This window comes from Ischnura elegans, chromosome 4, assembly GCF_921293095.1.
Source record: "Ischnura elegans chromosome 4, ioIscEleg1.1, whole genome shotgun sequence".
Lineage (NCBI taxonomy): Eukaryota > Metazoa > Arthropoda > Insecta > Odonata > Coenagrionidae > Ischnura > Ischnura elegans.
The window spans coordinates 70,094,812-70,166,900 of NC_060249.1; positions in this window are offsets into that span (position 1 = coordinate 70,094,812).

Below are 72,089 nucleotides of genomic sequence, written 5' to 3' on the forward strand. Positions count from 1 at the left end.
TCCTTTATCACTTTTGTGTTCAAAGCATTCTTGGCCATTGGAAAAGGCACAAAACATGCGATGGTGTGAATCATTCTTTCCGTATTCTTATCCCCATATTATCTCCCTACTTTATTCTATCTATATCCTTATCCCATCTTTCGACCATTCTTCTATTTTCTTAAATATGAAGGAGCACGTGGTGGGTGGGGCGAAGCCAAAGAATGTCGCCTTATCGTTCAGGCGAAGCCAAACGATAAGGCGACCGACATTCTTTGGCTGATCTTTTTATCTTATAGATTCCATCCTACCTAACCTTATTCTCTCCCTATCCTCATTCTACTTTCATACTGCCTTTCTTCTGCCCTCTTTCCAATCTAACTGTCACCAATTACATAGTAAAGTCAGCAGCCCTCGATTTATTTTCTTGTCAAGAATTGCACGGAAATCTTCTTCCTTATCATGTTTCTATGTAGTCTGCGTTTAATTTTTATTCTACTCTTTCACTGTATTATGTCTTTCTCATCATTTTTATATTTCAAATTATATTCTCTAATAGAAACGTAATCTGCATTACTTATCAATGTTAAGTAGTTCATCTACTCGAAAAGGTATTCGTAATGAAATCTACACAATATAGGTCATGAATTTGATTTGATACTGCTCTTAAGCAATCTAAATGGAGTACTTAAAATCAGTGAAGTAAATAAGCTGCTTAAATATAAGCATCAACTTATAAATCAGTAACCTTTGAATGAATAAAGGTAATGGTAGGTTATATGTAAATCGCAGGCTGAGTACTTGACCTCAATTTATACAAAATATTTATATAAGTTTTGAATACACACCACGGACAATGATTAGATGCCTTCTTCTGCTCGGCTGGACGGGAATGAATTGAGTACAGGGACTGGTACGCAGGAATGAATTCCTCATAGGTTCAGGGAAGTTCAGAGTAAACAAAACGTCTTCTGTCCTCTGGTGAGTCTGAGAAAAAAGGTTACCGAAAGGACTAATTATTGTTAATAATAGAGAGACGGTAGAAAACTTCTTTCGCCTTTTTATCCAAGAAAGTGACTGTACCCTTAACTCAGAGGAACTGACAAGCATTTACTCGCATGCTGACCAAACAGCAAAATCAACATAATAATGAAAATTGAATCCGCTGGGTCATAGGAAATAGGAGTTCAATCGCTCGCAGTGATACAAACAGAAATAATTTGACATTTACATCGAGGGGAATGACCTGGAAATATCGCTAATGAAATTTTCACGCAGTAGCAAGTGTTTTATGGTCGAATTGTTTTTCACCCTCACAAAAAAAATCACCGAGGCGATCTGCTTGATACCCGTGCTTTGAAGTCGACAAGACGTCGATAACTAACAGGAAGTTGCAGCGACGTCTAGGCACGATGCAGGAGGAGGTAGCTTTCATTAGAAAACCCTTTTTCATCCTTCCACGACCTCTTGACGAAATGGAAAGGAAATCCTGCTTTGTCTTCGGAAAATAAAACGATAAAAAATAGGAAGTGCCGAACTGAAGGCGAGGAAAAGGGAAGAAAAAAACTCCCGGAGAGATACTAGAAGATGGAAAAAATGAACTGCAGAGACGGAGAAGGAAGGACTCAATCACGGAACTCGAGAGGGAAGCAGAGAAGTAGTGTAGAGGAAGAGCGTGTTCTCGAAATAAATTTTTACGGTGCGGGAGGAGGATGGAAAAAAGTGGATTCTCCCCAACCTTTCGCAACATTCCCTAGTCCAATACTGTTAAAATGCGCCCAAAGTGGAAACGTAGGGTGGGGGGGAATATACACGTAGGGGGAAGGTTGGAGAAATCGGAGTGAAAGAAGATCAGAGCGATTATGTTGGATCCAGCGAGGCGTTTTTATTGCCGGGAAGGAGGTGAGAGAAGATGCCGAAACGTGAGGGTGCGGCACCTTGAACGGAGTGGAGACGGCGGGGGAAGGGTGTGTCTCGGGGTGTGGTGGGAGGCTTAAATGTGGAGGAGGATGGAAGGAGTATATCCATACGGCAGGGTCGAAGAGGAAGGCAAAATACATAAATGTTGAAAAGGAAAACATAAGAAGTGCACGCATCCGCAAATTCCCCGGTTGTTCCCCACTTCAAATTTGAATGAATGCACATTACATGCGCCACCTAAATAAACTTTCCCCACGCAAATCAGGGATTAAGTGGGATTTATTTTACATAAATGAGACTTTTACTTTCTATATATTGTTGACAATGATTAAATTTTATGCGTGTTCATAATATGTTTCTTGTAAATTATAAGGGCAATAATCAAATTGAGTAATTTTGAAGGAAGTCCATTAATGTTCTACGTACAGAAAACATTTGGAGACATGTGTGCAATTGCTTAAACTTTCAGTAACAAGGAAATAAGTTACAAAACGGGAACAAAGAAAACTTACACAATAAAATGCAAATTAGAAATCACATTTCCAAGGTATATATCATTCATAACCAGCTCTCCCTTCATAATACCATGATAGCCTGGTATAAACAGAAACATTTTTTGACATACATTACCAAGGATGCATCTTCAAACCCAGACTCATATCCATTTAGTATGATTAAAATTCACAATGAAATTGCGTATGATTTTGTGGAAAAGTAAATTTTTGGTGTTAAAAATGGATTTTAATTACTTCCATGAAGTGAGGCAAGAAATCAAAAATCACAATCACAGACCGTAAATTGGTTTTGTCATTTGATGCTTTAATTATGACAATAAAATGGTTTGTAATTGTAATTTTCTGTATATTTGCAGGTAGTAAGGGTTTTAATATGAAAATATAAAGCCTTAATTTAATGAAATGCAGATTTAGAAATCTTTCCAACGTATTTGAATATGTGACACAAATACGACCAGCGCTCGAGGGAATTAGCCATGAAGATATTATGGGATTACAACCAAGAAGAAATAAGTAAAGCAAATAAAAACTTCACTCTTAAAAAAGTACAGTTTTAACCTTGCAATTTGCCGTAGCTATGCAGCGTAAGAGTTAAATTTTCAGTCAGTTGAAAGTAAAAGTTCTACAGCATGACATTTCAGGTCAGGGATTATATCAAGCTTTCACGGGCACTCATGTTAAACTTTTCGTACTTACCCTTGTTCTCAGCTTCTCGGTGTAACTAATACAGTCCTATTGTCAGGCATCACAATGCAGATCCGCTACCTTGAAAGACAAGAACAAGCGCCTATAGTGCGTAGATGGAGTGATTCTGTGGGTATAATTAATATGACAAAAGGAATTAAATTGAAGATTAAATGCGACAGTAAATACTAAGGCAGGGATTAGTCATATTGCTATTTTAAATCCACATTTAGTAAGAATAGCTCCAATAAAAAAGTATAATTTTGGTGGAAATTCATGGAATTAAAAAAATATCTACATCGATTTCTTGAACTAAATTTGGGCCATTACATATCTTCGGAAACCAGGGCTGTCCGTACTTGGAATAATTCCATACCAGACAAAGGGTCAAACTTGGGCAATTCGCAGAATCAGAGTTCGTGATCAAAAAGGGGGGTAAAAGAGTGGCCACTGCACAGAACCCGGATTAACCCTGGTCCATCTCACAATCACTGATCTTCAGACCAACTTCCTGCCTTTCCAAGAATCTCCGACGTAAGTTTCACCGAACCACTAGCTCATAAATCGTTTTTTATGGAGTGTGAAAATCGATTTTCCTTTAAACTATAAATAAAATTGGAAAGCGAAAGCCCACTGGTGTCTTCGAGTTGTTTATGACTGGAATATGTATTCAAGTGTAAAGAAAATTCTCTCCCAAATTTTATCTAGTCAAAGGTTCACGCATGATTAATGAGGCGCAGAGAAACCACAAGGGTCCCCATTTTCATTTTTTCGCAAATAAAACTTTGCGTTCAAGATGGCCAAACACATGGGTGAGGACACAAAGGGAGGTCGCTTGAAATAGACGATAGGGGTAGCTCTATCCAAGAAAGTGTGATATTACTCAGCCGATTGAATTGTAGGAAGGTCCATATTTTTATAGACACTAAAGGAATAAGAATGATTACGAAGAATGTATATGTAAATGTATACTAAAGTAACTTTACCCTACGCAAAATTATCAAAGCTGTAAAAATTATGCGTATTGCAATTCATTAATTATAAGATTTAAAAAGATAATGGACTTAGTCATAAAATTGAATCGATATAGCTGAGTTAGTTCCTTTTCCTAGTTATAAAGCACAGTCACGTTTTATGCTACGAGATTAACCCCCTACCAATTTTTGATTGCAAAATAATTTACCATGAAAAACTTATAATTTTTTCCTTTGAAAATCACGATTAAATCCATCTTTTTCTCCATGCATTAAAGGTTATTAAGAAACCGACTCTGCAACCATTCAAAAAACTATGATATCAGTAGTCACACAATGAAGGTAAGGAAAGTACTTGGTCTATTATAAAATGTAGATCATTTATATGAAGAAAATATGGGCTAGATTCCAGGGAGAAACCTGAATGAGGGTGCCTAAAAATATATCTGGCCCATTATGAGTGGGAGAGGAAATTTACTTTGGTGACAATACCAAGGGAACGGACTGCTTATGATAGATTCATAGAGAGCTTCGGTGAATTATTTTGGCAGGCAAAATAAACCACAGGCATACACTCGACTAGTAGTATAAATATCATAAGAAGAGCCAAATAGGGTGTGGAAGTGCTGGGAATCGCAGACAGTCAACATTTCTCACTGAAAGACGACAGCAAGACCTAAGCTTCACGCCTACATCAACGGACGAATGGGCTCTGTGGACTCTGTGTCCAAGATATCTCCTGCAAGAACGCAGTAATGGAACGGAATTCGTCACAAAACTGCGGCACCACTCCTTAAAGAATTTCTCCCATACGCCCCGTGATGTAGCCACCAAACTGCATCTCCTACTAGCGCAGTATTCTGATGTATGCAAAAACAATTACGGGTCAGCAAAAATTCTCTTTGATTAAACAATCTCAAATAATCAAGATCCTCTCTCTGTTTCCCTCCCGCACCCTTCCCATCAGAAAAAGAAAACAAGATTGCTCGAGTTTCCAATTTGGATTCAGTCAACATAAAGAATTAAGTTTTTTTTCTTCCTCTCTCTCTTTCATAATTTTTTTTTTATGCTCCGTGGATGAGATTGAGGAGGAAAGAAGGGGCAAGGGAAACCAGGAAAGCTCAACAAGGACCGGCGCCTTGAGACACATTCTATGTGCCGTTTCATGCATTACTAAATCCACCGATGTGCGGACGTTGGATGCCCCTTATGGAGGGGAACACAGCCGTGTTAGGGAGGAGGGGATGTATGAAAATAAGGAGGAGGTGGGGATTGAGTCTATGCCGTCTTCCCTTTCGGGATGGGGAAAAATGGGAAGATGAGAGGAGGCAAGGTAGGGGAAGAATCGAGTGGAAGTAAGGAGATGAAGGGAAGGAAGGGTGGGCTTGGGCGTGAGTAATGAAGCGAAAACGGTGAACCCCTTGGAGGGGGTGTGCCTGGTGAGGTTACAGGAGGGGATTAAAACGAAGACAGGGAGGGAGGCACGGAGAAGGAAATAGGATGTGAAGGAAATTTCGAACAGGGAGAAGGGAGACTACGCGAAAAGGTGGAAGAGACGCTTCGGAAGGAAGTGGATATCGTAAACAAGGACGACAGGTTATCACGGTCGGCGTCCATGGAAAATATTTTAGAATGGCCATTAAAATGTGGCCTTAATCGTCTCCATTTTCAATGAGTCCAATTTTGATTCCATATTTTAGATTTTACTTTTCTCATGTCCTCTTTTAATTAATGATAAAAAAATTCCTGGAGTGTAGGTCATATAATGCAAAACATTGTTTATACAAGAATATACAAGAATTTCCATGAGAAAAAATTCCCCTGGACCGGGAATCGAACCACGGACCTTTGGCTTTCCGTGGTTCCGTGGTTCGATTCCCGGTCCAGGGGAATTTTTTCTCATGGCAATTCTTGTATATTTCACCGCCGTTCACGCGGCAGGGTTAGAAATATTACAAAAAATTGTTTGCCAACGTTTCGGTTTATTTTAAAACCTTCATCAGGGCTATGAATGAAAAAAATGAGAGTACAGCAAAATAAAATAATGTATAATATTGATACATACATAAAGGTTACAAAACAGTTTTTCATACAATAATATAATAAAAAATGAGAAGGGAATACACAAGAATTTTGACCATTTTAGCCATTAAAATTGTTACTTTTCAAGCCTAGCATGAACAGCAAGTATACTCCAGTATTTTCAGAGTGTCATGTCGTACGGTACAACTTGCTGATAATGTGCCATATTCATGGAATTAAAGTAGATATCCGCACACTATCGGCAAAAATCTTGCAAAAATCGCTTCGGAAGGAAGTGAAGATCTTAAAAAAGGGAAGAGGTGACAAGTTATCACGACCTGTGTAGATGGAAAATATTAGAGTATGGCCATGAAAATGTGGCTTGATAAAAATTGATTCCAATTCCAATGAGCGTCATTTATATTCCAAATCTTCGTTATTAAAACGATTAAAGCTCAAAATTAGCATGAAAAAGGTACACTTCGCAAAATAAATTATCAGAAAATTCTGAAGAAGCCATGACGAATTGAATTTATCTGGAAAATATGCAGGTATAATTCTGATTTAATTCCATTAATAGTGCACGTTTGTAAATTACCTAAACATTAACTTAGTATACTCCAGTATTTGCAGAGTGGAATATCGTTAGTTAATTTTCATGTCTGAAAAAACATTCCACAAAGTTAGACTGTAAAAAAAGTTTTAGTATTTAAAAAGTACAAATGTACAACTAATCTGCCATATTAATGGAATTTATGAAGTTATTTGCATTATTTTTCATTAAAATCCAACAAATTATGTCGCTACCTTTCATATTTGGTCAAACAGACGATAAGGGAATGAAAAAAATGCAAGGAAAAAGGCTTTTTTTATTCCTGAAAACGACCCATGTACGATTATATGCTTACAATTATAAACTCCTGACACTTCAAGTATAAATATTGAGTATATGACCATAAATAAATACATTGATTATCATTATAATGCATCTGAAATTCTTTCATTCCGATTCGAGGAAGCAAAGCTTGAGTGGAGAATAAGATGACGGTTTGATAATAATGAAACAAGATCTGCAACAAATGAAAACGCGGTATTCAGCTCACTCCGGCGTATGATGGCCGAAATTATATCCTAACTGAACTGTATTTTCCGGAAAGTTCGCATAATGATCAAGACCAAAGAACGCAACGAAGGAAAACATGGAGGGTTTTCTGAGAAATAAAATTGAAACCAACGATCACAGTACAATCTACTAGTCCATCCATGTCATCATTACTTTTAATGGTAAGATTTGTGACGTCTTTATTTCAGGTCTAAACTTTGCCATAAGAGACTACCACATGAGCATGCTAACTAGATGCATATACGAGAAGGATGAAGAAAATAAAAATGATAAGTATAAAGTACAGTTTTCGGCGTAATGAGCTGTATGTTGAAAAATTAATTTTATTCGATGGTTAGGAATACGAAGTAAAGGGATGAGAAATACTGGAGGTAATGATGCTGACGTCGACCGAACGAATACCTGTATTAAGTTACAGATTCCTTGAAACGGGAATGTTAGTGGTTATTTTTTTCTGGTTGAACCATTAAAGTCAAATGTCAAATGCATCACAAGGATTGAGCCAAGTCATGGCAAAGTGAATTGGCATAAACATTCTTGAGAAAATATTATCTTGAATCATTGTCGTTTCAAACTTAGTTTTTTCCTTCCTAATTATTCATATCTCTCCACATTCTCAAAAAAGACACAATATTCCTCGTGTCTGCCAAGGTTTATAAACACGTATGACACATGCAACATTAACGATAAAAAAATAGAAAATATTATTCAATGATCATTTTTAATATGAGAAAAAAATAGATATTTAATAAATTGATTCATCATTTTGCTCCTCAGTCTACCGGAATAATTGGTACTTAAATGTATGGAATCAATTTAATGCTTCGCTTTTACGACGTGGGTAAAATAATTAGCCCGATATATTTATGAATGACAATTAATCTCCTCAGGAGGTTGCAAGCATTCATACGGAATAAATAGCATAAATTAGTACAAATTAGCCCGAATTAGACTCCCTCCGAAAATTATGATTATCATATGAACACAGTTGACACAAGCGCGGGTTTCCCTTCAGGGGTACGGGAGAAAAAGGATATGGAATGGCTTAAGGGTAGGTTCCAGAGATTGAAGAGAGTAGAGATGACGGCAGGGAGTGAGATATGACGGGTAGACTGTACTCATGTGGAAGACTTCTTATTTCATCCAGTCTCGACGTCGCCTAAGCGTCTTCCTCTCTTCCAAACCTGATCCTTTCCCCCGTTTAACCCCTTATAGTATCCTCAAGATGCTGGATCGAGATAAGGAAGCAGAGGCAAAGGGAAGAGGGAACGCTGAGAAGACTTGGGTCTTTTGAGAACGGCACGGCAGATTCACTTCCCTCAAGGCAGCAAAGCGACGCCAGGTGTTGCAGCATCCCCCGCGTTCATCGCCGGCAGATATTTATTCCCCGGTGAGGAGTTTACATCGGTGACTAATGTGTTTCCTCCCTGAAATCAGGCACCACGCTTCAGGCAGCAACAACAAAAGCAACCCTTCATCCAGATACCTTAAGTAGTGATCAGTGGAGAGAGCGTGAAATGGAGAAAGCTCGGTAGACGGTAAAGAAAAACTTTAGTAGGCGAGGAATTCAATTCCCGCCTCCTTTTGTCGAGGAGAGATCATAAGGTGATTAAATCATGCATTAATTATAGTAAATTCCGGTATATTGCGACACATAGGGACTTCGCCCCTACAGAATAATTTAACAATTTGACTGTATTTTCGATTGTGATACAGTTAATGAAATAAAAATGTCCATATGTTTCCATTTTTTGATCCGACGCCTACTAAACGAGCTTTCTCAACTATCTAACGAATACTTGTAGTGAATTACGATTTCAGGTGTTAGGGAACTACCCAATCATAACTAAGTGGCCACCCAATCTATCCAATGTATTCTTTTATATGCACGAATAACCGTCGAGATGCAAAAAATACAACTGATAACCTCAGGATTAACTTTGAGAAACCTTCGCATTATGGACAATAAAAGAATAAAACTTTGTTAGGTTCACTTGTATATTTAAATGGGCACGACCCGGGTTTCATAACATAATTGGACCTGAAGAAGTACCTATTTTATAAATCTCAGGTAGGTATTGCCTATTGAAATATACTTGGGAAGTTTTATCCTTCTATTTTCCATCAAAACAAATGATAATAGGGAAGTAAAATGCCTTTAATTGTTATATATTCATGAAGTTATAGATATGAGGCCATGCAATAGTAATAAAAATTTTCCGCAATTCTGAGAGCAGGTTGACAATGATGCATCTCTCGATCTCTAAGCATGGGTACGCGCGATCATAACTTAAATATCGGTAAGAGAGACGACGAAAGAGACTGCGTGCTTAAGAATACTTAGGATCAGGGTGAGGATGTACGAAATACGAGGCGGTAGTCTCAATACAAATTCATAACTGAATACCGAAGTGTTTAGAAAATACCACCGATGTTTAGAAAATACCCCGTTCGAACGGCTTTTTGCCGCAATAGGGTGGTTTCCAATTATTTTTTTATTGACTGAATCCAAAGATTATTACTCCTGGAGTATGTATTTCACACTCATAGATTTTAGAATGACGATATCTATTTTTCGCGATTAGACGAAAAGTGAAAATTTTCAAGCGCGCGAAAACGCGACGGCTAAGTAGGAATGATGGGAAAGGTCCGTGTGACGTACCTATTTCTGGTTCCAGCTGTCGGCGTGTGAGGTGACCTTGGGGCGAGGCTCTGAGCGCTGATACGACGCAGGCTGCTAGCAGGTAGCTGAGTACCCTGCTAGCAGGTAGCGCTTGGCTCAAATAAGGATTATAATTAACCTATCAAACGAAGGAAACTTTCCGAACTTAGGTGTTTTTAATCTGTGGTTACTATGAGATGTTTCCCTGAGCTCTGTGCCTCATGCATGCATGCATTGGTATTCTCAGACCATGTAAAACTCCTATCTACTCGTATAGAAACTATGTCCCTGTGACGTTACGTGGAGTGGAATCGCATGGGCACCAATCTGGGCTTTTACAAATGAGGTTATAATTGACCGTGGCAATTCGTCTAAACTGGGATTTCTAAAACCAAATAATTTGTATATTATGAATACACTGATGGTGGGTAAGGAATTGCAATCAATGCATTTCGTTTTCTTTGATTTAGGAAACTACCCTATTAAACGGTGAAAACTCAAGGTCATTCCCAATTGGCTTCTTTAATTCGGAGTTTTGTACCAAGTACGCGGCCGTGGTATTCGGAGGCTCCAATAATCGCAATCTTTTGTATTACATTGCATACAGGTCGATGGCTCGATTCCCGGGCAAAATGAAACGTTTCTAGAAGAAAAATCGATAACCGTAAAACAATAAAGTGAATATGCCTCACTACTCTCGTTTATCCATACATGCTCATAGTATATTTGATGTACATTTTAATGTCACATTGTGATAAAATGCTTTTTCTTCTGGAATTTACTGTGTCCTTGAGAATGATTATACTCGCTCATTCAGTGCTTTTCCATGGTTGATACAGTAACTATCCCACGTCTCGTACTCGAGAGCTGGTAGATTTAATTGAGTGGATTGAGAAACGAATGCGCTCGGGAGAGAAAGAACGTTTTCAGGGTGCAGATAACGGTAGAGCGTATGTGCGTTGTAGAGATGTCGTCTTCCCAGGATACGCCAAAAAGTTAAGATCGGTCCTTCTGGACCCGTCTCTATATTTGCTGACCGCTCCGATTAAATACCATACACGGAAAATCTCAACCATATAAAACCTTCCATCAGATTTTATCCACCGTCAGCGACCTTCCCAAATCCCAATTTAAAGCTGATTAAGGAAATTTGTTGCTTAATAAAACAGCGCGAATTGATTGCGGCTCATATTAACTCCATCTCTTTCAAGGTAAGTATTTGATGGAACATTTTTATTTTACTCACAGGTAAATGACGAGAATTTTCTTGGCCGTCATATTAGAACTGCATTCTAAGTCCGTCATTAATACGTCAGAATACTTCTCTCCATGCATTTTATGGCGTAAAAACTGTTGAATTGATGATAAATTGCGACCAAAACAAATATTAATTTCCATACATTCATCCTCTTATACCTTAAAAATATACTTAAATGAATTTTCTAGAAGACTTTTCACTGAACTGTGGCGTGAATTTCCTTTCTAAGAAATCTTTGTACGGTGTATTTAGCTTGTGCCTACTGCACGAGACCAAGCATTTCAAAAGTTGGAAATTCGACTGGCAGTCGAAAATTACTTCCTTTCTCAAAATGACTTCCTACTCCGCTTAAGCTTCAATAAGGGGTAACTGAAACGGTAAGGAAATAGCATTTCATATATTTATTGAAATAAGTGCATTTTGCTGGCATTTAAAGGAGATTGAACATCTTTGTGTCATTTGAAAATTCCAGACCACATTTAGACGGCGGAAAGAGGAAATAATTCAATATAAAAGAAAACTGCACCAAAAATTAGACTTACAAAGATTAATCATGATATAACATTTCGCAGAACCTTTAATTTTGTACGGAAGAAAGAGATAAATACATAAATTTAGAAATCAGGCCAAACATGCAATAACATTGGAGTATAAATGCTATTTTTTCAAAATCCGCAATTATGGCATGAAATAAGTTTGATAGCTCTATAAATAAATTACACGAGAGAAAATTGATGAGATAAAAAGAAAACTATGAGTAAAAATGACGTTTATCTGATTAAATAGTATCTTCGTGAATTATTTTGTAAAAACGGGTGATTTAGCTAACATCAAAAGAGATAATAAAAGGCGTGGTAAAAATAGAACTTAATTTTTATGCACCACAATGCCTTTGATTTAAAATCAAACAGTGTTTCCTCATAGCTCACTGCTCTCTAGTATGTTATTAAGAATCGTGGAAATAAATGACCGAAATATCGCTGTTCAAGTTGTCTCGACTGACACGCAACACAACTCTAAAATAATATGGGATGAAAAGGAAGCGAGTGCATGAAACTGATTTATTGACTATATAAAGGAATAGTGATGAAATTTCTCATATAATGCTGCAGTAAACAAAACGAAATATGCATTAAATACACATAATATTAGTTACTTGGCTACGTTCAGTTGTACAGTATTTTAGAAAATTGAACTAAAAAATGTTATCGATCGCTGGCATTAAAAGTTCATGGAAAATAATAATGATGGCTCAAAAAAGATAACAGGTCGAATTTACACGATCCAACTTGTGTACTCCATACTCGGACTCAGTGCTTTGTAGCGGCACGTTCACGTTGCATTTCAAATAATCCTGTCCATCGACAAAAAAAAGTTCACGCTTAGCACCATGTTCTCCGAATGTCAAAATCGGCACCGAAAAATATTGAAGAGACCACTGCAAGCTGTACGAACTGAAATATCGAACATTTCCAAATGAAATAAACACGGGGTGCGAGAAAAATAAATACACATGCGGATCCATCCACACAACTTTCGGGAGTCGTGTTACAAGCCTCCACTCGAACCTCTCGTCGCGACAAACACGCGTTCCATTGTTATTCAAGATACGTGCTTGAAGAAGACAGGGGAGACACGTGTGCATTACGGTGAGAAACACGGCAACGCAATCATCTCCACGTGACCCGAAAGGGCGAGGCGAGTCGCGAACAGGATCAATCCATAACGTGTACCTAAGTGGTGTCCCTCCCCAACTTTCCTTGGCGGTGTGAGGGACACGGACGCAAAGCACTGACTGTGAAATTGGATGTAAAAAAATACAATTGTGGAGATGGATTGTACAACTGCAAAACACGAGTATAACATTGTAATGCCATAAAAAATTCCACGAAGTCTGGCATATAATAACTTTCTGTTGGGATAAATATAAAAAATTGCATTAAAAATCAGAATTCAAATTTAATATTAGCGATTGTTTTCCAAATCACTACAAGTAACAAGTATGCGCAGTCAAGCGCACGGTTAGAGAGTTATATAAACTAAAGATAAAATTTGCTATGAAAAAATAATTTGGCTTGGCCGGGGATTTGATCACGGATCTTCTGTATTAATAAGTCCAACATATTATTCAATTAATGACCAACTTTACTACCTTAATGCATATGTTTCAGCATTTTTACTTGTTGATGCTTATTTTTTCATGGGAAACATAATTTTGGCAAGTCTGGAGATATTGAAAGAAATATATTATAGCATTCGACAATGAAATCACTCCATCGCTTGCTATTAAATATACCCATTATACTTTTCTTTCTCTGTATGCCTATTCCCTGGCTAACAGAAATTAAGCGGTCTCTATTCTACCAACTTTCTGCTCTGATAAATAATTTCCCGGATGATATTGATCAGTTTTTGTTGTCAATTAAAAATTTGACTAACTTTCCGTCCTCATATTTAATGTATGATTGACTACATAACTGGTTAAATACTAAGATTGTCGCCACGGTAATTGGTTTGTTGTTTCGTTATAAGTTTGATTTCAAATTGTAGTTAGTTTATTCATTTAATTTTTAGTTATTATACGTGCACTCTTAACTTGAGGTCTTGCTGTATATGTACCAGTTTATTGAAATAAAAAATGGCCTGTGTTCGAGATTTAATTAAATCATATAACAAACAAGCACTTCCAAAACGAAATGCTGCTATTACTCTAACTTTGAATGCGAAATAGTTGCGCCGGAGGACCGTAGAGAACTTTCATCTGGGAGATGAGGGCATGGGACTGAAGGAGCATCTCCCACAACCCATCAAGGTCCATAACTCACTCACTTGCTCTCTAGTAGTTGGGGGCCCAGCCACGAAATTTAACGGGAATACACGACACCTACGCCCCAAAATCCTTCCAACTATGCCGACCAAAAGGTTTCCGCACCCCATGTGAAACATCTGGTCAAGGGAGAAGCGGATGCTCCACTTAGCCATGAAGGCGACTTTTCGTCAACTTTACAAAACCAACTTGCGCAGCTCAACGATTCGAAGGCAAGTTTACTGCAGTCTGGAGATATCAGTCGTCAAAACTGTACCGTAAACACGCTCTAATATTAAGATAGAGAGTGCAACAGCCGAGGAGTACTCGGAGAAATGGACTGTTTACTTTTCACATGGATCTTTCGACCCTCGAAGAAGCTTCCGGGTTGGCTAGACCCAAGGAGAAATTGGGATGTAACGAATGAATTAGCTGACGCCTGCCTCGCACTTGGGCCCAAGAGCGGATGCATCCTCCGGGCAGCTTTGTCTACACTTGCACCAAAACTGCTTACGCCCAGTTTATATAAAATGAATTTTTTTTAATCTCTGGAAGCTAATGAACACATGAGCCATATTCATATTTGGATTAAGTAAATTTTACCACATCTATCATTAAAATGCTTTCAGCCAATTCAAACGGGATAAAAGGAAGCTTATTTTCAACATACCTGCTTGAAACCTTTCTGACCGGACCAATCCGTGAAGAAGAATATTTTAGTTATTTAATTTAAAGTATACCGCGACTAGCCGCGGTGATAACTTTTACGGGAGTCACCCGCAATGCACAATTGTGCGAAAGATCCACAGAGAAAAAATCATTCGCCTTGACCGGGATCCCGGTCAAAGTGAATGATTTTTTCTCTGTGGATCTTTAGTTATTTAAGTTTAACCCAATTTACTCTTGACTAATTGAAAGGACTTTCCATTCCGGACTTCGATTTTTCCAATTATTTAGTAGACCTGAACTGTTGTTGTATATGTCTGAAAACTTTTCATAACACAAGTTACTAAAATTCTTAGCACTTATGTGGGTTGAATTTGAAAATAAGAAATAATTTAAAACTCGCCAAAGGATTAAAATACATGCATCAGCATTTATTTAAGATAAAAGAATGATATTCCTATTCACCGCACTTTCCTGTATATTATCACATTTCTTAGCGTGGCAAAAATGACAATGCACTATGCTTTTTATTATATTTAGGGTGACCTTTGCGCGTTTCTTCTTTAGTATTTATCTATGTTTCCCCTTTGCAATGCGATAGCAACCAATAAAAATTTGTGGATATTTTCAAGGGAAGTTATGATATGTGTATTTAGTGGTGAGTCCATTTAGTTTCAAAAATCAGTAGTGTACAGCACTTCATAATAAAAGAACGTAATATTCCGTTTAGAATGTTTAAGTTAATTGTGAGTGAATAGTAGTGTCGCTAATTTTGGGAAACTAGGAAATGGAATAATTTAACGGCAAAAGAGAATGAAGTGAAGAAACTTGGATATGATTTTGAACGCGCGAAGGTAGAATAGAACTGCTAACGAAGAAAGCGAGAATAACAACTGCCGTTAGAATGTGTGCTCTATTTTGAAAGTGACTACTTATACTGGATAACGACATAAACGTGGGAAAGTCACACCTCAGTGGTTTTTTTTCTAAGGTGTTTTATGCGAGCACAGTTGCTGTAAGAAAGAGAAATTTTGACGTGTAAATGCTCCATGTTAATCAACTTCGTAGTCCCTCAAAATACAAACCCGGATGCATGAAGCAAAATAATAACTACTAGAAATAATCTATCAGCGATATAATTTAAACTTAGGCCCCGAAGGGAAAAATTCCTGATGGCTATGTCATGCGGCCCAGCTGCTGTTAATGATGAAAAAATGTGAGGTTGAAGGAGAAGATGTTCTTCATAGATATTTCTCCCGGCGCGGCCTAAGTTTGAATTATATCGCTTTGCATTAATCTAACGACAATTAAGGTTTACTTTCAGTGGAGGCATCAGCTGATTAAACGCAGTTTTTCTATCTTATTGTAGGTACAAGCTTCTACGGCGATAATTTTGGAAGACGAAGTAATTGGGAGCAAAGAGTTTACTGCTTATGAACAAGTTTAAATTGAGCCCTTCAAGAGAATTCCAATATTAATTTTCCAAACAGGAAGGTGTAGGTATTACCCAGTTTTAACAACTCACCAGTAAGTCTCCGTAGAGAAAAGAGTAATTGGGATGAAATTAAATTGGGATCAAATTCAGAATAAAATGGGCTAATTACAATGGGTTGAATTTAAATTTGGACACCACTAAGCAACACCTGAACTTGGCCAATGCTCAGCTACAGTGAGAAATTTTAAGCCGTACAATGTGTGGTTTCATTCCCTGATATTAAATATTACACAATTTTGATTTGAACATTGGATTACCATAAATAGCAATAATAACTACTTCTTTCCCATTGAAAAACTATACGTGATTTTTTCATAAAATATGGCAAAATGCATTTTGAGGGTCAGCTCTTATATCAGTACCAAATTATGGAACTAAGGATATGACCTTAGCCAACTGTAGATCTTATCGAGAAGAAGATTTTCAGTTAAAAGATTTTATTCATTCAATAGATTGCTGAGTGACGTCAGGAGAGCCACATCTAATGTTTAACGGAGGCAAAATCGACGAGATTTGTCTCAACAACACTTTGATTCTTAGTTTTTTTACCGCAATAAATCCCTACATGGACCAGATCGAGCGTCAGTACTCGATCAAAAAGAAGGAAAGAATCCGGTTGGGGGCACGGGTAGATGCTTACTTACGGGTCGTATATAAAGCGATATAAGACGTAGAAAATTGAAAGAAATACTGAGATTCGAGGATTTCATTCAGTTGAACGGCCTGAGCATGGTGTGATGAAGCGGCAACAGGACGATTTTGAGCTGGAGATTGAAAGGGTGGGGGTAGGGAGACTTCCGGAGCAGGGTGGGGTGCGAATAGAGAGCCAGAATTGGCTACTCTCCTCCCGCATGGAGAGGAAACTTCTAATCCTCGAGATGTCTCCGGAGGGAAAAAAGGAAGGTGTGGCCATGGTTTTTATCACAGTCGAGGCGTTAAGTTTGAAGGAGGAACGCGACCGTGGCGGTAAATTGGGGTGGCCATGTGAGATCACCCGCCTATTCCCCGAGGATCTTCCCGCCAATCCCGTTTTGGCGCCAAACCAACCGGAATGGTTCGCGTCTCGTCGAAAGGGGCCCGAGTGGGACGCTAGGAAGGGAGAGGAGGGGGGGCATGACCACGTGACATCAATGGGTCTCCAGGATCTCATATAAAACGGAGCGGCGCGAGAACCAACCCTTGAGGAACCACCGGTCCGTGTCGCGACGAAGACAGGCGCACACGTGTTGAGGCGAATTCGTTTGAGGGGAGGGAGAAATTGTCGGGATTTTTTATTTTAGCGCTGAGGGATCAGATGGGGATTACTTTTACGAAGATCACCCCACCACGACACCTCGCCTGAATTCATCCCCCCACCCTCCTCCTCCCCAAAGGACTCTTCCCGATCCCTCCTTATACCGTCGTTGAATTCAAATGAGTGATTTCGAATGAGATCGGCGGAGGATGCATCTCGCAAGAGACGTGAAGGGGTGATGGGGAGTATCTTAAAGGGGTCTCATCGGAGGCGGCATGGCGGTTGAAGAAAAGAGGGTCAAAGCCGCCTGGGGAGGGAGCAGTGGGCGGAAAAATCGGACGACGTACGACTGAGTGGTCGCGATCGGTTTGAAGTGGTTACCGTATTAGGTTCCTCCCCATAGACAAGACTACCATAGAGGTGAAAGAACTCTATTTGCACCATCATAAATGGGATTCCAACAGGGTTAAAAATTAGTTCCCACTAAAATTTTCACAAAAAATTTATCCGGATCTCTGATTTATAATAATGTTTCAATCGCATGTTTCAATTTAGTGTTGTTTTTAAGAAGAGTTCTATTTTCATGTCTGATTTTTCTCCATAGCAAATATTTGTTTCTAAATGCGTCTATGGAAACTTATGAACTTTCGTCGTACTTGTAAATAAAATATTTAGAATTTTCTCTACCTGATGTCACTAAAGATAATATCGAACCATTTTTTTTGCATTTCAAGTCCTTATTTCAATTTAAAAAAATCATTTATCACAGATTGATATAACTATTTCAGCACCAGTTGTATATATGCCTGAGTAGTGCTTTGAAATGTGAAATAAACATGGAAATAAAAAAACATTGATTGCTAACACTTCAACATAGAAATTAACAAAGGCATACCTGATATCCTAAACGCAGTTTACATCGATAATACTACAGACTTTCTGTAAATTGTACGTCAAAATAAGAATTAGATGACGTCGTGTAATTGAAGGGAAAAAATAAAACAAGATTCGGCTGGGTGATTTGCATTGGGGATTAAAATAACATTGCTAGTATCATTTGGAATAAAAGCAAAAAAATAAATTTTATGAATATTTCCAAATGGAAATGGAAAATTTAGGGACATATACTTAGAATTATCACTACTGACACAAGAGTTCAATTATGAAAATGAATTAAAAATCAATGTAAAAATAATGAAGATTAAACCTGATGCATTAGACTCAATGCACATAAATATATTATAATTAATAAAATGCATGCCATTTATCCAAAAAGTAAAGTACGATTTCCCTCGAAAGAATAATCAACGTAATTAAGCGCAGGCTTTGAGGAAATTACCAGATTGTTCATTTTCATAGTGATATCAAACGATTATTGGTTAGTGCTTAATATTCGACTAAGAAAATTCATTTAAACGCAAGTAATATTTTGGTTGATGATGATTCCAGGTCATATTACAATTATGAGTTACTTTTTTGGAAAATCGTGGGTACCTGAAGTGTAAGATCTTTAGAAAATGCAAGAATTTGGCTAAAGGGACTTCGACATGATGCCAAGAGTAAATTTGAACAGTAATATAAAAAAATATACTGTTTCTTAGTTTGCTCACAATATTAACATGTAGTTATAGCTAGTAAAACAAGAGCGTTTGCTGCTTCATCATATTAGATGACAAAATTCATAAGAGTTATTTGCATTCCATACATTGTATGTACTCTGGAAAAACTTTTTACCGAATCTGAACGGACTCGCATTCATTCTTCGTCATTCACATTTTTTAGATGAAAGATAAGTTGGGACACAACGATTCGTTTGGCTGAGGGTGACTGGAAATTATGTCAACGGACATAAGGTGGAAAAAGGGCGCGAGTCTGAGGTTGACGGGTCAGATTTACCCACTTTTGCGAAAAGGAGAGAGAATAAGAACAGCTGGAAAGGTTGAAATGTTCCCAAAATGAAAGGGCTGAGAAATGGTGACATGAACTTGGAAAAGTAAGAGACTGAGAACACTAAGCGTTCACAAGTGATTACAGTGCTTCATAACGCAGGTATAACTCTTCATAGATAAAAAAAAAGACCCCGGGGTTCATCAGAGAGAGAATGAAATGATATTATACACGAGTCACTTGCACACAAAAATATCTTTGAAAAATCATGAAAAAATATGTTAACGAAATATTTTTTCAATTTTTATAGTTAGCTTTCGACCACTGTGACAGCAAATCCGCAGCAAAATATGCTTCGATAACGTTAGTCATGATCAAAATAGTGTCAATCAGCTCCAAAAAAACGGAACATCAGTACATTAATTAAAAGTACGATAAAAAAGCAAGAGTGTTATTATCAGTAAGAGACCAAGTGTCATCAAGTGCATGTGGATATTATATAAAATGATTATCTGAGAAATAACCAATTGACTCAAATTAAGGGCATTGTGATCAAAATGTTCACATTATTTTAAAGCGATATGTAAGGTAGTTTTGGTACCCTTCCCGCGAAATATTTAGTTCTTCATGAGAAAGCCAAATAACATTAAATGGAATAGGTCTTTTCTTCTTGTACCTATATCTTACTATGTTTGGATTAACGTTTATATTTTATTACTTGTCTATGCGTTTTAAAAATCCAATTGCATCTAATATTTTAATATGTATGCATAATTTAATGTACTATGTTACCACCCGACCGAGTGGTCGACTTATAACTGTATTTTAATAATAATAATATGTAGTAACTTTTGTTCTAGGAACTAGATAGGTTTATTCTCCAGGACGAAGACGAATTCAACCTCTCTCGAAATTAAGAAATGCATTTCAAAGTATTTTGTATTATTACTATGCATCGCTTTGAACCAATTTTTTAGTATCGAATTAAATAATTAGTTTGATTTTTCCTGAATTTCTGCAGTAACGTAATTTAATTAAGCTAACATATTCCTAGTAACAGGATAAGCAAACAGCATTTCTGGAATCCGATATAAAAACGTTTATTTTTGTCTGATTAAGCCCGCAATTACTGAGAGGGATTTGTAAATATAATATATGTTTAGATAGGCCTATACTCTATACGCTAGATAGGACTGTGCTCGCCGAACGAAAAAACACACCGTTACATGCTATGAAAAAATATTAATTTATAGCACTTTCATGGATGAAAATCTGAGCGAAATGGTAAATTTACAAGAAAAAACCATTTTTAAGCTTGAAACAAATGCGCATACCATGAAACATTGCAAATAAAAGTTACCGAATTACACGTTATAGCTAATATTCAATGATAGAGTATTCATTTTTTCCTAGAAATAACAAGAGGCAGCTGATAGAATCATAAGTAAGTTAATGAAATGGAGGGTGATCAGACAACTAAAATAGATTTGTGGGGTTCATTTGTTATATTTTCAAACGATTGAGATAACACATTTATTTTTACTATAAATCCTTGCAAGTAAGCGTATTATAGGATAAAGATATTATTTGAATATTGGATGAATTTGATGAACTTAAAAATTAAATAATGTATTTACAAATCCCTATCAGTAAGTGCGGGATTAATCAGACAAAAATAAACTTTTTAAATCTCGGATTCCGGAAACGCTGTATGCTTATCCTGTCACTCCTAAGATTGTAGCTTAATAAAATTATTTGACTGCAGCAATGCAAGGATAATTAAACTGATTATTCAATTCAATACTAAAAAATGGTGCCAAGAGATGCATAGCAATTATACAAAATGCTTTGCAATGCATTTAGTAATTTCGAGAGAGGGTGAATTCGTCGTAAAATGAAGTCCTGCAAACGATAAAAGAGTCAATTATCCAGCATAGGTCATAACTGAATAATAAATGCACCTGTGCATTAAATAGACGCCCTAACTCATTAAAGCCTCAGCTCTTCCATTGAGTGCAATTCATTCAGAAACTCGCCCGTTTGTTTACTCAGATAAATTCGGAGAACTTTATTAAACCTTTCAAGGGCCTCACTAAAAACTTGGTATATTGAACAAGCCTATTTAACGGGGACAAACAAGACAAATTTTATCTTAAAAGCTAGCGAAGATGCAATAAGCAGCGTTCCTCTCTCTCTCTCGCGACATAATAATTAGAGCGAAGACGTGGGTGGCTTTCAGTACGTTTGCTGAGAAAAAAATCGTAAAAGGATCGCAGGTAAGGACACCACCGAAGAAGAAACGTCATTAAAGTTGTCTGCAAAACAGCTCTCAATCCCATTAGAAACGAGTTCTTCCCTCACCGACTGGAAAGCCAAGACTTTTGACAGAAGTTTTCTTCATTTTATTCCTTTAAGTGTCCCTCCGAGGAGAAAAAAATCGTACCTCTATGCCCTGTTCTCACCCCACCACTCTGCATTAACCGCTCCTCCTCGCATTGACCCATCCACCCTTCCTTTCCCACGGTATCCACCTCCCCACCCCAGCAACCTTCCTCGTGACTCACTCCAACTTACCAGAATGCCCCAAAAGTCGCAATAGCGGTTTGGTGCGCTCTTAGAGTGCCATGCAAATGAGTTCGCCAACTGTCTACTCAAAGTTTTTCTCTAAATTCCATGTCACTGGATAGCAGTATATCACACATTCTGGGGAGCCAAACCCAATTTAACCATATCTTAATGCTCATAATTATTATATATTGAATAATAGATAGTTATGCCTACCATCATGAATGAGATCAAAATATATTAATTTCAAATGATTATGCTCTTGAATATTGCCTACGTGGACTATCTATAATGTAGAATATGTCCACGAAAATTCTAGTATTTCAAAAATTTTCCAAATATATTTGACTAAACGTTTATGAACAAAAAATACTTTGCGTACGATGTCAATGATATAATGACACTAATCTAATATTTAAACTAAGCCTTTGTAAATTGTGAATTTAAAAATCTATTTTGCATTTAACTTCGAGTGGAGAAGTTGGATAAGATACCGTTTACATTTCACAAGATATCTTAAGCATTCAAGTACTCATAGTGTCTCGCTGTGACCGCGAGATGATGTTACATATTTAAGGTAAAAGTACGTATACATTACGTGGCCTACAATGCTTTTGCTACCGACGAACTTTTTCTTATTGCTTTAGGTAAAAAATAATTGAATTAGGCGATACATTTACTGAGGAATAGATAGTTTCCAAAGTAAAAATTAAATTTTTGCATAACGTTATGCTGCAGGAAATGCTACCCAATACTTAAAATAAGCCACTGTATCTTTAGGAAGGCTAAAACTGACTCAACCGTGGAAAGCTCTTTTTACCATGGTTATTGAAGTTTGAGCAAAGGCTAGTCATTCAGTTATATTACAGAATAAGATGCAAATATTAAGTAAAAATCATGTTCAGATGATTTGTGAATAATCATATCGATTTTTATTCGATTTCACAGGAGTATTAAGGTTTAAACCAGAAATCAGGGGAACACCCATTTTGGCCGTGAGTGGAATTTCATGCTAAAACTTTCCCTCGGCTATGTCGCCGTCTAAACCTGACTCATTTCCGCAATTTAAAAGTCAGCGCTTCAGAGGTTAGATTTCAACTAATACCTCATTCTTCCCACCGTGAGGACCTCATTCCCTGGGAAAGAAAGAAGCGAATGGAGTGGAATTGAGGAGAATGAACGGAAAGGAGAGTTCAAGTTCAAACGGACGCGTGTATGGAAGAGAAAAAGAAACGAAGGTAAACAGCGTGACTGCCCTTATGTAGTTTCCGGAATCGTCGCACTTAGGACGACGCCAGGTTCCCTCGTCCTTCCGAAGCGTGACGCACACCTACTTTGTCCATCCGCGATCATTAAAGTCTCCCCACTCCATCGCACGCCGTGAGTCACGAAAGGATGGATAAAGAGTCAGGATTCCCGCGAACTAATTAATTGACGCAGCTTTCACGCGCGACAGTTTTCACGCTTAGTTCCGGAAGGAGTTTCTGGATTCGCGGAATTTTATTCCTTGCAGGTAAGAGAGATGCGTAAACCCGGACAAATAAAGAAATCCCGCTATTTTCTCGGAGAAAAAGTCGAGAAAGGAGATTAATCGAAAAAAAATGGTTGGTAGTATGAGAAAATACTGCTATAGTAACGAAACTAAAGAGGATAACGTGGAATTGTATTAATCTAGGAGATAGGAGCAAGTGGTTTTGGAAAAAACTATGATTTTCTGCTAATTTCTCCTCGATATTACCTGATGTACGGTGAAGAGTGGTAAACTGAAATTGATAGAAACTATCTTCATAGTACTATATCGATTAGTTTTAAAACTCAATTACAATACATATTTGTATTTATCTCTGCAAACGGTGGAGTAGCCAGGGGTCAAGTTCCCCCCCTCCAAACCAATTAATTATACTAGAAAAATATTAACCTATAAAACTAATTTATTCTACTCCACCAATACTTCTTAGCATAACAGCTTCCTGGTGACACATCAATTGAGTAATTTTTAGTGCTAAAATAGAATACAATGTGATTTATTAAAAAAATGCTCATATTCTCCCCAAAGGGGGTTTCACCCCCCTCCCTCAGCAGATCGTTCTGGCTACGTCCCTGACTACAAATTAGATATATAATCTAATTCAATGAAATTAGCTTAGGTGAATGAAGCACAAAATAAGTAAGATTAAAAAATGGCACCAATGTAAGTAAATACAAAAATAAGAGACAGCCACAACTGAGAAATAAATATTTAAGTTTACCAGAAAGTAACTTATTCCTCGTCACTTGAGCCATAATGGACTTTAGCAAGTTTTCACCATTTTTACCTCGCTCCTTTTTACATTAAACTGTGAATAATGTTGAAAACTTACCAATTCTCTTCCCCGGAGGGCCAGGTCAATATTTTTATTGTTTTCATACCATCTCTCCTTATCTTACAGGCAGTTATGACGTAACGTGGTCAAAACATCGGAGGATACCTTATTCATGGTGTTGTGCCCAGGGTAATTTCTGAGCTTACATTACGTTCCCACCCGGAGACATTTTCAGTTAGGGTAAACAAGGATCTTAACCCGGTCCATCAATATGCGTTTACGAGGCAATTACTACCTTTGCAGGTTTTACAGTCACTTTTTAACGGTCTCTAAGGTAAATTGGCAAACTGAGGGAAAATGTTTTTCATAAAAAATTTAATCACAAACATAAACCCAAATGACTTCCGAAAGTAGGCATGCATATTGTGATAAAAATAACTACGGAATTAAAAGGCTTTGGCATTGGGTAATCTATAAGGTAAGCACATATTCAATCTAATTGTGCCAATAAACACCACGAAATGATTTTTCTCATAAATGACTAGTGTGTGGAAACAGCTCTATATAATGATGCCTTTTTTTCAAGGAAAAAACTAGTTCTTTTTGATTTTGGAGAATGGCTGCATTAAAGATTATGCATGATAGACCAAATAATATTTTTATTGGTGAAAAGTTCATATATACAATAAAATATCGAATATGATCAAATAAATTTTATTATTTCACACCTATAATTGTGCGTCGCGTCAATTGCCTAAAAATCACTATTCGTTTGTGTCAAAGAACGCCAATACCCCTTTGGTCTGCCAAAATTACCATTACTGGATATTTATTTCACTGTAGAGAAAATAATGATAAATAAGTCTTCAATTTAAAAGCGCTTTGATTTGGCGAAATATGCATATTTGATATTTAATTTTTCGAACTACAAAAATCGACTCTATAGAATATGAACCTCTGGTCGGTAATACAAAGCTATTAATCGCACATTTGAAAGTCTACAAAGCAAACACAGTACGATTTCAAAGGGAACAAATGGGAACTAATCCATATTTCCCGGGTGAAAAATCCATCAATGATTAAACTACGACACAGTATTTTGATATCGGCTTAGCGGGAGGTACTAAAGTAATAACATATTATTTTATGTTCTTTCACATAAAAAATGTCTCCGTCGTAGCTTTTTTTATATGGTATTTTGATGTGATCGAGAGAAATTTTCTTTTCCTCTATTTAAATTTCTGGCCTTTGCTATATTTACCTAATCATCGATTTCTACATTATTTCCATGCAGCTCCTACGACAATTCCATTTGCTGCCATCCACCCGAAACGTAAACCCATGTTATCAGATGGAGACGCAACTTTGATACAAACTAATTACTTATAAAAATAAAATAGCTACTTTTAAACAATCTGACTATCCATTCGAATGCCTATGGTATACGGCAAAGAGTGGATTCATGCATTTTCTAAGACAGCATAGCCCTTAGCACTTAATGGAAGAGAGATACTCCCTCCCATTAAAGAGTTGGTGCACACTTGATTTACATGTTTCTTAGGCAGATGTACCGCTCGAATGTAATACACATTCAATCTTTTTAAATTTTACTAGAAATTAAACATAACTATTGAAAATATATAGAAATTTATTCCTGACTGAAATAGTTCTCAATATAAGGTGACCAATTTTTTAACAGTTTGAAAAATTAAATTTCACTATTTCTTCACTGCCATTTAAAAAACACAGCTTTCATAGATAATTATGGTCAGACTGAATTTTTTAGGCGCATATTTGTCCAAAATAAACCTTAATGAGGATTAATTCAGCCAGAAAAACATATTGCAGCAATGTGCACAGGAACATGAAATTTTCAGTTGAGTTAAATAGAGAGGTGGTAGCACAAAATGTAAGAAAAAAATTAAAAAAATGAACAGTGATTATTTTTAATATATTATTTCCCTTGAGGTTAGCACCATCTCAGATATCCCGTGAAATTGGAATAAATATAATATAGGTACTCATGCAAATTTCACCAGGTCAAGGTAATTAAGGGTAAAGTAAATTTTCTATAACTATAATTACTTTATTTTGGAGCGCTATTCCTTATGGCAACCATTTTGATGTGAACTTTGCAGGTTTATCAGTATAAATGATTGGAAAATAAAACTTACATATTTCACGTGCAAAATGTTATTTTTTCTGCATGTATCAAGTCAAAATAACAAAATGAGCAGAAGAGAATGTCCTGCATTCAGAAAATAATGATAAATCCAATTAACGTAGAAACCCATAGAGCTTCCCAATGGAGTATTCATCATAATCCGCGCACAAAAAAATGACGGATATGGACCATTAAAAATGAAAATACTTACAGGTCAATAAGCGAATATAATAGCCTATTCCTTTCGTTCATTGAGGAAATCGCAGGACTAATTCAGTAAATTTGAATGCAGGCTTTTCCTGGCGGAAGTGTAGGTCATTTTACGATGGACCTAATGGTATATTCCTTCAAGTAATAAATACATTATGGATGACATATCAATTCCCGGAATCAACCGCTGTTTTTCCTGGGAAGCTAGCATTCAGATAATGAAAACGACTGGAAGTAAGATCCGAGCGTCGGAAAAGATCCTTAATTCATAGATTTGAATGACGGTCCAATACTGGGTCAATTAAAAAGCACTCCTGCGATAGGAAACCACGCCGTATGACAAGAAAGTCGTTCTGAAAGAATAAACTAGATGCATTCAATACAAAATTTTTGAAGAACACTTTAGCTAACGTATTCACGGAGAGGCGGGCGAGAGTTGGGGGAAATAATGAAAAGGAAGAAAAATGTAGGGTAAGAATCACCCATTCCGAAGCAATTTCATTTTACAGGGTTTTGAGAGTAAATATGAACGTATGTCGCGTTATGTACCAGGTTTTTATTTGCAGAAAATAAAGAAGAAATATATTTTTACGTGCAAAAGTTTATTGATGGAGAAGTGAACCTAATTGTGATTCAGAGTAGACCCCTGTAAATGATACATTGGCTGTATAGCAGGATGCGAATCAACAAGATCGCTGTAACGCTCTTGCAATTGAGTGAATGTTTGTACTGCAATGTGGAAGAATATAGGTATAAAAGGTACATTGATGACGCTAGTATGGTTACAGCTCACACAACCTCATATACGTTCATGCGTTTCAGTCACATTTTCATCACAATAAATCATAGTAAAGGTCATGCCGTTGGAGATAAAACCACATCCTTTGCTTTAGCTATGGAGATAAATTACAGAGTAGTGTTGAAAAGTGAAAGCAACGTGGGGGACCGCGATTGTCAAATAAGCTTAGTCCCGAACAGAAACATCTTCACACCGAGGAGTAGAAAACATTTTAACCCATTATAGCCCAATGTTGCTTCAAGGCAACATCAAAAATGTATACATTTTCAGCTCTATTTAGGAAATATCTAAATTAGGAAATATCTTTGTATTATTTTGTGGTGTAAATTTTAGTAAAGAAATATTTATCTGCTACAATGATTATGATTGAGGGCAAAAGTTTCAAGTTTTCAAAGTGATAAATCTTGAAATTTGATTTCTCCCAAAACCAGCTCTGGGTTATAAAGGGTTAATATCGTAAGTCCCGAATTGACACCGACTTGGTAATGGCGCTTAACCTCGCCTCCGCTGCAAAGAGAGATAACACTACGAGAGTCGACTGAGGGCCTATTTTCCTGCCGGCCAAAAAAAGTTTCGAAGCCCATAGAGGAAGAAGTTTTACCAGCGATTTTAATGACGAGGTGCCCCTGGACGAGGCGGTGCCCCCAATCCTCTCTCATTCCCTTCGCCCACCATTTGGACGGAAATCATTCAATCTTGCACAACAAAAGAAAGGACTTTTGCTAAAGTAATCTATCGATTAAAATAGGTTTCCATAGAGTACTTAAGACGCAGCTTCCCTTTCCTTCATGCATTTTTCAATTCGCAATAACGAATAATCCCTTTCATTTTATCTAAAAATCCTATTCGTAGTTCCAGCCAACTACACGCCAACTATCGGGCGAAAGTAGAATCACTGGTCCGGGTATACTTTTGCGCACGGCTCATTCAGAAAAGGTTCTTCTGAGGAGAAGTAGTGTCGTTTGCTTGCTATGGAGAATATTTCGATGACTTTTTCTCCAAGAAAAGGGAAATCTAACAAGAATTGCTGTGTGCCACAGTGTTCTTCGAAGGCCTGTAGGGACACCGTAGTTCGATTTCACGAATTTCCAAAGCCAGGCGATGTTTTCTATCGCAGGAATGATTGGGGTGAGATTGAGAAGGTCGATCGACGGAATTTGTGGATCCACCGGCTGAAAATCGGGAAAAAGGTGACGAAGAGCATGCTGGTGTGTTCTTTGCACTTCATAAAGAACGATTATATATTACCGGGTACGTATACATTTTTCTATTTCCCTTTTTTTCTCTTAATTTGTTTCAACGTGGCTGAGATCACGTTGTGAAGTCGATGCGAATGTTAACCTCCTTGTAGTTATCTATGTTCTAACGTGTTCTTTCTCAAGAGATTTTCCAGCAAGACATCGATTTTTGAAGAGATGTGCTGTCCCGTCTATGAATTTACCAATATCGTCGATAGAAAAATCTCCAGTTTGAGTTCACAGACGGCATGGACGACGAGGAGAGCCAATTAAGGTAGGTATTTCAAAGGAATGTATTATTTAATCGTGTAGTTTTCAGCCGTATATTAAAAATCAAAATTCATTGATTAGCAACCATAGTTAAGGCTGAAACTAATGCGAGCATAGGTGGGCCAACTGTCTAACTGGGTAGTAACAAGGAAGTGGTTATTAGCTTTTTTGGTTATAGGGTGCTGAACTTGCTATCTTTCTCGTATTTGTTGGTTGTGGTAGTATATTGGGACACTACATAAGTTGTGATTTTTTCGAATAAATTGTGGCTTGGAAGTGCAGCCCTATTTTTTTACAGATGTTTAAAAACGTTGCCGAAAAATGAAAGTGCATACATCATGCAAAAGGTTGCATTAAATCAGCGTGATGTGATGCAGCTATTGAAAAAAATGTATATGGATTTGAAGTCTTGCAGTCCACCACCATATTTAGATATTTTAGGTTTACAACTAGAGGCATGTAATTTAGATAAATATGGGAACAGGCAATCTTGAGTTATTGCGTGAGTAACACTAGAGAAATTGTTAGAAAAATAACAAATTATGGTATTTATGGTTATTCAAAAATAAAGTTTCCACTAAGGCCATACACTTGGTTGTTTACCTATTGGCAAAATTTCTATGGCATCAACTTATCGGATTGAAAAAATGTTTTCATATATTACATTATCGTTTTATCTCTTATAATTTGGATAAAGATCAGTTTACATATTACTGTAGAGAACTAAATCTTCAGTCGTTTCTTTGGTCCATCTTAGCTAAGTATTACCAAATTCAGCACTGAAAGATGGTTAGCATTTCATGTGTCTCACAGTAACAAACTCAGTTCTACTTACAAATGATGATCATTGAAAGCTTTTATTAATTTTATGGAATTTATACTTAAAAGTCCCTAATGCGTCATTTACCTTAAACAATGAGGAAGTGGAACAGGAAATTTTTCGTTTTGGCCTCATCTTTTTAGTTGTCTAAATTGCCCGAATTCATAGAGATTTGGAAAGAGTTTCACTGAGGACATTTGTCATTTACCATTCTTCTGTGAGGGATCTTTTCCGTGTTATTGTTTTTTACCAATGCCAAGTACAGTTTTGAATCATTGTAATCTGGTTATTTTTTATTTAGATCCAAAGTGGAGGGTTTGTGGAGGCAGTTGCTGAGTGTGATGAGGCCGATATCCACTAGATTATTGCAAGCCCCATTGATGAGCCCACTAAAGATTCTTTGATGGAAACTCAAGATGTTGCAGCTGCTGAGGCCCTGATATCCATTGGAAATGGAGATGTTAGGGGTGTATAATGTAGTATTGGCACTCAATGTGTGAATGAGACAAGGGATTTTGGGTGCCAGGTAACTAGTGGTGACTTTCACCCGACGGTGGCTGACATGATCGTCAGTGAGAGGAACCTATACACGATGACTGGCCTCGATTCCTTTCTGAAATTGGCCAGTTTAGTTACTTTGTTGTCGGAACTTCAGCCTGACAACATGAGGTACTTCTCAAACAACAAGTGCAAAATAATTTTATCGCTCATGAAAATGAAGCTAAACTTATCCTTTGCCGTGCTGGCACATATATTACACACTGTATGGCAGTATATAATAATTTTTTTCATTCCATGGCTTCATCATGTACTTGTATCACATTCTTCCATATCAAGTGTAATTTTATTTGTTTTTGCATTGTTTTGCCTTCCTCAAAAAGGGGGATGAATGACATTAATTCCATTTAAACTGGCTGTTATTAAAATCTAAATCTAGTTTCAACATTGTAAATCATCCAAGATATGACTACAACTGTTGGATATTACACCACTTGGGCATATTTTACTTATTGTATTGCTTTGTGCTATATTTTTTTTCCATGGTTTCATAATGTACTTAAACCACGTACTTCCGCATCAAGTGTACCATGAATGATAATGTTGTCAATGCTTATCATGTCATTTGTGCATTATCTTTGTATACATCTCCCATTTGATGTCTCCGACTTCTTTGGAAAACATATATCGACTGATATAAATTTTGTTATCTTGTTTCATTTAACTCCTTCAAGACCCCAGTTGCTTGCTGTCCATGTCACCAAGGTTACCTCTTTCGCATTTTAGAATGTATTTCTTATGTTCTCTATGTAGCTTACTGTGAATGACATCTTTTCACTCCATACTCTTTTTGAGGGAAGAAGGTACGTGTTCCATGCAGGGACAATGGGCGTACATAAAATATACCTATGAATTTCTTTTTATCTGCGCATATTTTCTGAGAAACAGATGCCATTATGGAAAAGCATTGGTCTAACCTTTGGGGGTATAATTGGTCTTAGCTAAAGGGGCTGCTGGTATCTCATGGGTTTGGGGAGGGAGGGGATAAATCCGCCTATGAGTCAGTATGTGGTTGTATTGCTGTCATCTATGATGAATTGATGATTTCATACAGGTATGTTAGTTCTGTACATTTTTCAGTGGACCCAATTTTAATCCTCAATCTAAGTATTTACATGTATAATTGCAGTCATATACGACCAGTGAATTGTTTAGGTAATACCTAACTAACTAATTATCTTTCGGCTTGATTATAGTTTTTGATCGAAGCTGTAACTCCATTTATTTTTTTTATTCGAGGCATAGGATAGATAATTGAAGGATATGTACCAGAGAAAGAGGTCAGTGTAGCCCAAAGTGGTCGTGGTCTATGGTTAAAACAGCTCCTCTTTAAGGTACCTGACACAAAAGTTTTCTCCATTCAGTTATATCCCAACAAAAATAATTTTAATGTAAATTTAATTTATTTTGAAATTAGTAAGAAGCTTGAAATTTCTCCTTTATGACTGCTTATATGTTAAATTTCTTTCCTTCATATTAGCTTTCTTCTGCCATAATTGTATGGTACTCTTGCCACTGACTTGATGGACACTGCAACATCCACAAACTAGTAATAAATTATTGGCATTTTTTGCTTTATTATTCATGAATACTAAAGGTTAAATTAATGTAGCACAAAATGATTAACCATTAATAGCTACTAATGTAACTGGGTTGTCTACGAATGGTTTCTACCTATTCCTAAACAATTCCCGCTTTGCGAGAACAATCAAACTTCCGGATCTCGATTTTTTCATCAATTGTTAGGCTAATGAGACCGTTTATTTGAAGCGGTTCCTTGGTAAGGCCACTTGTTTGAAGAACAAGAGCCATTATTTTTAATTCACAGCCATTTCCTTGGTGAACCCCACAGTGATCACCAAACCCGCGTTTAAAACGCTCTCCCCTTCAAAGATATTTCGTTGGCTGCAATTTCCACCCAAATATCGCACAATTTCTTAGTAGGTCACAAAAACTTTGCTACTCATGTTCCCTAGAATACAATTTAGTCTGAAAACGAAGAACGGTGCCGATATGCGCAATCGAATCCACAGCAATAAGGAGAATCACGGAGATTGCAATTGAAATGTGTTGTTATTCACGAGAAGTATACCCGGACTGACGGCCATTTTGGATTATGACGTCAGCGACGACAGCGCCGCTAGTGGTGATTTGGTTTCCGAATACTCTTCCTTCCTCTCCCTCGTTGAGCCAAAATTGTACCCTCGAACACTGTTTTCAACATCCTCTCCCCGCTAAGCACTCGCTCCATCCATAACTCCTGTCTCCTACATATCTTATCTAGAAGGTTCCTCTCCTCAACCACCATGTCCAGCACTTCGTCGTTCCTCCTCCTGTCCGTCCATTTCATCTTCTCCACTCTTCTCCACACTCACATCTCGAACACCTCTAAATCTTCTCTCTTTCTCCATCTTAAGTGTCTACGTTTCCGGACCGTAAAGCGCTTTGGTTTATATGTAAGGGAAATCCGGCTTTAATCACCAAGCAAGTAATGTATAGGGGAAACATAACTCGTAACGAGTGACTCCTGTCCCATTCTGCGGTCTTCGACCTCGGGAAGACCGTCGCGACACCTCACGGCGCGATCGCTGCCCGATATTTAACTACACCAGTCAGTGGTGCAGTGGTAGGTATGGAGAAGACTGCACCCTCGACCTTTCCCCTTTCGCCTCCTTTAATTCAATCGCCTCCGCCCCTCCGTAATTTTTCCATAACCTCCGCTTGCGCACAGAACTCTCTCCCCCTTTTCCACACATACACTGCCCCAGAGAAAACGTCCACCAATTTGCAAGAGCGTTTGTCAAACTTACCTCTCCAACATGAGAGAAGGGAGGGGGAGGAGGTGGTAGAGAGAGAGATAGGGACCTGGATGAAATAAACAAGGCTTTCCCCCAGTGCACCATGATTCATTAATGGAGACCCACTGTTCGTTAAGTGGAACGTAGCAATCAGCAAGCTCGGGCCTGCCCCCACGGCGCGGGGGTCGCTGGAGGCGGAGGAGGAGGAGGAGACAGAAGAGGGGGTTGGAAAATAGGTGGAGGCGGTGCAGGGCCTCGCGTTGGGAGAGAAACTGAAAAGGGGTGGAGGGGGTACTGTAGCGTAGGGGTGGAGGAGAAGTGGTTTAATACCGAGACTCAACTGTTCTGGTCGACTCCCAGGGGTTAGAAAAATGTATAAGCGTGCAGATTGAAGGAAGGAAGCAAGGTCTCGATTGGGGTGACGAGAAGGAAGGGGTTGAAATGCAAGGGCCCCCTGTACCCCACCCCATGCATTAACTGGAAGGGGAAGCCGTGGCAGGGGTAGATTGATACTGTGCCACCGGCGTAAGGACAATGGTGAGGGATGGTGTAGGAGACAGGATCAGAAATCTGTTGACGAACGCAGAGCCAGTACTGATTGTTAGAGAAAAGTAGGGAGTGGAGTCGTTAGAGAGCCAGCATTTCAATCAAATGGAGAAAAGTCGACCATTAAGAAAGATTTTACGTTTAAGTACTGTATTTGAAGGAAGCGACCGAGAGCTGAAGTAGTTTGCGCCATGAGGGAAGGGCAAGGAAGAGGGTGAATGAACGAATGTTTATTATGGCCTAGGAATAACCAATAAGATCAAAGAAAAGAAAATACATTTCATGATATTCTCTGAAAAAATGTAATTCATACAAAATATTCCATGCCACCAATACTAAAAATAAATGTTATCTGTTTCAAAAAACCAACGAGAGGCTTCACAAGAAAAAGGTTTTGAAAAAAATGAATGTTGGAGATGTTGTGTAACGTGTAATAATATTTGGGTGTCATCTTTGCCTTTGAAAGACTCTTGTTTAAGTCTATAATTTGGCCGTACATTAAATCGAATTTCTTTCTTTGACATTTAAAGACCCGTGTGTAGCATATAACTCAAGCACTTCAGAAAAAAAAACCCGAAGGATCCTTGATGCAAAGTGATTCCTCTACCAATCATAAAGAATCACAAAGTAAAAACAACAAAAAGAAGGAATAACTTTAAAGAAAGGTCAATGCATAAAAATTAGTCTGGAAGCAAAACTTGATTCCTTTAATTAATATTTTCTACCATTGTGATAAAAAATAAATGCTATGGGGTCAAATGTAGACTGGATCAGATTTAGTTCCAGGAGCCGGACAGGGAGTAGATGAAATTGGACATATTAAATTACTAATTCTCTCTGCATGCGCTATTACTTACGGTATTGCGCTAATAACGCCTATGTGACCACTATTTCGGTCGCTCAAAGCATTCGAATACATTGAGAGCTGGCTTTTTTTTAGCATTCTGGTTTTCGACGCGTACCTGGTTTTTAAACTTGAAAGGCACGCGGTATGCAGTCACATGCGACATTCATTCCCACTGATGAACCATATGAATTTCACACATATTTCACGATTTATGCCCATCAATAACTCCTGATATTTAACAGAGCTTTCGATTCCACGAACTAGCCTTGTTTCCATAACCTTGGACAATTAGAGTTTTCGTCAAAGCTTGAACCCGTGCATGGAGACAATAACGAAAAGCAATGCCATAAAAACCCTCCCTGATTCACCATTCGAGCGATATTCCACCGAGTTATTTATGTATTCTATTGATCGCCTCTTCATTACTACCAGGATAAACAAATTGAATTGAATTTATAACTAAAGGGGATAAATCAGTGGAGGTGTCGGATTGGGCGTGGCCAAATAACCTTGCCTGAATAACAGTTGGGAACCGAGCGGGGATCTCATTCATCAGGATGAGACACCAGCAGCCATATATTACAGCCTTTTTCTAATTTCGGTAAGCATTTCGACCGGTATAGACCTCGTCCAGTCTGTGGACTCCCCTTTTTGGAGTATTTTTTTACCCCCAGTTAGTAACGCCGGCCTGTAAACCATTATATTTTTCAGATAAAATCACGTTTCACTATTATTGCAATGATAAATGCTCGAAAATAACAGAAAAATAGCCTCCCTGCATATTATCTTGTGAGTCAATAAAAAACGAGAGCTTGACGCGATTCAAGGCATGATTTGCTGATTTATGGCTAAATTATCGACCGGCATGCCTCAGCGTCACTTAAATTGATCACAGCTAGCGAAAAATGACTGCCTCCACGTAATTAACTTGAAGTGGATAATTCAAAAGAAATTAATGAAAAAAGTCAAGATTAAATAAAAAAGACCGGTCTACTGACAAGTGGTGACCTAACCGGAGTTTAGGTAGTATATGATAGCCCGATGAAAACCAATGGTAGAGTCAAACCCATCGACAGGTTAATGCCTTCTGTAGAAAGCCACCCTTCTGAATTCTCTCGCCTTCTGAGACTCGGATACTCTTCCTACGTTTTAAAGAAATTGTTTTTATTTTATTTTTATTAACTTTTTTGAACCCTTGACAACAATGTACCATTATTCCAACTGTACGAGAGAAAATATTTACATCTTCAGTCTCCTGACGACGTTCCCAGCTGGTGGAACGAAACGTCGAGTTTATATGTGAAACACGCACATGTAAACCCGAAAATGGATTGTAATAGTGCAAATAATCGCTGCGGAAACCTAAAACCAAGAGTTATAACTTCTCCCAAGTAAGGGAGAGTCATGATGAGATGAGTTATTCAATAACGATTCGATACAATTCTTCCGTTATAGATGGCTTTGGGTCCATTAATTGGTTTCCAACGAGCAACACGCTTTGAAAACGGAAGACGGTTCTTTGGAATAACAGCCCGATTGGCCCAGACACAAACGACCAAACATGAAGAAGAAATAAAGCTAAAATACTATGAAATGAACTCACCTCTCTAATATCCCCAACCAGCGTCCCATGACAGAATACAGCGAAGTTAAAAGCGGGCGTGCAGATAACGTTGGAGAATAGATCTCCAGTGAGGGCTGCGTGTAAGAGTGATATAAAGGATGCTGGCTAGGACTGAACTAAATAGCGCCGATGGGGATGCGTCCGTGCAGAATTTATCGACAGAGGAAATTAGATGGCAGTCGGAGGAGCATTGAGGAAGATCCACGGCAAATGGCGGAGAGAAAGGAAGACTGTCTGTTCCGAAGTGGAAGTCTTTAAAGGCAAGACAAGCAAACTAATAAAATAGGCAGGAAGAGGGAATTGGGAAAGAATTCTTATCTTTACGGGAAAAAATTAACTCCAAATTACTTCTCCTCGGGCAATTCTCACAAGATTACACGGCGACTACGTTACAAATTCTTAGTTCCAACATTAAAAAAAAGTTCTAAAAGATAATTTTCGTTTCTACTTTAAACCAACATTCTGACAAAAATTATGCTAAATATTCAGGTATTATATACATAAACGGGCATTATTACCAGCAATTTGAAACATATTAAGCGCTATTTAAATTACACTTTTTAAGACTCCTTTTCTCCTGTATTAAGGCTCCTATTTCCACAGACTTTTGACTTAAGCAATGATTCTTATGCTATTGCATTGCTATCCAACTCTTTTTCTTTCAGAGTCAAACATTAACACATGACGCAGAAAAGTTTCTCGATAATTTCAGCAAGGTCCCCTGAGGATGAACAGCAAGTCGTTGCTCGAAACGTCCGGAAACATTGAAAACATAAACCGGTGGAAAACCCGAGAAACTTTTCTGCACCTGATACGCCGGGAAATCCTAAGATCATACATTAAAATATGACCTTACAAAGATTTAGGAACCTAATTTTCAAAATTGACCGATATCGAGGAGAGACCACAGTTAGGGCGATGAAGTTTTCCCTGAATTTTTAACAATGAGATTTCAAGGCACTCTCTCGTTCATAACTCCAGATTTTAAAACTGTCATGTAGGTGCTAATCAAACCGAACCTTGACATAGGTATTTTTAAAGCTGCATCGATGCATCAAAAATTTCAACAGCGTTGTTAAAATGTTTCTAAGAAATGTAATCAACAAGAAATTTCATGAACTTGGTCAACTCTGCGTAAAAAAAATAACTATTTACAGGAAAAAGTGGAAATATATACGTTAAAATGAGATTTTGTCGTAAAATGAAATCTCTGAACTATCGTCCCTCAGAATGATTAAGAATTCTAGATAAGATTGTTGAAATCATCGCCCTAATATCAGGACTAAATAATGGTAACAATATTAATCATATAAATTGGCCATTTTAGCACACTTTCAATCATAAAATATAACAGCGATATTACAAATAATTATTTCTACAGTCAAGCAAAAATGAATCATATCGAAGATCAATAATCAAAGCCCAAGTATGATTCTAAGAAAATATCACATTAAAAAGTATATTAATCGATCATAACCAGCCTTATATTTCCTCGAAGAACGGAAGTACAGACTCAAAAATGTTAAAAAGACTATATTCTTTTAAAGAGTATAGGTATTTCCTTACCAGTATTCTATCTCAGAAGTTTGAAATTCCTTTAGTCAATAATTTATTTCCTAATTTTATACCCTCACTCCCAGTGGCCTAACTGTGGTGGGGGGTGAGGGGATAGATCCCCCCCCCAAGGCCTCACAGAAATTTAAAAATAATTTTAAAATATTATCTTGTTTTGTCATGCAATAATTGCATCTGGTTAAAGTTAAGCCTTAGTGCCAAAATGATGTAAAATGCATTTCTAAGCACGTCATTTTTAAAATATTTTCTCGAACCCCGTTGCCTGGGGGTGGGGGGTCGCCAGTGCCTATCCCTAGTTACGCTACTGCTCCCTCCAGTTTACCCAGCAACCAGCCGAAATAATACCTAACATCAAACTATTGTTGTGGAAATTACCAGCTGCAGCGGCGCGTGACGCATCCTTACAATTCATAAAATTTAAACAGTTGCTTTAATAGTCAAATGGACGCAGATGTCAAGATTCCACAAGGGAAGGAACGTAATATCCGCGATTTAAACATGGCTTCCCTTTTTAGCGGGCAGTGGCACAATAAGACGCCATGGAACGGAGAAGATGGGAAAGAAAAAGGTGACTTCTGAACAAAAACGGAGATGCAACGAGATAGGGCCCCATAATTGCGAAAGAGACGTAGGGAAAAGGAAGAATAAGGGTTGGATCTGAAAGCGAGGGAGGCACTGTGCAGAAGGGAGAAGTGATATGGGGTGGAAGGATATTTCAGTTGGGAACAGGAGGGTTGGAAGTAAGAAAAAGGGAGGGATAACACTGGGCGGGTGCTAATAAGATTACGGAGAGAAAATATTTGAAGACCAAGCTTCATGATGGAGGCATCATCAAATTCATCACTTAATTTATTTTTACTAGTCGTTCCATAAAAGGTATAAAGGAGGAGGGAATAAAATAATGCGCACCAAGGGTTCAAGGTATATGCATAAAAACGTAGAGATTTCAAGGGACTCTCTCTTTCATAACCCTAGGCTTGAGTAATTACACTCTATCATTAAACATTACCATACAGCTTCCATTTCTCACATCTGTACATGGACGGCTGTATGATACGATTTATTTAGCTGCCTGATTTCATTTGCAACCACATTTTCAGTGAGTCTCTATGAGTAAACGATGCAAAACGCAGGAACTTGTGACTGATTATGGATCGCAAATACAAAATTTACGACTGAAATGGAGATAAATGGTTAATAAAAGCCAACATAGGGAAGGAGCTTCTCCGAAAATAACACACCCTAAACTACAATGCCCCTTTTCGGTTCCTTGCCCGGCAACAGCGAACTTATAGGTACACTTTCTTGATTGAAGCTTTCGCGGCTCGTGATGATTAAAAAATAAGTCACATACGGGCGTATGCCGCGTGTCGTAATGGAGATTGCCCCGACGTTTCGTGACCGACTGCTGGTCACTTTTATCAAGGGAATGAGTGGGATTATTCCCTTGAAAAAGTGACCAGCAGTCGGTCGCGAAACGTCGGGGCAATCTCCATTACGACACGCGGCATACACTTATTTTTTAATTATAGGTACACCTTTACTAACCATTGAACGGAGCACGGATTGCAAACATTTCTTCTGACCTCCTCTCAGCTTTAAATCGAGCCTTCTTGACTTCATTCAAGACCAAGCGAATGGCTTTCATAAAAAAATTCTTATGATTGTCACAAATGAATAACACTCCCTTTCGTTTGAATATTCACCTTATTTCTTTTTTACAGATTAATTCATGCTTGCAAAGCCTGGATAAGATTAGATTGACGCAACTTGAAATTTTGGAGAAAAATAAATTTTCAGAGACAGAGAAATACTTTCGACATTAATTGAAAACCCTGAAAATTAACGCAGATTTGGAATTGGTGCCTCTTGAAAAAGTTGGTAACGTAATCGTAGAGTCGCGAGGATACGAGAAAGAGGAATGTTCAGTAAATGTTTTCTTTTGACGTCTGGACGGAAGCTGCGAGAAACTTCGAACACCTATCACGCCCATTCCATGACACAATGACAGTGCCATTTAACTCTAGCAGAATATGAAAGAACATGGGAAAGTCAAGTCAAGATTTAATAACTTGTTGCTTTAAGATTTTATCATATCCAATCGGCATTTTCAAATAATGGTAAATTATCTTATGGCAGTAAGACGGTGGTACACAATATCTCTAATAAATTCGAAATGAATAAACAGACAACCTGATGAAACTGAACGATATCGAGGTCTGACATTGCATAAAAATTGGTAACAGAAATCCTAATAAGAATCAAATCTCATCATTGAAGGATTACATAAGGAATCGTTAACGACAATTATATTCAACGCAATTTTTATATGCTGAACGGGAAAATGAATGATTGGATTTGCCTTGAAAATTACTTTTGTTTACTATACACCACCGGGATGCCTATATAACGGTCCCCAAGACCCGGCATCAAGCACTTCGACCTGAAGACGCCGACTGGAATGCAGGAGAAACTGTTGTCTCCATCACAACGACGGCGCAGTGAAACCCGGAAAAATGCAGCCCTCATTATTTCCATTTTGTCTCAATAGGATTCAACTGCATTAGGATTCGGAAAAAAATTTAGTGCGCCGTCCTACAAGATGTTGTTGGCACAGAGATAACGCCTCGTGGGACGACATTTCAAACTGAGATTAGCGCAGCGCGTCTCCCAAGTTTAGTGGCTATAACGCCCCTTGATGGTATCCGATTTCTTCATTGTCACAAGGAAAGGAACTCTGTTTGTGCCGTGTCATTTGGACAGCCTCCATCTCGCCAATGCATGTGTCCCCATGGTGACTGCTGAGGCAATTTTTTTCCGTCGGTCGCTTTAATAGGCCAGCTCAGCTACAACCATTTATCTGGTGACGGACCACTTTCACTCCAGAATCGCTTTGGGATTAGGCTCAATCCCTCAAGTCCCAAGGAAAACCATTTCCCCCGAGCAGAATATTTTTTTTTCCTGCCGTGAGACGACGGCGTAATGCATTTCTTCCATCCCAATCCGTAGTGGAGGGTGGGAATCGCTTTAAATGATTTATAATTACCGCCTCAAATCTTTTCGCCACGCACTCAGGAGTCGTAATCGTCGGAATCTCCGTCGACGGTTCACTTTTAAGCGGCCATTTACTTCTGGCTCCTGGCGATTCTCGGCCATTAGGCACTCTCATCTCTGGAAGCTGGCTTGCGACGCAATTGTGCGCCATCTTGAATTACCGTGTGACTTGCAAGTCATGGGTATAGCTGTGTCATCTCTGATCGTATAAAAAAACTGTATTCAGGTAATAAATCATTACCCTTCCTCAAATGTTCAGTAATCCATAGGCGCAGCTATTATGATAATGGACATCTGTGTGAAGCTTGATGGCTACGCCAATCCTCATTAGTATATTTGTATATTCTCCAATATTTGTATAACTTGGATACTAGCACCATAAAAGCTGAAATTAAGTTCAAAATCGAGTTCTTATAAATTATTGATGAAGGAAAATATTACGATGGTTTTCACAAGTTATTGTATTTCCACAGGTATTTATTTTCTAGTCCAAAATTTATTTTCTGAAGTCAACATAGTATGCTTAAAATATCTATGCTAGAAATAAGCTTCATTCAAATCTCACCATGCATATGAGATTATTTAGAAAGCCCCCTAAGTAGCAGTTATTATACACTTGAAATAAAAGATGCATTAGTGTCAACTACGCCCTTGGTTTTCTTACTCATTCCCTCACCTGAACAAGATCAATAGGAAAATTTTGGAAAGTTTTACGCTTTGTATTGGTCATTGCTCCCGTTTAAATACAATAAAATGTTTTACAAAAAATATGAACATAAGTTAGAATCGTTACTCTTCACACGATGAGCTCTCACATGCCGAGTGCATCTCTCGAGATATATGAGATGGGTTTACATTTCGAGAAGGCTACTGGGCACTGAGGTTCCTTACGCCGTGAGTGAAGGGTAAGAAACTAAAGGTAAAGAGAAACTCGGAGCAAACCGGCTCCTTAGATAACGTATCATCGGAAAAAGTAACATACAAGAGTACATACGGTGACGATATGGCTTCATTTCCACCTCAAAATCATCAAATATCGTAATACGGTAACTACTAAATCTGACAACATACCTATTTCATAAAATGCTTTTTAAACGGGTGGAATGAGTTTCGTGGCAATAATCAACGCGAGAATGCCACAGTCAATTCCAATACTGCAGTAATCGAAAAAATCTACATTTAGGTAGGTAAACAGTAGCAAAGTTAAATTTAATTCACTTGGGATGAGATACAATCGCGTCGATCAATTACGAGGGTACTTTCAATTCCAAAAACAAACAGTAATCAAATGATAACACGCATTCCAACGAGTTGGCGTCGTCCCAAATACGATTGAATTAGCAGCTATTGTGGAATATGACTTCTTTTTTATGCCAATACGATGAGCTGTACTAATGGAAAAACCTGTCAGCTCGGTAATGGGACTCGTTGATTGGAACAACTAAAAATAGACTGCAGTCGACATAATTCCATAACCCATTGTCAATGTATTCCCGGTATTGCGGGGAATATGAAACTGTGCTGGGTATTTAGCTGATCTAAGTACACCTACGCTCTTTCATTTATTACTAAGTTTTCCGGTTACACTTCAATTACAATCCATTTTGAAGGAAGATATTATCACAAAACGGACGGAAGATGGTGAATCAATGGAGTATTATAATCAATTCGTGTGAATTGAACCAAATAATCAATTCGTGTGAATTGAACCAAATACATCATATATCAATTATCCTAGAAAAGGCTTGTTTTGAGTAGATTAAAAAAATACAAATCATGTACTTGATAATCTCAAGTAAGATAATTTAATTTTCATAGAAATTTCTAAATGCATCAAGAATAGAAACGCTGAATTAAAGAGCTGATATGATCTTTCATTCTATTCCATCCATTTATTACTAAATGACGCCAAAATATAATGCAAATTACCATTTAAATTAATTGTTGTTTTTAGCAGACGTAATCGAAAATAGAAAAAAATGTATTATATCCCTTTTAAGTACGTATTTTTTTTTACATAAAATGCCAACATTAACTAAAAATATATAGGTACTAAAATTTTAACGGGAATATTTTATGATTGCCTTAAATACATCACTTTAAATGGGACGAAAATTTGGCTAACTTTCACTGATGTCAAAGAAGGGACATAAAACTTGCTCGTGACGTCTATGTCTCGTCCGTAAGTACGGCAAAAGATGCTGACTCTAAAAATGTCGATGATTGACCATTATAGCCGCAGCCGACTCCGCCGTGGGGATAAAAAAATTACCCCGAACTAAATCACACGAATTCAGTGAAGACGGCGTATAAATTATTAAAATATTCAATGCCCTGTCATAAAAAAAGTTGAGGGATTTGGAAAATGAAAAAAGAGCAATAGCTCGACTCAAGAAAAAAAGGAATAGTGGAAAGAAGATAAGTCATGGAGTAAGAAGTGAAAGAAAAGACGATTTAGAGAAAGATAACTAGGATAGGCATGGGAGATAATGTGCAGCTATTACGGGCGGAGTGACTTTTAGATTCTGCGTATGTTCTTAACGTAGGAATATTTATGTATATCTCATTTTGACTTCTTTTCCCAAACGGGGACTTGGATATTCAAGTGATTACAAGTAATGCGTAAGTTAATACAATATCAACCAAGTTCTTAAGCTCCGCAGTGACCTCCGCAAGAGTTTTGATTGCACACACAGTTTGAAGTGATGCAGCCACACTATTTTTAAGACTATACCACAAAATTTCCCGTCTGATACTTTCGGAGAATATAGCAATATGTCAAAGAAATAAAACATATTTTTTTAATTGCAGGAGGGGTGATAACAGATATTCGAGATATCAAAGTTAAACGTCAGTGATCTCTGATTTGAAAATGCATACCAACGCATTATGTTTCATATAAATTAATTGCTCATCATTCATTCCGTTTACAAAAATATATGGTTAAATGCTGTCTCAACAAAAAATGTATAGTTATGGACGCCAAATGAGAATAAAAAAGTTTAAATTAAAAAGATATATCAACTTTGGTGTCCTCTAAGTTCGTAAAAATATTTGCAAAATTCTGCAGATTAGTATTTTTCCATAACTTTCGAGTGTCTCTTAATATTTCAAATTTGAAAGAAATCTGAGTGGGTCTGGTCGAAAATGTCACATATATGCATTGTACTTACGTGGAATGAACTATGTATTAAAATGAATAGTGTAAAATATCATGTTTATGTAACTTTATTAAATGGAAAATTATTTTCTAAAAATGCAATGCTGAAAGGAGCTATTTAATGGAAGGCCAGTAAAAGTTTCGCGTCTTCCTCATTTTCTTAGATGAATTTTTTGGCGCTAAATATATATTGAACCCAAGAATCGTGCAATGCCACGATCACAATGCCTCTAAGAAAATTAATACTCGTATGAATATGGCTATATTGCTTTAATATTAAAAATTTTCCACCGAAAATTAAATTACAATGACTGTGAATATGACAACCATATTATAAGGGTACAGGGATTAATTCACTCTGCCTTGTCAATGCATTCTCCATCTGTGCGATGTTATACGCCATTTCAGTACCTATGCCCTCACGAGATGACAAGGGATACATAGAAAAGCATAGCGTAAAAAACGCTCAAGGGGAAGCAGAAGACGGCTAACCATTTCACAGTTGCTGGAGGCCAGGGAGAGAGACATATTGAATCAAAAGGTGGAGGAAAAATGAGGAAAGTTGAACGAGGGAAGGGTGAAAAAAATGGAGCCGAAGGGGACTAGGGGGAATATCTTGGGTAAGTACGAAAAAGGAACAGAAGGAGAAAGACATATGTACACACACAGGATAATATATGCATGGGGTAAGGAAGGAAAAGCATTAAGAATGTGCATGGGGGACATATTGAGGAAAAAGTGTTGGAACGGGGCAAGTAGTCGAAGAAGAAGTAGAAGAAGAGGAGGGAAGATGGCGAAAAAAGGGGAAGCGAATGAAACTCACAGACACAGGGGGCGCTGGAACGAGCGCATAGAGGGAGGAAGCAACCGAGCGTCAAATGGGCCGACGCACCGAGTCAAATGGAGACCGCTCGGCGCCATGCTTGCGTTGCGACGCTGAATTTCATGCTGCTTGCACGAAAATTCTGCGTCAATGCAACGGAATGGGAATAATATGGCGAAACAATGGATGCCATTCGAAGACAAATAAACCCTTTTTCCCCCGACGAGGAAAGAGAAGGGCTATAAAGCAGGAATACGAATGGCACTCTCCAAGGGAAACCTTCAAACACGAGGACGCGCGAGTAACGTTGTCCATGAACCTTCTCTTGAATGATCGTATAAAGAGAAAAGACGTGGAAAAGAGAGGTACGTAGATTTTGTCTATTTTTGCTGTAGTTACGGCCAGTTTTCATGAATTCAAAGTGACGTTCCCCAAATAGATGCATGGGTAAAATTGGAGAGTAAAATGGGGAACGATGGGGTTGAAGCGATATTATAACAAATACATTAATAATATACACCATGAAAACACAGCTTACTATGTAAATTCGCAGGGCATGGAAGAGAATTTCAACATATCTTATAGCTCATTTGATACAAGTGCTTACAGTTCAGCCCAGTTATGCCCAGTGGTTACGAAAAACGTTTTAATTTTCTGTGCGCTAACTTTTACCATCACAGGTGTCTTATTAATGCTTAGAATTTGTTCAACCTTCAACTAATACACTGGCTGAAACAGCCTCCTTTATTATCAGAAAAGGGGAAAATTATCGAATAAAACATGAAATTATATGGGGTATCCATGAAATTGCTTCCAACGGCTAAAGCTGCTAAGTCAGAATAGGTTTCCCGCTTCAACAATGTAGCTGACCATAGAACAGTTCAGTACTCACTGACCCGTTCAGAATCCGTTTATAGCGTACTACGTACTCATAGACGTTCATTTTCTTTCAAGTGTTTCATGCCGAAAGTATGTTTGGACTGTTGAAGGTGGAGCTCAACTCAGTTTCCTGCAAGCGCCAATTCCTTTCTCTGGAGCACCTCTCACTCACAGGGTTTTGGCTGTGGCCGAAAGGTTTGACCAGGAGTTTGAACTAGTAACCATTCGGTATAAAGCCCTGTATGGAAAAAGTGATTTGGTAAGCAGTCACGCTCACTGGGGAAAAGTTATAAACACCAAGGGTGAAGTTCGTCATGAACCATCCCGAAGTTCGCTTTGGGAAGGCTATGGCATGGTGGTGTAACTGGCTTACACACCAAACCAGCAGTCGTGAAATACGGTTCCGAATCCCGGCAAAGCCACGTATTTCTCCATGGCAAACTTTTTCCTAGGATTGCATTCGGTATAAAACCCAATGCGCTTCCATGACCCCTCTTAACTGTTAACTAACTCAAAATTAGGCAAAACCGTTTCCTGGGGGTAGGTATGCGAAATGATTTTTTCCTTTTCCATTGAGGAGAATAATTATGGCAATTAATACAACCTAAAATTCAAAACTGGAAATTTCGAGGGGTGAAAAATGTGGTACAGGAGAGCAGCGACAGACGCCACTTATCCAGCTCACTATACCAACCGTTTGTATGCGAGCCTTTATGTCCGGTCGCCCCTAAAACCAGAAAATAAGAAAGCAGGAAGTTCGACGTCAAGATAGTTAGGTCCAGCGTACAAGCAAGGGGGGAGAGGATGAGCAAAATTTAGTTACAAGCATTTAAGGGGATGACAAAAACGGTCGGAAGAATAATGACGAAGAGAAGTTACGGAGGAAAACGAAGAAAGCATCAGACACAAGTCATCCCGACGCATTATTCTGCGTAGGAAAAAAAACACGTCCAACCACTCCCGCCTGACAATGAGAAAAAGATGGTGGAGAATGCGAAAACTCGACGAAAAAAAAAGATGTGGCGGAGAGTTCTCGGTATTGGGGCTGAGAAAGGAGGGAGGATATTCCTTGGGGAAAGGAGAAAGAGCATTGGATGGAAATGACAATAGATGGATTCATCTTGGAGAGAGTACGGAGAATGTACAGAGGAATGCAAAGAAATATAGGGTTTGACAAGATACTAACGCACTCAGGTAATTACAGCGCTGAACAAGTAATAACTCGTAGCATTCATATAAATTCCAAAGGAAAAAATATTCTCACAAACTGGTAATCAAGTCACGGAAGAACAGTTAGCTAGGTCAACTTTCAGAACATGAATTCCTATGGAATAACTATGAAATATAGCCATAACTATAGCTGTATAGAAATAACTATGAAATAGTTACTTTATACTCCTATGGAAATCATGTTCCTATCCGCATGGAATCTTAATCTCCTTCTCGGAAATTTTATTCTTCTCTACCGAACAATTTTTTTCTGCTATCTACAAGAGACGATGGATGCAGGTTAAAGAAGAAAAATAATATACCTACCTGAATCGGAATCTTCAGTAACGCTTTGGATTACGCAATGACGCGGCAATAAATTTTTATGCCGATATATATTTGGTTCATATAAATAGGCACCAATAATTCTGCTTACACTCATTTAGTTTACTCATTCTAACTTTTCAAAAACAATGCGTCACGGGCTATTTGCAAAGGGATGACAACCTATTGCTATAATTCAAGTACATTTTTAAGCTATATACCCAATACGTATCTAGATAAACTAGGATAATATCACAAATCTTGCACGTATCTAGTGCAAGTACAGATAGAAATATAGATAGTTACTATGTAGCCATCAGAATTTCTTAAGTGTACTTCAATAATGACAACAGAGCATGGTACTTCATCAAGGCATTTTTTACGGTAGTGCAGAGTAGGACAGAGAGTATGAGGGTTCAAGGTGAACCCTTCAGGGATACAACAAACCGGGGCTGGGAACCAAACCCATGGCTTATACGCACGATCACCCGGGGAGGGGCTGGAGAGGAAGGAAAAAGGAAAGAGGCGCCGCCGCGATAGGAGCCCGACGACGCCTTTGGGAAAGGATAGGAGCGGAAGGAACGGGACGGGGAAAATACTTCAACGCTATAGGAGCGAAGAGGGCCCACTAAATAGCGAAACCCGGCAAGCCACGAATGTTCTAACAATCTTGGAGGATCATTCAATGAGGAAGAATGATCCAACGATCAAATCGTTAGATGCAGAGTAGGACAATGAAAGTGTTGATAACAGCAAAAAACAACCGCTACCTATAATTAACATAGCTTACAAAGAACTAAAACGAATCGTGCTCACTAGCTGTTAGATAGATTGAAGTATTTACATCAGGCTACCTACGGCGCCGGGTTTCTCTTCTTTTTTGCTCCCTCGATGGCAGCAAATGGCGTCAGCTGACAGTTTTCTCTCCCAAATACCTCTCCATACGATGAGACCTTATCCACACAACGACTTCGTAAGTCTGCCACACCACTCCTTTCCCATTCCTCGTCGAGACACGTTCAAAAAGCGATACAAAGCACATCTCGGCCCATCACATCATGACGATATTACCTTGAGCATCGCAAATCCACGCCCGAGTCCAAGCAATATTGCCGAAGTCCTTGAAGAGAGAGAGAGATTGCGAGAGGTTGGGTTTAGGGAGGAGGATATTCAGAAAAGAGCAAGGGGTCTGAAGAGGAGAGAAAGGAATTTCAGACCGGGAGAGATACTATGCAGAGGTGGCATGAAGGGATTGGGGGATTCAAATAAGTTAAGAGAGGGATCTTACGGGAGAGAGGGGCGGAGACACGAGCAGAAAAAAAATACGGGGTTTCACTAGAGGTACGGGGATGGAAATGGCGAGGTTTTCGCGTGGGAGGCATAAGCAGCGAAAAAGAGAGGCGGAGAGTCAGTCAAGTCAGTCCTGGGAAATGGCCACGAATTTTACAAAAGAGGATCCTCAAGTTATCCTCTAAATGTGTTGTCACCCACCGAAAATTTAATTGGGTTTACAAAAACAGGGGCGCAGCTAGGAATTAAGGCTAGGGGGGTTTCAGGCGCAACAGGACCTGGGGTGTGTGGTATACCCGCCAGGATAAGCGGGAGGTGCGGGGGCCTTCCCCCAGAAATTTTTTAAGATAAATGGTTCAAATTGGTGAGGTTCATGGCTTTCTGAGGGAGATTTTATTAATCCTTACAGTCTCCTATAAGTATATTAATCAAATGGGGTAAAATGGATTAAACTTATAAGTTTCTCTGAGCTCTGGGGTGGGGGTTTATCCCCCAAAACCTCTCCTCGCTGCGCTACTGTACAAAAGTCGCCACTTGCATCGCTGACGAAGATATTGAACCGAGTTTCACGGGGGAGTATGGTATAATTAGGGGTGATAACCGAAATTTATATAAAAGATGATGTGAAAAATCGAATCCATAACTTTTTAACGATATTAATTGCAATGGTAAACGCGATTATGCAAAATAATGGAAAAAAATTTCGCTCATCACTGCGCCGCTGCCATCTTTGAAAATTGATAAAAATGCGACCGAAGTGGCAAAAGAAATCAGCCTCCTATTGGATGGTATTGGGCCTCCTCTATGCAGTCCCCTTGCGAATAAGTTAAAAGAGGGATCTTACGGGAGAGAGGGACGGAGGCACGAGCAATAAAATACGGTTTCGCGACGAGGGACGGGGACGGAAATGGCGAGGTTTTTGCGTAGGAGGCATAAGCGGCGAAAAGGGAGAGGCAGAGAGTCATTCAAGTCAGTCCTGGGAAGTGGCAATCCTTTCCATCTTCTCTCCACTTATATCCCCCAGTCCACACATTTCTGCCAACGTTTCGATGGCCATCGTCTTCATTTGCCCTGAAGACGATTGCAGAGAAGGCTATCGATTGGCGGAAATGGCCATCTTGACCAGGCTGATTTCCAGAGAAGACTTCATTCACTCATTTAGTGGGTGAGGGTGGAGCTTACCCCCGATTAAGCCACGGGCAAGTGAAAATCCAGACGCATTCATAGTAGGGAGGACGATTCCCTACCGTAGGCCACCTAACCCTTCCGAATATTTACACTAAAATCTACATAAGATGTACTAATTAGAGACAAACATACGACATTAATACATCATTGGTTGCTCAAGAATTTATATTATCGAGGATTCTTCCACAGCAATATACGCACTTATGTGGCTGGCTGGGAATAGCACTCACGAAATATAAACCTTTCACTCTGCTTGCATTCGCTCGGTTTCCGTTTGTTAGAACTTCGAGGATTTTATTTGAGGATGCCCGAAGGCTTTAACATGGATATGTATATGCACCTCGCACATCTATCAAGCCCTCTTCCTACTAGCTCACACTAGTAACAACACTGAAATTCTAAGGTGACCCACGCATCCTCGCGTACGACGGAAACCCCGTTTTCGGTCCAATAGGTGCAAGAGGCACATGAGGAAAAAACGGCAACTTAATTAAAAATAACTCAACTGGGTGGATCGGGAGAGTGAGCCGTGGCAGCCTAGTGCGTAGAGAGCTTGGCTGCTGATCCAGGTGTCTCGATATCAAATCCCGGCTGAAGTCTTCGAATATCCTCAATAAAAATCCTCGCCGTACGATGTGGGCCAGGGAAAGGAACCAGCCAACCAATCTGAATGTGTAATTTCACCTGCATGTGGCGTAGTCAGCATTGAACTTAACCCTCAACTATCCAAACCAACCTTCCAATTGAATCACTGAAAGAGTGTAAGTGTAATATCACTTACTACGATGATGTTCCTTCAAAATGATCTAAATCCTGACCCGAATGTATAATTTCAATGCTACGGCTTAGACCGGGGTGATCTCTACCCTCACCAATGCCAACAAACCTTTCGGTTGAATCAGTGAAGGAGAGTGAGTGTCATAACTCTTACTACGGCGAGGTTCCTTATAAATGATCCAACCCCCAGCCTGAGCTTGTAATTTCAATGACAATGGATTAGTTCGGCGTGACCTTTACCCTTACCTTTACAATCAAACCTTCCGGTTGAATCACTGAATGAGTGTGAGTAAGTGCAATATCTTTTACTGCGGTGATGTTCCTTCAAAATGATCTTACCCCTACCTGAACGTGTAATTTCAATGCCTATGGCTTGATCCGGGGTAAACTCTACTCTAAACCGTCCAAACCTAACAGTTAAATCACTTAAAGAGTAGAAATGAATGTAATAACAGTTACCATGGCGAGGATCTTTAAAACTGATCCCTTGTTGAGATGAGTGCAAAGCGACAGACGGTACGCACGGCAGAAACGCAGGGAGCTGAAGGAAATGTGGTGAATGACATCCCAAGAAGGAGTGTGATGGAAAATGACGGTGGAGGAGAAGGAGTGGGACAGCCTGACAGGGCATTGTGGGGAGGAGAAGGAAGGAGTATGACGCGCGGAGTGTGGTGGAAACCCTTGAAAAGAAATGGGGAGGAATTGAGAGAGAATATTCTTTCTTTTTTTTTTAAAGGAGTCTGTCCCCAAATATATATACAGCTCCACCCCCTCCTCACGCACTGCTCTCCCATCCGCCACATTCCAGTCGAGGAAACAGCCGGAGGTTCCAGGAGGCGGAAACGATGGGGAGAGGAGGAGGTATAAAAAAGTAATAATGAAAGATTTGAGCCCCGTGGTTGGAGGAGAAATTAGGTGCTTGTTAGGAGGGACACGCTGTGGTTAAGAGGACGCACCACTCCTTCTCGACCTGCCGTATTTTGTTTTTATTTGGGTAATATTGTGTAATTTTAGTACAATATTTCATAAACCAACATTTAGCTCATTAACTACATTAGCTCGCAATGATGGCAAAACTATATAAACCTACCATCAATACACGATATACCATAATTTTATTCAATAGTAAAGTATGCGAATAAGAACATAAAAAGAGAGCAATATATAAATCAAATAATGTCGGAAATTCAAGTGAGATGGAGGGGAATTTTATCAATATGAATTAAATACTTGCAATTTTCCACGATTATAAAATTGATTACAAGCTAAATCTCCATTTTACTAAATTATATCCAAGATCGAAAACTAGGTAGTAAATTTAAGTTGCCTCTTCCTAAGCAAGCTCCAGACATGGCCATTGTTTTCCTTTAATAATGATGAGTAATTCACGTAATATCACGAAATCTCTCATTCATTATCAAAGCATTCTAACAATTCCCTCTTTCCTGACCGTATCCCTCAAATGCCTGTGGGCAATCCTCCACGCAATAACCCTGAATCACATGGTAATTTTTCCCGTCCCTTAGAATGATAGCTCCATTGATAGGTTTTCAGGGACCAAAAGAATGATCGCTCGATCCATCATTTTCTGAATCTCACGGTCATTCCCACCGTCCCTTTTTCCGTCGCATATTCTCTTACTTTTCGTATTCACAACATTCATTCAACTAAAGTCCAAGTGTAGTGTTGCAATCGCTGTTAGCGGCCGTGCGGCCTGATTTGCTGAAGGACGGTGCAAAGCGATGGTTTAAGGGACGAAAAAATGGACTTGCCGAAAAGTTATAGAAAAAGGGGTAGGATTTCCATCCCTCGAGCCATCGCGAAAATAATCGTCTTGAAACGGTCATTTTTCCAGCATCATTGGAGCGATCACTGGAGCTGTCCCTGGAAAAGGATGGGAAAAATGATCGTCTGATTCAGGCTTTACTCTCTTAGGCGACCAATCCCGCTCCACCCAATCTCCTTACGTCTCTCGTCTAGCCCCGATGCTTCCACTTTCCATCCTAGAATCTATCTAGAGTCCTTGGCGCGCTTCCTTGCTTCTGCTTCTCCCTCTTTGCCTCGCCTCCCTTCGCACGACGCCATCTTCATTTTGCTTCGGAGCGAAATGAAAAAAAGAGAAATGGAGGTAGTTGGAGAGAGTGGCAGAGATGAAGGATTGGCTTGTATTCTGTGTCATTTTGGAGACGGGAGGGGAAAAAGGACAATGCCTTACGTTTTCTGCCTTCTCTTCTTCTCTTTTTTCCCCCCTGAAATTTATCTCCCTCTCCCTTTCTCGTCTTTCGTCTTCAAGTTGGTCAATCTTCTGGAAAAACTGGAGTGATCCGAAAAGCCATGGATTACCGGATAAAATGACTAAAAAGACTGGGAAAATCATATTTTCCGTAAAAGCCAAGTGATGATTATTCCTCATCCTCTTACGTACCCGTTTATCAAACATGTGTGACTATTCTTAATTTATTTTATTTTATTTATTCCTATTACACCGAAAACAGCTCATATTGGCCTTAACATCTTTTTTTCAACGATTTAATAAATACACGAGCACAAAAAACCATGACTTGGTTAGGGGCAACTTACCCTGGCGAGTCTCAAACCCACAACCTCTTGTTCGTCAGGCAAAGACTTAACCCCGTCGCCTCTGAGGCCGGCAAAGACGTCATATCCCAAGGTTATTTTCAGGTACTATTCATTTAGAGCTAATATTCATTTTTATGTCGTGAATTTACTTAAATTATTTTGATGCTATTATTTTTCCACCCTCAACCAAATTTTTGTGACTCGTAAAAATGAATATTGTATAAGTTCTATTGGTTATTTATCCTTTACGTATACCTCTAACTATAAGCTAACTAACCAAGAAATCTGAAAATGGAATACCAAGGAATTAAAAATGTTTTATTGAATTTTGAATATTGCATCATATACTGTGTGTCAAATCGTTTGGAAAATTACAAATATACCCTGGGATAGTGAGGGATTTCCAGATTGACATTTTTTGAGTTGCCACCCTGGTCTTTCACCTCCCAGCTCATTTCATTCTCGTCTTCTCTTCGTTTTCTCTCTATCTCTTCTCCGCTCCTTCTTCTCCGAACGCCTCACGTCCCTGTTTCCATTCTCAATCTCTTTTTTTTTCTCTCGCCCGCGTGGAGTGTGCCTTGTTTGCCTCCCCGGCGAATCCGTTCCCTCATCCATTCCCCAATCTGTTCCCTCGCCTCCCCTTCACAGCCGTTCACCCTTTTCTCGTAATTTGCGAGGTAAAGAGGCTGTTACGAGCAAGTATGGCTTGAAGGGAGGGAGAGACGGTTTGGGTTGGGGATTTCTTGGATGGATTCGAGCGGTTGATACGACGTTGGCAGCTGGAGAGAAGAGAAGACGTGTTTGGGGGTTTAAGGATAATCGAACGAGGTGGCAAATATAGCTCTCCGGCATGAAATCCACCATTATCACTATTAGATATATATTTTTGAATAATATAAGACGAGCATTAAAATAGGTAACTATAAACTGGTAGAGGTGGATGAATTCTGGTAATTGGGAAGCAGGATAACTAACGATGGGAGAGTCAACAAAGAAATAATCAGCAGGATTGCCAAAGCGAAGAGAGCATTCCACCAAAAGAGAGACCCGCACAGAGGGAAATTTAAACATGGAAGTAAAGAAACAATTTATAAAAACCTAAATTTGGGGTGCTACATGGAGAGATAGATGAATTCTGTTATTTGGGAAGAAGGAAAACTAGCGATGACAGATCCAAAAAAAGAAATTATCAGCAGGATAGCTCAAGCGAAGAGAGCATTCCTCAAAAAGAAAGACCTGCTCACAGCGGGAAACTTAAACATGGAAGTTAAGGAACAATTTATAAGAACCTACATTTGGAGTATGCTTCTATACTGCTGCGGAGATAGCAAGGATAGAGGCCTTGGAAATGTGGTCCTACAGAAGAATGATTTGGATAAAATGGATCGACCGAGTAAGAAATGAGGAAGTCCTCAGAAGAGTAGGAGAGGAGAGAAGCCTTGACAAGCTCATGAAAACCTTGACAAGAAGACGGAACGACATTATAAGCCATATCTTGATACGTGATGGCCTGATGAAGACAATCGCCGAGGTAAAAGTAGACGATAAGAAAGGAAAAGGAAGATCTCGAATGAAATACATAGAAGAATTAGAGAAAGATGTGAAAGAGACGAAATTCTTAGGTGTGAAAAGATTGGCAAAAAAGAAAATTGAGTGGAGAGCTCCGTCAAACCAATCTTAGGATTCAAAAAAGGCTATTCGGGCTTCCAGCCGGGTGGTCTCCCTCCATTCTGCCGACGTTTCGGAACACGAGTCGGGTTCCATCCTCAGGGCTAATGGTGAGTGGATGAAGTTTGCCAGCTTGTTTACTTTTCAGTTGGTTGTGAGGTCTAACGTGATTGGCTCGGAGGCAGCCAATCTTATTTTCTTAAGTGCCGATTTCCATGCATTACTCAGTGAATACCCTGTGTCACGATTGAGGGTGTTAGTTGCCAGCCGGATCTCGATGGATTCCTTAACCAGTCTTTTCCAGAAATCAGTCTCGCGGCATAGAATTTTCACGTCATCCCACTTTACCCTATGATCGGATTCAATGGCGTGTTCTACAACCGCGGATTTTTCCGGTTGGCAGAGCCTAAGGTGTCTCTTATGTTCTTTTATCCTTGTATTGATAGTTCTCCCCGTTTCCCCCACGTAAACCTGCCCACACTCACAAGGAATTTGGTAGACCCCTGGAGTTTCAAAACCACAAGGATCCTTCGCTTTAAGAAGTAGATCTCTTAGTTTGGAGCATGGTTGGAAAACGGTGTCAATACTTTGTTTTTTGAGGATCCTTGAAATTTTCCCGGACATTTTTTGAACATATTCGCCGGGAAAGCATCAGATTTCAATCTTAGGATTGCTGACCAGTTTTGATGATGACGCAAAAAAAAACCTTTCGTCCATGTCCTGTGAGCAAATAAATAATGATTTTCGGTATGAATTTTGGAGATTATGGTTTTTCCTGCCAAAAAATGTAATTCATTGCTAGGAAATAGCATAGAACACACGTAAAAATAACAGACATACAGCCGGGATCGAGGAGCTGAAGACTGAGATGAGATAATATTTGCCTTTGAATGCTTGCACCAGAATACTTACCGAATAATCGTTACTTTTACTTATCTGCCAAAGCTGACACTTAATGTGAAAAAAATTAAAATTGTCCAAAATGAAGAAAATAATACCTGTGATAATAAAGCCTTACTCTATGCCCTCTACGTCAGACGAAATTTGTATAACGCAACGAATTTTTGTCCTCTTATTTGAATTACCACCATGTAAAAACTTATTCACCCCAACCCCATTGTTTTCAACAGAAAGAAAACAACGAACGCCGTCAAGGATAAAATAATTAATATGGCCGCAACTTGTCATTATATTAGGAAGAATATCGCAACGCCCAAGGCTCGCACCCACGTTAATTTTCCCCATGCTGTCAAGCGGCTGAAAGTTTAATTATCTCGGCAATGAATTCTCACGGCATGCGCGCATGGAAAAAAACATGAGAGGCATAATGACGGAGAAAAAAAAGCAAGGTGACTGGAACTGAAGAGGAGGAATGCGACAACACGATGGCTGACCGGGAGATGGAAGGAATAGGTGAGAATATCAGTTCATTTTTTTGATTCGGTTGAATGTCATACGTTCACGGTAAAGATTCAGAAACGAACCGTTTGCGGCATGAATACGTGAAATTGCTTCACAATGGTTCAATTTAATCTTTAAAACTTTACCTTATACAAAAAAATTGTGTGGACTTTATTTTCAGATAGAATACGGGTGACAAAATATTGAGATGAAGTCCTTAATATCGATGGCTAAGTTCTAACAACACGTATTTCAAAAATGGCAATTTTTCAGGAGAGAAAAGCAATTTTAAAGACATATAACTTTAATTGAAATTAAAACCCAAAAATACATGAAAATGAAAAATAAGCATACATTTTCAAAATCAGAGTTGTTTTTCGCTTGAATTTTATTTTTTTACTAACAGTATTAACTCAGAAAGGCCAAATTTTGAGATACGTGTTGTTAGAACTTAGCCATCGATAGGTCGCATAGGGACGAAACTGGTCGTGCGCTAAACATTTTTTTTTGGATGGTTCATGCAATATTTTATTTTGCTTTACGTAATAAATTTTTACTTTAACTATCTTCGAGTCTTAATTCCCAATGTATTACACCATGGTAGACAGTCAGTCAGATGATGGAACTATATCCACTATATATATATGTGTTCTGCCAATTCGGTTCATGCCCGCGACTCGTTCGTTATGAAAGATCCATCCGTGAACGACACGGCTCTAATGGTCGAGGAGGATAAAAATGGAGGAACAGAGAGAGAGAAATGTATAGGAAAGGGGAGGAAGAGAATGATGGTAGAATAAAAAAACGAAGAACGCCCCTAGGCGGACGTCACTTGAAACAAGAGTTTGACACACACCCCGGAGGTACAGGTTGAGAGAGGAGAGGAGCATGGGAGGTCCCAGAGCCGGTTTTTTTCTCCTGTCTGTTTACTGCCTGCTTCTCTTCTCGCCTGAATTTGCGAACCACCTCCGAAATTTCACATTCGACGCGGAAGCCTCCTCTTTCTAACAAGCGATTTTATCGGAAAGCGAGGGAAAAACGAAATCCAAAGCACTCAACTTTAAAAAATAATTCTAAAAAACCTTTTTTTTGTTCTAATGCTTAAAAGGGTACAATACATGACCGGATTTATGTATGAAATTGAAAAATCATAGTTCACTGTCATCAAACATAACTCAATCATGAAAAATATACAGACTTGGTTGTTTATAAGTTTTTTAAATATATTGTAATACCATGTAACATGTGTACTTTTGAGTGTTTCTTTTTTGGAGTAATAAAACGTTATTTATCATTATTAACATTAAAAAAGTAATGTACCGCTCAAGGTTGGCTTATATGGAGCATTTTTCTGAGTAATTCACCCAGTATTTAGTAACGAGGAAGTCCTTAGAAAAGTAGGAGAGAAGAGAAGCCTCATGAAACCTTAACACTAAGACGGATCAACCTGATAGACCACATATTGAGACATGATGGCCTGATGAAGACAATCGTCGAAGGACAAGTGGAAGGCAAGAACGGAAAAGGAAGACCTTGAACAAAATATATGGAACAAGTAAAGAAAGATGTGAAAGAGAAGAAATACGTAGGTGTGAAAAGATTAGCTGATAGGAGAATTGATTGGAGAGCTGCGTCAAACCAATCCTAGGATTGTTGACCAGTAATGATGACACCCAGTATCCCCTTCGGAACTGGAATTTCCTTTTCAGCTCTCAATTAGACCTGCACCTCACGTTCACCTTTAAATATCATTATCTTCCTCCCTCTCTTACCTAATATTCTTTCCGAACGGATTATTCCTACACGGATTTTCGAATTCTCTTCCCAAGTAGTGCTCGATCCATTAAAACCATTTCTCTGCTCCACATCTTGTATACAAGTTCCTCAAGCTTAGTCTTCTTGTGATTAATCCTCATCTCATACTCCTCGCAAACGATCCGTTAACGCATCCACTAGAGCAATGGTTCCCAAGGGGGCGGCAGTGGGGCGCCGGAGGGCCCTGATAATGTGACAAATGCGAAGGTTCCGTAACCTTCCTTTTGTCTTCGTTTCCAAGCTTCGCTTCTAAAGTTTTCTTTGTTTCCCGCATGTGGAAGTAATTTAAACCATGTGTTTTCCTACATTTTCAAGTAAGAACGGTTGAAAAATATTTCCAAGCCTTTATTGCACAAGGGAAACAAACGTTTGAAGGGGTTCAGTCTCATTTAGTTTATCGTTGGTACAACTTCACGACACCGAGAACTTAATTATTTATTAGTCATTTAATTAGTCATTGTTTTTAATTTAATTATTACAACGTTCCTCATTTGGTTAATTAGCATATGATTCTGATTATTATTTTAAAGATACCGATTTGGGGGGCGTTGAGTATAGGTTTATGGATCCAAGGTTTATGGGCGGTGGCTCGAAAAAGTTTGGGAAACACTGCACTAGAGCCTACAGTCCCCTCGCCCATAGCACAAGTACCATGAAAATGCAACACAGTTACCGTCACTCTGATGCATTTCAGCGAAGCAGCGCGGATTTGTGACAGTATTATTTATCATTTAAGTGGGAGCGATTGTTATTTTATCCACCAATAAATGGCTTTTTCCCAATAGAAAACCTGAAGAATAGATGATTTTGGGACGAGGATGAATGAAATTGAATTCCATAAAATTAATCACCAATGCAAGCTAAAATAGGGAAGGAACGCTCGAAAATGGAAATCCATAATCAACAGCAGCAACGGACCAATGGGAATTCATGAGAGTCATTAAGAGGAAAACTACAGTTGCACTTAGTAATTAACTGCTGCGTCAATGGAAACCATTTCATTGAGTAACTGTGATTAAGGGACAAGAGAAACAATTTTAAAAATGTGACAGAGATATATGGAATTGGTTGTTATTTTTGCCGATGCTCGAGACGTAATGTAATGCATGATGACGGTAATGCGCCAGTTTCTTAAGTAATCTGCTGGAATATTGGCTAAGGAAAATTGCTTGAAAGTTTGTACTATGGATGATCTTCCAGTGTAATCGTTGATAGTTAAATTAATTAGATTGGGATCCTTAAAGATGCATGTAATTATAAGAAAAAAACTACCGGCCGAAGTCTATTAAAAATAAATTCCTCGTCGTTGGACAGCCCAGATTTAGAAATCGAATGCAAGCTTGATATAATTTTGAGCTGTGGTGTTACAGGCTTGATGACGGAAACCAAACTATAGTGACAACGTGCTTTATAATTTTAAGTTTCTCAAAATGCAAGAAAACAAACAAATTCAGATTTTCCACAAAATTGGAGAACATATATACGACAGTGGACTTGATCACATGCATAATGCGGCAGAGGCTAGACGAGTTAGGATAGCTGTTAGAAAATCGAGCAGAGTAGATTTTAGAAAGTCAGGTCTTAACTTTACATTGGAATGCATGAAAATTCATCTACTTTGATAGAAATGAATGCTTTTGTTCCACTCCCATTAATATTGCTCCGAAATAGAGAAGAAAAAGAAAATGAATAGCTACTCGAAAATCACAAATTTCTTGGAATTACAAAATGTTCTTAATTAAGTAATAATAAAGAAAGCCAATTGAATTGAGGCTTTTAGGATTGCTTCAATACGATTTTTTTTGCCCTTCCACTAATGAAGAACGGACTATTTTTCAATCAAGGTACGCGTAGCGACCAAAAAATAAGCAGGAAAAAAATTCCCGACTCTTTCAAGGGTTCGATAACCGAACGCGCATTCTTCCACTTCTACAATGAAAGAAAGTTGAATTTCACCAGTGTCAGAAAGATTTTATTCCCTCCGCCTTTGCGAACGAAGCAATGTTAAACGGGGAGAGAAAAAAAAAGGAGGGCTCATATCCACGACTTCTTCGGTTTATCGCACTAAAAGTTCATTCTTTTTTTTCATTACTACAAGCAGCCACTCGCGTAAAAAACTGAGATGCCTCCCGTGAAAAGTTCGACGCCTTTCCGTGCCATTGTTTCGGTGTGGAGAAAGAACTGTGAGGGAGCAAATGAGGGAGAAGTTGAGAGAAGACGGAGATAGGGGTAGGATATAGCGGGGGGATGAGATGACTGATGCAGGAGGCATAAGGATGGGCGTAGGGAGAGGAGGAGATATACGGGAGGGATAAGATGGGAAATGTATAGAGATGTGGGAGGAGTATGGCGGGGTATAGAAGATATACAGGAGGGGTATGGAGAGAGTTGAGAAAGGGAGCAAGGAGTGTGAGAAATACAGAGAAGGTAGAGATACAGAGAGAGTAGTGGGAGGGGGGGGGGGTGACGAGAAAGAGGCGAACTCTGGCGAGGAAAAAAATAAAAACATCCCTGCCGCTCCGCAACAATTGTACTCATTTCTCTTTCATCAATTTTAAACGTTAGTACATACGTTTTCTTTTGTTCCGCGGGGTTGAAGAATTTCTCTCCAGCCATTCGGAATTTCAAAAAACGTTTTGTGTTGGGAGGCAGTTCCATTTTTTTATTATCATTATTAGAAAAAAAAATGTGAGCATTTCATCAAAAGGAAACGCTCGCGGTTATATCTTTAATTACAGAAATTCACGCCATTTCGACATTAGCCTTTTCTTCTGATTCAGAGTCTATTGACTCCCTTCCCAACCGTGGTACATACATTATGTCGTTTCTTAACCCGGAGAATGTATTTCAGAGGCTGAATACGTTTGGCGCAGATACAAAAATGCCAAGCATTTAATTCAGTAGCTCAGCCGAGAACAAGTTTCCTTATGTTCCCGGATTTCATAATAAAGGGGGACTCGTAGCTAATTTTTGATCCTACATTATTGTGAGATTTAATAAAACTGTTTTTTCTTTATTATCTCGTACAAAGGGGCATAAGTTTTACGATTCGTGCTTCAGAGCGTTATATTCGATAAAGAAATATACATACTTCTTTTTTTTTAAATTTCAGTGAGTCGCACAAAATCGAGAATATTTTTACTTCATTGATTACGTTTTCAACTAGTTAAATTCTCGGCCTAAGGATAAACATTCCGCTTTTACGCCTCTGACGAGATTTAGCAAGGAATATTTTCTAAAATATTGAATTCAATGACGTTTGCGCTCATTGACGTAAAACCATCACCTTTTCAATTAATTTTGCATAGAGGAAATTGGCTAACAAAATACGGAGCTCAGCGCTCATGCTAAGGTAATATGAAGTGAAATGGTACAAAGGAAAGTACCCAGGTAATTAAGAAAATAAAAAAATAGACAAATTATTGCGTTTGAAAATATGATATTACGGCCAATAGTATTTAAAATGTTGACATTGCAGCTTTTTCCTGAGAGAAAATTCTTCGTATATGATTAACTGCGGTAGAGAAATCCTCATTATGTGGGAATGGAAACTAAGGCGGATACTGATATCATGCTCAATGCCTGCAACCTCTTGCACCAAAGTAGGACATTGTGACAACAATGTAGGAGTAAAAATTAGCATTGTAATCAATTGAATAGCTAATAAAAAATGGTTAATAGCAGTAAATCACCACAGAGGAGAGAGAACAAAATCCAAAGTGAATAAAAATAGGTGTAGGTAAATAATATGGATGAAGCTGGTACAATAATTACTCTCTAGTATGATATTTAGCACTAATGTTGATGAGGATAAATGATTGCCAAGTGCTTCACAAAAACGAGGAAATTGGCTAACTTTAAAAAATTTTCCATAAATATTGAAGCAGAGTGAATTCATCCCAACGATTTAGAGACCACTTCTAGATGTTTGCAAACTTAGAATTAATACCTCCCAAGTGGGGCAGAAATCAGGATTAAATATCCTGTAGAAAATAAATATTCTAAAACTCAAACTGCATCATTATAAACCTAGACATGGGGATAATACTTGGAAATAATTGAGATAAAATCCTCCTTATCACAATTAATAAGGAGAGTTTCCGAATTAGGGTATAAATTCGTGAATTATAATGAATATTTAAATAGACTCGTATATCAAGCAAGTTTCAAGCAGCATACGAATTCCACAACACAATATATAAAGAAATATATATAAATATAATTACCACAGAAAATGCCTTCAGAGAGTTTTTAAGTTGGAATAACTGTGCGGAAAATAAAAGAAAATTGTATATAATATCTTATTTCGTCAGCGCCGATGTTCTCCAACAAATATTGGGTTTCTTTCCTCGGAGATTTATCCCTGATGCTGGCGCGTTCCTCCGAGACTTACAAGTGCACAGTATGCCCATACATTTTATTTGAGAAGGAGGGAATACCTCACTACCAATAATTTGAAAAGGCAATACGTTCCAAAGGAATGAAATAGTCATCTCTTAAAAAGTTTCACGTATATGTCTTCTGATCATATTCTCCTTATGATGGCGTAGGAATCGTGACAAAAGAATAGCGTACCAAAATCGATCCTTCTTTTATCAGCAGCCATATATCTATCCATGTTTCTCTCTCCTATTCTTTCCTCGAGTCTTAAGAATTTACGTTGTTTTATTTTCCAAACAAAAAATAAAATATATAGACTGCAATAAAAATATTAACAAGATAAGTTCACTGTTGATGATTATTCAAGAATTAGTGTAGGGATTATATTTACTTACAGCTCGAAGTCAGATTCTAAATCCCAAGCATTCAAAAACAAGAAAAAATATTTCTTCACGAGTTTATTACGAAATTTCGAGGAATGGAACACCATTGTAATTATGATTCAAACCTGGATGTCTTCATGTTAACGTACCCTCTAGCCATTTTAAAGTTACATTTCATTAATCCTCGATGAGTCGTGGTTTTCATCGATAAGAGATTATATCCTAACGCTTGTTCGGATATATTACGATAGAGATCACCCTAGACTAATCCACGGGCTCGTAAATGCCACACATTTAGGGTAGGGAAGCCAATAGGGTGGTTTCCTTTTATTTTTTTATTGCCTAAATCGATAGATTATTACTCCTGGAGTACGTATTTCACGCTTTTAGATTTTCTAAAGGCGATATCTATTTTTGCGATAAAATGAAAAGTGAAAATTTTCAAGCGCGCGAAAACGCGACGGCTAAGTATGAATGCTGGGAAAACCCCGTGTGACGTCAGTCTGGTTCCCGCAGTCGCCGTGTGAGGTGACCATGGGGGAGGTTTTGAACGCTGATGCGATGCAGGCTGCTTGCAGGTAGCAGAGTACCCTGCTATCAGGTAGCGCTTGGCTTAAGTAAGGATTATTATTATTACCCTATCAAGCGAAGGAAACTTTCCGACGATAGGCAATTTTAATAGGTGATTATTTTGAGATGTTTCCCAGAAGTCTGTGCCTCATGCATGCATTGGTAATCTCAGACGATGTAAAACTCCTATCTACTCGTATAGAAACTAGGTCCCTGTGACGTCACGTGGAGTGGCATCGCATGGGCGCGAATCTGGCCTTTTTCAAATGTGGTTATAATTGACCATTGCCATTCGTCTAAATTGGGATTTCTAAAACCAAATAATTTTTATATTATGAATACACTCCTGGTGGGTTAGGAATCGCAATCAATGCCTTTCGTTTTCTTTGATGAAGGAAACTACCCTAGTCATTTCCTTAAGCCACCTTTCACAGCAAAGCTTCTTTTTTTTGACATCCAAAGGCTTCAAAAAAGATTTGAACACGGAATCGTTGCATGAGTAGCCAAGCGCTCTATTTATCACGCTACCACACTCCACAGCAGTATCGAATTTTTCGTAATTCCATTTAAAAAATTTAAATGAATATTAAATCAATTTTATGACGACTGCGTACCTTAATGTAAATTATTTATGTAGTATATTTGATTAAATAAAATGATTTTAACATTAAAAAGGATACCCTGAGGAATTATTTTGGGGAACAAACTTAGGCATGAATGTATGCAGGCAGGTAAGCATTACCATTATGTTTCTAGACCATCGCTAGGATACGAGCACTGAATTATGAAATCCACGAACCATGATTATTAAGGACATTTTTGAAGAGAGACTTTAAAAAATTTAGTGAGTGAATAGAGATTAAGACAACCATCATTAGAAAATGATGGCACAGGTATGTTTCACAATGCTCACGCGATGAAATATGGTTTTGTGTTTATATACTTGGCACTCTAGATCTGACTTTTAGCTGAATATAGAAAGAATTACCTGACAAATTCATGCGGATATCCAATTAAATTTAGATCCAAGGCTCTAACTAGGGGGGGGGGTGAATCAAGGGGGATTAATCCCCCCCCAAATGAAAAAAAATAAATAGATACTTTATGCTCGCTTGGTGCTCACACGACGATATTATACAGCGGCGCAGGGAAATCTAGTTGTCTAGTGCGGCATAAGTCAACAATTATCTAAGCGAATTTGTAGGTGCAGTGTTGTAGTTCAGTGTGTGAAATAATAGTGCTGTGAATTAGTAAAGAGGTGAGTGACTTATGAGCCTCCTGAGGGACCGCAGAATTGACATCGACACCGAGGAGTTAATTCATTTGGTCATTGCAAAAGAAGCTACAAAGCTAAATTGAATTTTATAATAATATTTTCATATTTTCCTTAGAGGGTTTATAATAAATATATATATTTAACCGTATACGATATTTTATTTATCTTATAAAAATAATTTTATGATTGTCTACTATTCCATAAACCCCCTCCGAAAATATTTTCTGGCTACGGCCTTGTGTAGATGGGATTTGGTGATTAAATGCTCATATTTTTTATAACTAGCTCTTTTCAAATCTTTTCAGCCATGTATCGACCTACTTTGAACTACTTCCAACCTACTCTAAAGAGCGTCATCCTTAATTTTCAACTCATTATTTACAAATATCACTGGCAGTCGCCACGTAACAACTTCAGTAAGTTTCTGTGGCGCGCGAAATAATAACCCTTCTAACAATCTTTTTAACATACCGATAAAATGAAATAGAAACTAAAATTATTAAAAAACAATTAAATTATGAAAAGCAACATCTATATCACCGAAAGCGAGTTTGCCGACATCTGAGTAAAAAATGTATTTTCAATTCTCCATTCCAATAAAACTACCAATAAGACTACTTGTACAAAGTATTTTACTCCATCGCAAAATACAAATTCTTTTGTTTGCGATAATAACCTCTTAGTTTACCGTGCAACCAACAACTGCAGCGGCCCGCCAGAGCAATGCGATAAAGATTACTCCTTAAAACCATAGTGTGGTTATATCTGTGACCTCTCCTCCAGCCCCGTTTTCCTTGTGGATGTTGATTTGATGATCACAGGCAATCAAATAAGCAAACTTGCGTTCAGATGGCCCCGCGAATGCTGTGTATACCTTGTAGAATCGCCGGAAGAGGACATGCTACGGCTATATGCCCAATAGCTATAGCCACTGTATCTTACATCCTACCCGGTTGAGATTATTACCACAAAATCTCGTCTCCACCATCGGTCCTGTCCTACTCCACCGCCCACTTCTCTTCAAAAATTCGCATAGAATGAGGAATATGAACGCAATTTTTATATTCACCGCAAAATATCAAATTTTGAAACGGGTTTAATGCATTTCGGCTGAGATACTCGAAAATAAAATGAGTTGTATGAAAAAAAATATACTTCGCGAACTAATATTCGCCAAAATTGCATCACATCTGTTCTCTTCCTTGCGATCCGCGGTGCATGTAATTTAAATGGGCCTCCGTGGATTTGAAAATATTTACGAACGAATTTCCTCATGCCTCATGAGTCGATGAATGCCTGGAATGGCTGTCAAAATGTTGTAAATGAGGTTACGAGATACTGGAGCTTACGAAGATTACAACACTCTTCAAGTTGACTGAAATTTAGTTCGAAGTTTTGGATGAGTCACTATGGAAGCTGATAAATCCTTCAAAATACCCGAAGGTTTATCAACGATTCGTTAACACTTACGTAGCGGGTAGAATTCAAGCGCTTATGGCAATGTCGGTGGATGAATGTTTGTATCTTTAAAGGCTGGTTCATTAAAGTCCCAGTTGGCCTGAATTTTTCTAATCTCTCGCATACCTGAACCGAAAAGCATTCCGCGAAGGCATTTTTGTTGGTAATTTAAAAAAGTAAAATAATATAAAAAGTCCATCCACCGAAATAATCTGAAGAAAATCATACAATTTTCAAATCTTTTCTTTCATATTATAAATAATTCCCGAATTTGAAGCATGGTTTATTTTTCAATTTCATCTAATCTCATCACTGAAACGTGCAATTTCACATTGTTCTCGAGAGTAAAATTCAACCCTCAAAATGGTGAAAAAATCTTTTATCAAGTTAAATACGACAGAAATTCCCGAAGTAACTTATCATGAAGAAAAATACAAGTATGTCGTGACCACACATAGAATGTAATGGATTGCTCATTTTGCATTAGTACCTACAGAAGAAGGTAAAATATCTCCAGGAAGAAGAAAATTCATTCCAAATCATTATCAATTCAAGGACTAATTTATCTATCATGGTGCCTTTAAGGTTGGTATTATATCATCCAGTACTGATGAATTTAGAAATTTACCAAGACACGGATACACCCAATACGAATAATGCTATAAATTACCCTAAAAGACAGCTCTTGTTGTGGAAACTAATGCATATAATCATACGCGTAAACACTGAAGTACACTCATCCACGAGAGCATGCACCTAGCATCAGAAATGGGCATCAAAATACTGCTGACAGAGCCCCAGAATGTTTGGCAAGAGAGATATCACCATCTTGTCATCCTTCCCAAACAACTTCTCCTCTGACTCCATTCATATCCACACACAAGATCCAACTCCTCAATACCTACCTTAATCCAATCCCTTCAAAGCAAATTCAAAACAGTTGACTTTCGACGCTGTCTCAACATCGTAGCACATCCATTTGAGATCCGCTCTCAACCATCAACCCACTAGGCGGACCCTACACCGTTCGCTAACTACATCCCATTCTCAACCACCAATGCACCTGAAAACCACCCTTTCCTTTCTGGCAGGATAAATTATTTTGAATTCTAAATTTAACCCATAAACTTTCATATAAAAAGTCTTTCATATATATTCTGCCTATAGGTTCACCAGATGATGAAACTGAGTCAAAACACAGTACGGCTATTAAAAATTGTGAATTTTTTTTCCAAAATATATTAATTAACTGCGTATTGCTGAATGCAAAATTCACTATTTATTCTTACTATAATATAGACTGGAAAACTCTTATTAAAATCCTTACTTTGATAGTTGTGCTCTCATTTTCGAATAGGTCGATCACTTTTCATTGCATTAAAATTTCAGTTTCAAATTTGAAGCCCTCCTGGCGAATTCTGCGAACGAAATTCTTTCAGATTCCTGCCAAGTGTGCAAGAACACCTAGAGGTATCATTCTGAGGCTGAGGAGAAAGGAAGCCAACTCTTTCCAGCTACGGCTTCGACCTGATGTTGACGGCATACCAAATCTGATAAAATCGTAGGTGCGTCTAGCCTATAATTCTCGAAGATATAATTAATAGTCAAGCAGATTGAAACCTTAAATTGGTAAGAAGTGATGCATGTTTACGGCTTTTCGGTTAGAGTGAAATTTAAAAACTCAAATTTCATTTCTTCATCAAAGCGTCTTCGGTGCCCAATAACTTCTCTAACCCACTGGAAACCCAGGAAGGTTGCATCGTTACCACAAATATTGTAATAGCGGATTCTCTAGTTAAATAATAATCGTTCTATCGACCAACGTGCATAAAAATTGGTTTCACTTCTCGAGCCGCCAGCGATAGAGCGATCCCAATTTCACTAGGAAAAAACTTATATTTACGGCTGTTATCCGAAATATACATTGCTTCTGTTGAATTCATTGCTTTTCAATGTTATTCATTTTGAGTGAAAATAATTTGTTGCAAATGCAGATGGATCAAATAGATGGATTGCTCTGCATTTATCACCGTGCTGGGGACATTTTGGAAAACAGAAAAAAACGCGCAAAACAAGCGTGTACCAAATGAATTGAGGCCTCCTTTTTATAGTCTCCATGATCGTGACTGTCATGCGAACCCTGTAAAACATAACTAAAGTCTCCACTAGCACACAAGTCCACTGCAATCCAACCTCTCCCTCCAAAAACGCTCTCCGCACGTTTAACACGTTTCTCTCAGTACAACCGCCAGTCCATTTTTAAACCATTACCTCTCACGTATTCACTTCAATTCCGAGGGCACTGTCCCTCGCTTTGCCGACACAACGGTGGCGTTTACTGAACACCCTTCCCCTTTTCCCCACGCTTAAACGTGAGAGCGTTTACGGAAAGTTATACACCCTCCACACCTAAACACTTCCCAGCATTCCCCAGGCCATAATTCTCTCACTCCCTCACGCGCTCATCGCTTAAATGCGACATCCTTCCTCTTTTGCCGACTGCTTTCCACGAAGAGCCGACCCCTATATGACAAACTGCGGAAGATAGCACGATGCTTCTTCAAACACTTGCACAAAATGTTTTCTTGGTTTCGTACTGTTTCGTTACTATTTAACTTACAATGACGGTGCTTAAAAAAGACAATTGTTTTAGTCAATCTTGAGGTTTGGTTATTTGAATGCACCTACCTGAATATTTCTTCTTTCAGGTGGCTAGGTGTAATTAAAACATGATTTTGAAAAATCATGTTATAATTACACCAAGCCTAATACGTCGTTACAAACTTTCCCACATCAATTTTAAGTACTTAATACAGTTTTCACAAGGTATTTATTGTGGATTAAGTATGCAAAATAAGGCTACGAAATGAGAGACTACAGCACCATTGTGACGTGAATGCGTTTAATATTAGAAATGATCCTCAAAACTTTTCTTTGTTCTAAATTTATAAATGCAGAGGAATGGGAGAGCACATGATGCGTCAACGAACACCATGCAAAAGCGTCTTCCATGCACAAAATTTTGATATTTTTAGTTGCTGTTGGACTACGATTGCGAGATTGCTGAAAATAAGTTTCGATACCCCGAACCTTTCTTAATGCAAAATATTATAAATAATGGAACCGTATGCGATGAGGTACACGATAAAAAACGGACAATTAATTCCATCTTTCCATGAAAATCACTGCTTTCACTTATCTTCTCTTTGAACAAATGCGGAACAAGATTTACTATGGAATGGTTTTCTCCAGCAGTACAGGGTCGAAATCCAGGCTTAACAATAAGGGAACTAGTTTTGTGGTGACTTTGATAAGCCTCCTCTGCTCAGCCCGTAAATAATAGCAGTGATAAGTTTTTTAAATCAAATTGTAAAAATAAACACCCCTAATTTAAGCAATGTAGACAACTCGAACCACCCACCATTCAACTATATTTTTCGTAATAAGTCGATTAATACGTTGATGATGAAACGGCAGAATGAAACTTATTGTCCCCAAAACAGCAAAGAGGTTTCATTACTGCATTGCCATTGGCATGTTTTTTTTCGATGCTCAGTTTCAATATCCCAAATGGATTATCCCACGATTCCATCCAAGGATGGGTGGATTGTGGAGCTGGAGGAGTATATTGAAGAGACATACTACCCAAGTAATAAGACCCACGAATCGGCCTTTGTGCATCAGTGCGAATACAATCGAGAGGAGAACGTTTTCTTCGATCCGTGAATCTCCATTTTCCGCGTTCCACGGGCGTTTCATTCTATCTACCCCTCCTATACCTTCCTCCCCTCGGAGCGCGAGTCAATTCCTGCCGGTAACTCGGGGAAGGGGGTTTCCCTTGCAGTGCCTCCAAACCCATCCAGGATTTGCTCCACGTCGATTGTGTGCCGAAATGGGCCAGGACACGAATACCTGGCTGGCGAAGGATTTCGATAAATTGCAATTTGGGTGCCGCGATTAACAAGCGGTGTTTCACCTTGTCCTACCTCGCCCGTTAGAGCAAGCTCTCTGACAGATCCCCAGATTACTGCAAGGTACTGCGACTGGATTGGCTTCGTGAAAGTTCCGTCTGAACACGTCTGGTTGCATGAAGAGACTAAAAGAATAAAAATTTCTCTCGCGCGCAGCCGTTATGATTTTCTCCATGACGTGCCAACAGAAAGGACACGTCATGTTTTCAGTATGTATGTTTATTCCACTCTATTAGTTCAAAAACTCACTTTTATTAAATGAAAATATAGTTATTTGGCTTTAAACTTTATTACAAGAGTTATAAGCTTTACATTATAAGAAGTTTGATTTTCATTCTCACTGGGATATTCACGTTTAAATATTTATCATCTTTAGGGTTAATTATTTTAACTCTTTCATGAAATTCATGGTGATTGATCTCATGGAGTTTAAGAGATGTAACGGGAGCTCATACAGGAACTCTTTTCAGACTAAAAGTGCTATACATTTCTATTACTTACTGAAACAACGTAGATTTTTACATTACTTGTGATATCATGGTAAAAACTGTGTTGAAATTGATCCTTAATCAAAACATTAGAAAGTAGTCTCACTTAGGGCCTATGGAGAAATAAATGTTTTAAAACATACTAATCTTCATCAAAGTTTAATGAAGAACTGCACTAATGAAATTTACCCTCATGATAACAGATTGATAGTAATGGTCCCGCTAATTATAATCTGAGGTTTTAGGCGGGATGGAGTGGAAACGGAACATAATGAATAAGCGGGAGCAATGACCACAATTTCAAATTTATTGGTACTACCGGTTTCGCTTACAGCATCATCAGATACCTGTACCTGATGATGCTGTAAGTACCTGATGTTGCTGTAAGCGAAACCGGTTGTATCAATAATTAAAATTGTGGAAATTGCTCCTGCTTCTTCATTATGTCCCGCTAATTATTGATTTGAATAAGCGAAGGACATGTTTTGGAGCCGACGATGACTTATCAATTTCCTCGCGCGCTAAACCACGAGATTTCATTAATTTAGACCGCGTTGGGATCGCGATCACGCGGCTAAACTCAAATGTGTCTTCCCAACGAGGCTGATGAAGGAGTAAAAGGGCGTCCCTAAAAATAAGTACCGGAACTTGCAATGGGGAACAAGGACTCTCGGTACGTTCAAGCACGCAATCCCGCGCTCCAACGCATATCACCAACCTCCTCTTTCAATCTCTCCCTTTTAGATTACACTGCAGTGGATTACCGCCGCCCGATTGAATAATTCACGGCACTCATACCGAAAATGCCCTCCGTTCCGCCGCATCGCTAATATGAAAGGCTTAAAATAGAAACGTTTCAGACTTCGCTTCAGTGGTATGAACGAAGTTAAATGCCTCGAGAAATTTTAATTCAAACTGCAATAGCTGCGCCAAAGTGGAAAAGGTATTATCGACTGATGCAATGTTGGATTTTTCCACCCCACGAAGCTGGCGCTCGCGAAAATATCAGCCGACAAAAGCCCGTTAACGTTGAATGCACTTAAGCCAAGTGGGTTATTCATTTAATACCGCTGAAATGCTCTTTCTTCCTATATGCTTGATTAGTTGAGACAACGTTATTGTAGAAATAAAATTTACCGCCACAGGTAACTCCTTGTTTTTCAATCTTATATATTATTTCTACTGCATAGATACCTTTTTCTCAACTTATGCGCAACCGAACTCTACAAATGAGGTACGAAAATGCACAGAATTTATCAGAGATCATGCGACGGCATATCTTACTTCCTAAATATTGCTATTGTTTCCTAAAAATTGGTTTTTAAATAATTAAAAAAGAAACAAAAAAAAACAAAAACCGGTAAATATTCCTGACGTTAACGGCGCATAAACTGATACATTTGTTCATTTGCAACAATATGTCGCATTCTTTAAATAACTTTTATCAAAATGCGGCTGATTCCACATTCAAGTCTCCTGTTGATACGTTCATCATGTGCGTTTAACGGAGGATAGTGTAATTACTTACAATGTTGTGTTTAAAGAGGTCCTCTGATCTCAATTTGTACATGAACATTCCAATTAAATTTGTACATAAGACCCTGCCTTTTTTTTCTACATTTTCAAATTAGAAACGCGCCTATCCCTCTGTGGACCTGCATTGAAAAGAGCGGGGGAAGCCCGCTGGGAGCGGGCGCAGGACGCTCGTAATAGCGTAAAAAATCTCAGTCACTGCTATGATAAAAATAATTCATTTTAAGAAAGGCTAATAAGAAAATACTCCTAAGGAATCGAGTAAGCAAGTCTCGATAGAAAAAGATTATGCATTATGAAGGCTTAACGTACTTAGTTTT